This window comes from Oreochromis aureus, linkage group 2 (genome assembly GCF_013358895.1).
Source record: "Oreochromis aureus strain Israel breed Guangdong linkage group 2, ZZ_aureus, whole genome shotgun sequence".
In the NCBI taxonomy this organism is placed as follows: Eukaryota; Metazoa; Chordata; class Actinopteri; order Cichliformes; family Cichlidae; genus Oreochromis; species Oreochromis aureus.
Window position 1 is genome coordinate 310,667 of NC_052943.1, and position 72,089 is coordinate 382,755.

General features: G+C 41.8%; 2 protein-coding genes across 3 annotated transcripts; one reads left to right on the forward strand and one right to left on the reverse strand.

The window, feature by feature from the left end:
* The first annotated feature begins 2,551 nt into the window (after window positions 1-2,551).
* igfbp7 (insulin-like growth factor binding protein 7) lies at window positions 2,552-13,694 on the forward strand. Its single transcript, XM_031759222.2, has 5 exons — window positions 2,552-3,014; window positions 3,420-3,529; window positions 11,043-11,147; window positions 11,222-11,348; window positions 13,379-13,694. Exons 1-5 carry the CDS (start codon window positions 2,594-2,596, stop codon window positions 13,399-13,401), a joined length of 786 nt encoding a protein of 261 aa, XP_031615082.1. The 5' UTR covers window positions 2,552-2,593; the 3' UTR covers window positions 13,402-13,694.
* A 5,466-nt stretch (window positions 13,695-19,160) lies between these two features.
* polr2b (RNA polymerase II subunit B) lies at window positions 19,161-46,636 on the reverse strand. Of its 2 annotated transcripts, XM_031759223.2 has the most exons (26): window positions 46,514-46,636; window positions 44,585-44,657; window positions 41,223-41,300; window positions 39,524-39,674; window positions 39,034-39,146; window positions 38,731-38,950; window positions 37,312-37,470; window positions 36,968-37,132; window positions 36,692-36,888; window positions 36,485-36,604; window positions 36,143-36,329; window positions 35,899-36,042; window positions 35,674-35,813; window positions 35,482-35,593; window positions 34,108-34,262; window positions 33,813-34,011; window positions 33,552-33,720; window positions 33,380-33,476; window positions 33,213-33,307; window positions 31,127-31,377; window positions 30,964-31,053; window positions 30,674-30,781; window positions 28,287-28,400; window positions 28,048-28,208; window positions 27,747-27,942; window positions 19,161-19,379 (listed from the first exon to the last, which is right to left on the reverse strand). In XM_031759223.2, the coding sequence occupies exons 1-26, from the start codon at window positions 46,530-46,532 to the stop codon at window positions 19,290-19,292; spliced, it is 3,603 nt and encodes a 1,200-aa protein (XP_031615083.1). In that variant the 5' UTR covers window positions 46,533-46,636; the 3' UTR covers window positions 19,161-19,289. The 2 variants fall into 2 exon arrangements, with proteins under 2 accessions (XP_031615083.1, XP_031615084.1); XM_031759224.2 differs by lacking the exon at window positions 41,223-41,300.
* Window positions 46,637-72,089: the final 25,453 nt, after the last annotated feature.

Sequence of the window (72,089 nt, forward strand, 5' to 3'; positions counted from 1 at the left end):
CCCGCTCGCTCTTCTCACTACTGAGGTTAAAGAAACCCCAGCAGCTGTCTATAGTATTGAGTGTCCACTAGAATAGAAATAAAAGCGTTCTAACATCTCACCTGCTTGTTTTTATTAAGGTATGTACACGTATGTACATGTACACTATTTTTATTAATAGAGGTTTCACTACTGAGGTTAAAAATGATATATAAGTCACGTAGATCACTTCTAAATGTTAATGTTTGGTTTATTTCAGTGTGTTATTTGTTCCTGAGTAAACCGGTTTGGCTGTGATTAAAGGTAAGCTTCATAACATGTTACTTACAGTTACATTAGAGAGGGACGGCAGTAAAACTCCGGACCTGTGACATCATCACGCACGCTGGTGTTCCGACTGTACAAATCACGAGTCCGTGCTCGCGTGCATTGAGAATTGAGAAAGCGGCCAGCGAGTCCGTGCTCGCGTTCTCGGCGGGTACGTACTCCCGTGCGTTCTCGGCGGTACGTACTCACCGAGCACGCGAGTACGTACTCGCGTACTTGGGCATTGATAAACGGCCAAGTTCTTTGTTGGACGGTGGAGGCTAAGAGAGAGGGGGCCAGGTGGCTGTCATCTGGTAGTTAAATACTCGAGGTGATCAACCAATTATCCAATCCCAGGACAGGCAGAGACTCCACCCAACAACTCAGCAGACACGCCCAGGTGTCCACCGCCTAAGAAAGAAAAGGGGGAAAAAAAACCCACAGCCATCCTCTGGTGGGAGGAGTCACACATAAAACAAACACTGACAACATTGGATCATAACACAGTTAAAAGTTGAAATGTAAATATTTGTTTTTTTAATTATATAATAGATTTTTTTACATTTTATGTGAAGTGAATAAATAAAAGCATATTTATATATAAACATATATAAATAAAAACATGTTGTTTTTTTACATTAGTAATTCATTTTGTGCATAATTTTATATTATTGTTGATAATAAATTAATTAAAGCAGCAAAACAACCTGAAGAGCCGGTTCTCCAAAAAGAGCCGGAATTCCCATCACTAGAGAACAGCGAACTCCCGGCACACCGTTTTCAAACCCCCGCGGTCTTTGGCTACTCAGGTAAAACATGATATATCAGTCACTCAGATAACTTAAAAATTATATTGTTTGGCTTTTTTTTTAGTATTTTATTTGTTCCTGAGTAAATCGGTTTGGCTGAGATTAAAGTTCTAATTTTCACACAGCTGAATAAACGTCAAAAAACGTCAAAGTGTGAGATGGTCGAGAGTTTGCTCCAGTGTCCTGTTATATTTTAGATACCAAGGAGCAGACGGCTGAGTTTATTAAACTCCACCGAGACAGCGGTGACGCAAATCTCAAGGCTAATTTCACAGCCGCTCACTTCAGGCCTACCCGGTTTTCGGAGGACACGGCCCACATAGACCACGAAGGACGCGTCCTCCAAAGGATGCAGCCTAGGAATTGGGACACAGTTATAGTCAGTCTCTGCTTGATTCAGGTGAGGGAGGAGAGGTGAGCTGTGTTACCGATTCCATGTGCTTTTGAGTTGTGTTAAGTTTCACAAATAATGGAGGTCACTGTAAGTAAATTGCTCGTCTCTGGGAACCCAAAATGTCTGCTTACCCTACCCCCTTCCTTGATGCTCGAGTCAGACTGCTTCCCACAGTAATACTGTAACATAGAGTACAGCACAGTTGCAATAATCAGAATACTTTAATGATCCCTGAGGAAAGTATGTGGTCAATAAGAACAGTAACAGACCAAACTAAATAATAATACACTATAATGCAAAGTTTATAAAATAAGAACTAACTCTAATATATAAAAATGTCTCAATTATAAATATCTAGAATAATACAGACGTGATATATACGATCCACATTTTACTTTAAAATGTAAAACTTTGTTATTTACTGCAGAGCGTGTGCAAAGAGTATAAATACTGCACTGTGTGCTGATGGAGCTGTACAGAGATGGCCTCCATTCCCACATTACTGGCCTTGTGATCAGTTTATTTAGTCGCATCTGCGACCCTCAACCTGCTGTCCCAGCATGCAACAGCACAGAGGATAGCACTGACCACAGCAGGCTGACAGAAAATCCTGAACATTGTCTGACAGATGTTAAAGGACCTCAGAGACTCTGGCTGTTCCTGTAGAGTGCAGTGGCGTTTTTAACCCCGTCCAGCCTATTGTCAGTGTGTACTCTGAGGTGTTTATACTCCTCCACAATGTCCACATCGACCACCTGGATTGAAACGGGGGTCACGAGTTTCCTGGTCTTCCTGAAGTCCACAATCAGTTCTTTGGTCTTTGTCACGTTGAGCTGCAGATGATTCTGCTCGCATCACGTGACAAAGGAGTCATCAGAAATTTCCTGAAGGTGGCAGGTCTCTGTGCATGTAATACTGTATGGAAATAGTGTAAAGTACAGTAGTACACAGTACAGTAATGCAGTATTACTTTACAGGGTCATATTATCTTCCTGTGTTTCTAGGCTGAGGGTGGGATCAGCTGTGGGTGGAGGCGGAGTCCCACCCTTAAAGCAGCTGTGTTTCAGCCCCTCAGTTTCAGACTGACTCAGAGCTGCTCGCAAACATGAAGTCTTTCTGCCTCCTCTGTCTGATCCTCCCGGTCCTCTCAGTCCAGGACTCTGCCCCTTTGGGATGTGGATCTTGTGACCTGGCTCAGTGTGCTCCTCTTCCAGCGGAGGGCTGTGCTGCTGGCTCTCTGGTGGACTCCTGTGGCTGCTGCTCTGTCTGCGCTGCCGCAGAGGGTGAGCTGTGCGGAGGTCGCCAGTCGGCAGCTCGCCGCTGTGGCTCCGGTCTGGAGTGCGTGAGAAGCAGCGAGAACAAGAAGAACAAGATGGGAGTCTGTGTCTGTAAGCGCAAATACGAGGTCTGCGGGACAAACGGAGTGACCTACAGGAACTCCTGTGCACTGAAAACTGCAAGCCTGAGAGCCCAGAGTGAGGGAAAAGAACCTGTCAACATGCAGAACAAAGGTCGCTGTGGTTCAGGTGAGGTCGCAGGTCATGGTATAGATCAGTGAAGCATTTGTTCATCTATGTAGCCTACAGTTCACTTATTCTGATATGTGACTTGATACAGTTGGAGAAATAACCTGCAGCTGACGTACATATATATGTACGTATACATATATGTTGCTGTGATGTAAATGTAGAGCAGTTAAAAAAATCAAAACGTCTCTTTCCCCGTCTGTGGTCCAGCGGACTATGAGGCAGTCTGTCAGTTGCAGACTGATGTCGCCTCTGATAATCCTCCTCCATCCCAAACATCACATTCCTTTCTACATGAAAAGACCCACTGAGTGTGCTCAGAGCAAACTGAATTCCTGTGAGGTCACTGAGGACTTCCTGTCTGGGCCTGTTTCACCCACATTCATCTTTTCTCTCTGTCTGCAGCTCCACTCATTGTTACTCCTCCAGGTGAGGTGTACAACGTGAGTGGCTCTCAGGTGTACCTGAGCTGTGAGGTGGTGGGTGTGCCCACACCAGTGCTAACCTGGAAGAAGGTGAGTTTGTGTGCCATCACTCAGCAGCTTGTCACACATTTAAGATGTCTTTTGTTTTTCTCCATAAAAAGAAACACTCAAAGGCTCAGGCGTGACTCCACAGAAGTGTTTGCCTTCCTCTTTGCTGCTGACTTCCTGTTTCCTGCTGCTGCCAATAGAAACAATCAAAGTTCTCCACCTGGAAACATAAAACAGGAAATTATCCTGATTTAAACATTTCCCCCCAACAGCAGCTTACATCACTACTTAACAACAATAGTCACCTTGAGGTACTTTAAAATGTAAGGAACAGACCTATTAGAGGGACGCCAAGCAAAAATTTAATTATATCAACAGTCTTTGACTTGAAGAAATTGTTTAACACTTAAACCTATGTTCTGCATATTCCAACATCCATCCATCCATTCGCTTCCGCTTGTCCTTTTCAGGGTCGCGGGGGGCGCTGGAGCCTATCCCAGCTGTCATAGGGCGAGAGGCGGGGTACACATATTCCAGCATATAAAATAAAATCATATTTTGTGTTTACACTCACTCTTTGAAATAGATGCAAGTAAAGCGGCAGAAAATAAATAAAATCAAAGACTCAGCAGCTCTTAAATCTATTGTCACCAGTTTAGCAGGAGTGGGGCGGGTGGAGGTTTGCCCACAGCAGTCATGTCAGTGGGGGGATCCGGGGGTTTCTCTGTGAATGTCACATTCCCGTGGCAGCGTGCTCACTCAAAAGTTTAGGGATTTTTTCAACTGTAGAAAGAAGTTTTCTTCCCACGCAGAGTGAACAGTGGACGCTAATGTTTTTGTTATGCTTTAAACCCTGCATGGTCATACTCTCTCCCGCACTCCATATCTGCACACGTCTGTTACCACGCGCTTACGTCATTGTCATGAGACACTCACAAACAAAATCACAGGTTAGTACCACAGCAATGCAGCATGCTTATGGGAAAGTAACAGTAATCTAATTACTTTTTTGCAATAGTAATCCCTTGCTTTACTCATTACTTGGGAAAAGATTACAGTAATGCATTACTGCCAATTTCTGGTGAGGATGTAACAGTATTAAAAGACAACCAACCTCTGTGGTTGTCTTTGCTAAGTGAGTTTCTCGTAGCTTTGCCCTCCTATTTGCTATCTGGATCCTCTTGGTGGCGCTGTCACTTGGTGTTCGCTCGCTTTGTGGTAGAGTATCACTTCCTGTTCCTGCTCAAACACAGTGGTGTTTCTGAGTAGATTTTCTGCTTAGCAATTTAATTGAAATCTTTTGATACATCCCTTTTTCATAGTATAATCTTAACGTGCTTCATCTGAATCACCCTTTCTGTGTGCTCACTACCTAATTTATAGCCAAAGTATTCACTCACTGTCTGTACTGTTTCGCTAGCTTAGCTTAGCTCGTAGCCGACTCGCTAGCACCATGGCTACTTCACCTGTCCCTCCTGCACTTTCCTGCTCATTGTGTCAGATGTTTAGTTACTCCTCGGCCTCCTTTAGCAGTAATGATACCTGTAACAAATGTAGCATATTTGCAGCTCTGGAGGCCAGGATTACTGAATTGGAGACTCGGCCGCACCCTTCATTCACCCGTAGCTAGCCAGGCCCCTGTAGCTGGTGCAGCCGAAGATAGCGCAGGCCCCGCTAGCTGTTCCCGGCAGACCCCAAGCAGCTGGGGAAAGAGGCGGCTGGGTGACGGTGAGGAGGAAGCATAGTCTTAAACAGAAGCCCCAGGTACACCACCAACCTGTTCATGTGTTCAACCGTTTTTCCCCACTCGGCGACACACACCGCCGGGGTCAAACTCTGGTAATTGGTGATTCTGTTCTCAGACATGTGAAGCTAGAGACACCGGCAACCATAGTCAATTGTCTTCCAGGGGCCAGAGCAGGCGACATTGAAGGAAATTTAAAACTGCTGGCTAAGGGTAAGCGTAAATACAGTAAGATCATCATTCACGTCGGCAGTAATGACACCCGGTTACGCCAATCGGAGGTCACTAAAATCAATATTGAATCGGTGTGTAACTTTGCCAAAACAATGTCGGACTCTGTAGTTTTCTCTGGTCCCTCCCCAATCAGACCAGGAGTGACATGTTTAGCCGCATGTTCTCCTTAAATTGCTGGCTGTCTGAGTGGTGTCCCAGAAACGATGTGGGCTTCATAGATAATTGGCAAACCTTCTGGAGGAAACCTGGTCTTGTTAGGAGAGGCGGCATCCATCCCACTTTGGATGGAGCAGCTCTCATTTCTAGAAATATGGACCAATTTATTAAACCCCCAAAATATGACTATCCAGAGTTGGGACCAGGAAGCAGAGTTGCAGTCTTACACGCCTCTCTGCAGCTTCTCTCCTCCTGCTACCCCCAAAACCCATCTCCATAGAGACTGTGTCAGCTCCCAAACAGACAAAAACAAACTAAAACCAGCAATAAACAACTTAAACATAAAAATCACAAAGAAAGAACAATACAGTATCCACATCTGAACCAAAGAGTAAAACAGTGAAATGTGGATTATTAAATATTAGGTCTCTCTCCTCCAAGTCTCTGTTAGTACATGACTTAATAATTGATCAACAAATCGATTTACTCTGCCTTACAGAAACCTGGTTGCAGCCGGATGATTATGTTAGTTTAAATGAATCAACACCCCGAGTCATTCTAACTACCAGAAACCTTGAAGCACAGGCCGAGGGGGCGGTGTGGCAGCAATTTTCACACCAGCCTATTAATTAACGAAAGACCAAGACAGACTTTTAATTCATTTGAAAGCCTGATGCTTAGCCTTGTCCAACCCAGCTGTAAAACTCAGAAACCAGTCTTACTTGTTATCATCTATCGTCCACCTGGGCCTTACACAGAGTTTCTCTCTGATTTCTCAGACTTTTATCGATTTAGTGCTCAGCTCAGATAAAATAATTATTGTGGGTGATTTTAACATCCATGTAGATGCTAAAAATGACAGCCTCAACATCGCATTTAATCTGTTATTAGACTCAATTGGCTTCTCTCAAAATGTAAAAGAACCCACCCACCACTTTAATCACACTCTAGATCTTGTTCTAACATATGGCATAGAAACTGAACATTTAACAGTGTTTCCTGAAAACCCTCTGCTGTCTGATCATTTCCTGATAACATTTACATTTACAATAATTGATTACACAGCAGTGGAGAGTAGACTTTATCAAAGTAGATGTCTTTCTGAAAGTGCTGTAACTAAGTTTAAGAATATAATCCACCCACTGTTATCATCTTCAACGCCCTGTACCAACATAGAGCAGAGCAGCTATCTGAACGCTACTCCAACAGAGGTCGATTATCTTGTTAATAATTTTACCTCCTCACTACGTACGACTCTGGATACTGTAGCTCCTGTGAAAACTAAGGTCTCAAATCAGAAGTACCTGACTCCATGGTATAATTCTCAAACACGTAGCCTAAAGCAGATAACTCATAAGCTGGAGAGGAAATGGCGTGTCACAAATTTAGAGGATCATCATTTAGCCTGGAAAAATAGTTTGCTGCTTTATAAGAAAGCCCTCCGCAAAGCCAGAACATCTTACTATTCGTCACTGATTGAAGAAAATAAGAACAACCCCAGGTTTCTCTTCAGCACTGTAGCCAGGCTGACAAACAGTCACAGCTCTACTGAGCCAACAATCCCTTTAACATTAACTAGTAATGACTTCATGAATTTCTTCACAAATAAAATTTTTATCATTAGAGAAAAAATTACCAATAATCATCCCACAGATGTAATATTATCTACAGCTACTTTTAGTACCATTGATGTTAAGTTAGACTCTTTTTCTCCAATTGATCTTTCTGAGTTAACTTCAATAATTACTTCCTCCAAACCATCAACGTGTCTTTTAGACCCCATTCCTACAAAACTGCTCAAAGAAGTCCTGCCATTAATTAATTCTTCGATCTTAAATATGATCAACCTATCTCTAATAATCGGCTATGTACCACAGGCCTTCAAGCTGGCTGTAGTTAAACCTTTACTTAAAAAGCATCTCTAGACCCAGCTGTCTTAGCTAATTATAGGCCAATCTCCAACCTTCCTTTCATATCAAACATCCTTGAAAGAGTAGTTGTCAAACAGCTAACAGATCATCTGCAGAGGAATGGCTTATTTGAAGCGTTTCAGTCAGGTTTCAGAGCTCATCACAGCACAGAAACAGCTTTAGTGAAGGTTACAAATGATCTTCTTATGGCCTCTGACAGTGGACTCATCTCTGTGCTTGTCCTGCTAGACCTCAGTGCTGCGTTCGATACTGTTGACCATAATATCCTATTAGAGCGATTAGAACATGCTGTAGGTATTACAGGTACTGCACTGCAGTGGTTTGTATCATATCTATCTAATAGACTCCAATTTGTACATGTAAATGGAGAGTCCTCTTCACACACTAAGGTCAACTATGGAGTTCCACAGGGTTCAGTGCTAGGACCAATTCTATTTACATTATACATGCTTCCCCTAGGCAGCATCATTAGAAGACATAGCATAAGTTTTCACTGCTATGCAGATGACACGCAGCTCTATCTATCCATGAAGCCAGATAACACACACCAATTAGTTAAACTGCAGGAATGTCTTAAAGACATAAAGACCTGGATGGCCGCTAACTTTCTGCTTCTTAATTCAGATAAAACTGAGGTTATTGTACTCGGCCCTGAAAATCTTAGAAATATGGTATCTAAGCAGATTCTTACTCTGGATGGCATTACCTTGGCCTCCAGTAACACTGTGAGGAACCTTGAGTCATTTTGACCAGGACATGTCCTTCAATGCACATATTAAACAAATATGTAAGACTGCTTTCTTCCATTTGCGCAACATCTCTAAAATTAGAAATATCCTGTCTCAGAGTGATGCTGAAAAACTAGTTCATGCATTTATTACTTCCAGGCTGGACTACTGTAATTCTTTATTATCAGGATGTCCTAAAAACTCGCTGAAAAGCCTTCAGCTGATCCAAAATGCTGCAGCAAGAGTCCTGACAGGGACTAGAAAGAGAGAGCATATTTCTCCTGTTTTGGCTTCCCTTCTTTGGCTTCCTGTTAAATCCAGAATTGAATTCAAAATCCTGCTCCTCACATACAAGGTCTTAAATAATCAGGCCCCATCTTATCTTAATGACCTTGTAGTGCCATATCACCCTATTAGAGCACTTCGCTCTCACACTGCAGGCTTACTTGCTGTTCCTAGAGTATTTAAAAGTAGAATGGGAGGCAGAGCCTTCAGTTTTCAGGCCCCTCTTCTGTGGAACCAGCTTCCAGTTTGGATTCAGGAGACAGACACTATCTCTACTTTCAAGATTAGGCTTAAAACTTTCCTTTTTGCTAAAGCATATAGTTAGGGCTGGACCAGGTGACTCTGAATCCTCCCTTAGTTATGCTGCAATAGACGTAGGCTGCCGGGGATTCCCATGATGCATTGAGTTTTTCCTTTCCAGTCACCTTTCTCACTCACTATGTGTTAATAGACCTCTCTGCATCGAATCATATCTGTTACTAATCTCTGTCTCTCTTCCACAGCATGTCTTTCATCCTGTTTTCCTTCTTTCACCCCAACCAATCACAGCAGATGGCCCCGCCCCTCCCTGAGCCTGGTTCTGCCGGAGGTTTCTTCCTGTTAAAAGGGAGTTTTTCCTTATTACTGTCGCCAAAGTGCTTGCTCATAGGGGGTCATATGATTGTTGGGTTTTTCTCTGTATTTATTATTGTGCGATCTACTGTGCAATATAAAGCGCCTTGAGGCGACTTTTGTTGTGATTTGGCGCTATATAAATAAAATTGAATTGAATTGAATTGTGGGAGTGGATGATATTCTTCAATAACATGAGAGAATAACACGGATGAATTCTATCCTTAAACTGTTACTGCACCTTCAGAAGCTACTGTAATGCAATGTATTCCCCACTGCTGTGTAATCTGTTACTGTAAACTTAAATGTTATTAAAAATGATCACGAAAGACAGTTTTCAAGAAATATAGTTAAATGTTCAGTTTCTGTGGCATATGTCAGAACAAGGATGTGAACTCAATTGAGTCTAATAATAGATTAAATTCCATGTTGAGGCTGTTATTTTCAGTAAAAGAGAAATCGTAGAGAAAGTCTGAGTATGGGTCAGCTGCATGATAGATAACAACAATTCAGTTTTTTGGTTAGCGTGTTATGAGGCTCAGAGTCGGCCTTTCAAAACTTAAATCATTATAAACGGACCAAACTTCAGTCAGGAGAACAACTGAGATAATCCATCCACAATACGAGGTTAGTCATTAATATATTGCTGCATGGGCTGGGCTGTAGTTACAGCGTAAGGGTTTAAAAACTGAGCTGTAAAATGAACAGTGGTAATAAAAACCAGTTTTTAAACCCTTACGCTGTAACTACAGCCCAGCCCATGCAGCAATATATTAATGACTAACCTCGTATTGTGGATGGATTATCTCAGTTGTTCTCCTGACTGAAGTTTGGTCCGTTTACAGCATCCTGCCATGCGATTGCATTTGTCCCTAACCATCGGGAACCCTCACGCTAACTTTTATCGAGTGGAAAAAAGTTAGCGTTCATCCTCCAGCTTCACTGTGTTTATGTTATGCTAATGTAGCTGTGTCGCTAGGGTCACGTAGCTCATCATTATGTACCAGCTAGCCCAACTTCAGTAACCCTACAAGCGTCACTGCTGTTTAGTTTTCTGTCTTCATTTATGCTGGAAGTGATAGCAGAGCTGTACGTTTGAATTGTTTAGGTGGAAACTAGCGAGCTAACGTCCTGCTAACTTCTAACTCTGTTAAATATCATAAATCCTGTTTTCATGGATGCCTGGATGTTAAACTTCATAGTTACACCTGGTAAAGCAGCAATGCTGATCATTTTATTACACATGAAAGAATTTAGACAGTTTAAACTCTCAGTGATGCTGCAGTGTTTGTTTGACTTTGGGACCTGCAGCGGAGTTTGGGCCCAGACATGGCTAATAACGTCAGACTTAAAGACCGGATTGGCCATGTAAGGAGTTCAATTCAACTTTCTTTATATTGTGTCAAATCACAACAGCAGCTGCCTCAAGGCAGTAATATAATAAATAGGTTAATTTGCAGCATTCAGAGATAACAGCATGTTTCATGAACTTTCTTTATTTTTTCCTGACATCAGGGCTTAAAAAATGATTCTGACAAGCTGACAGCTTGTACACTAAGGGCTCAGGTATGTTCAGGTGTGTCTATCAGGGTGGCAAGTAACGGCCTGTTTGAAGAGAATATACAGACCTTAAGACCTAAGACCTGCTCAGAGCTGTGGTGAAGCAGGATGTCCAGTCATCAGTCTCAGCTTCAGGTGGGGATGTCAGGTGGTTCCTCCACCACAGTCAGAGTATGAGTGAGAAACCCGTTAGAAGACCACAGGGGTTAGACAACTCTGTGATGACGTCACAGAGTCAATAAGGTATTTGAAGTTGGATCTCTAAGATTAGAGTGATGATGATAATGATGGGTTTCTTCTTTCAGATCCTCAGTGGGAAGAAGATGGAGCTTCTTCCTGGAGACCGTGACAATCTGGCGATCCAGACTCGAGGAGGACCGGAGAAGCATGAAGTGACCGGCTGGGTGCTGGTCAGTACAAACACTACGTTATGTCACTGCTGCAGTGGGACCAATCAAAATAGACCATGGTGTTTGTGTTTCAGATCTCGCCTCTGACCAAAGAAGAAGAAGGATCGTACGAGTGTCACGCCACAAACGCCAAAGGAGAAGCTTCAGCTGTTGGAGCAATTCACGTGGTTGAGTCCATCAATGAGCTCACTGCCAGGAAAGGTAACATCTAAAATTACCTTATGAAACATCCTCCGTGGTCATCACTGACCTTGGTCTCTGGAGGATTTACCTCAGCCTTTGTCAGCCTTTCAAAAACACCATCAGACTCGGCTCAGTTTTCCAGGTGTAGATTCTTCCGCTTCTTCCATAACTATAAACTGTTAAATGAAGAAAAATGTTTCTAGTCCAAGAAGCAGACTTATCCATGTCAGTGAAACACATGTTTTAGGGCGGCAGTGGAATCAGAGCTCCTGTTACTGAAACTTTTAAAATGATAAATAAAACATCTGCAGAGACATTATCCAGCTTTTATTACCTGAGGCCTGTTCTCTTCTTATCCCATTACAAAGTAAGCAGAAAAATGATCCAGAGATGATTCCAAGCATGCCCAGATCATCCAGTTACGGACTGCTGGGCTCCTGCCAACTTATTCTGATGATCAGTCTTTTTTTCTTCACTAATGACAGATATATCATACAGGAATGTGGGCTCTAGATGGAGAGCACTGCAACCTTACTGACAAAATAAAGCATAGCCATCAGAATCCAGCGTTGCCAAAAGTCTCTAACATAAACGAATAATGAAGCAGCCCAGGCTTTTTTGTTTTGTAAGGCTAGTACTAACTTTAATGTGCCCACACAAAGCTGACGATCTCCTCCTCTTCCTCCATCTGTACTGCTCTTTCATAATGTGCTGTCCTGTGCTTTTTCTCAGGAAAAGCACATTTTTGGGATGTGTCTACTTAGAAAATGAACAACAGAAAATGAACAGTGCCTTTGGTTGTGAGGTTAGCTTGTCTCCTTCATGTAGTTGAATCTAGATAACCAAATTCCAACTTTTGAACTTGGATCTGATAACTGTTCTTAATACTAGCAAAATAAAAATGACCTGTGACACTTTTTAAATTCTTCATTCCAGATTTAGAAGTGACTGGTGATGGTTAAGTTACATATGAGCAACATATGTTGTACATGACACGTCAAACAAATGCAAACAGAGAACATAACATCACATTCACAAGGAGATGATGAAACGAACTGAATATACAGGAAAATCAAAAGATTGGGACCCTTTTAAAAAACATAGAAATGTTAATAATCGCTGTATGTGGGATGATGTGTATATGTCTGAATGTATTACATTTATACATAGATACATGTATATATGCCACCCAAGTGTTTGTGATAATTGCTAATAAGTCTTTTACACACTATGGAGGAATTTTGGTCCCCTCATCTTATGAGAATCGTTCTAATCAGCATCACCCGCATTTTTGAGGTCATGTCACAGCATCTCAATCAGATTCAGGTCAGGACTTTGACTAGGCCACTCCAAAGTCTTCATTTTGTCTTTCTTAAGCCATTTAAAGATGGACTTGCTGGTGTGCTTTGGATCATCATCCTGCTGCAGAACACAAGTGCACTTCAAGATGTTTTGGTAGAATTCATGGCTCCATTAACAACTGCAAGACACAGCTGCCAAAAAGTTTTGTCTTGCCAGAGCACAGAGTATGTTGGGGATCAAGATGTTTTCTTAGAAAACTGAGACGAGCCTTTCTGTTCCTTTTGTTAAGCAGTGGTTTTTGTCTTGGAACTCTGCCATGCAGGCCATTGTTGCCCAGTCTCTTTCTTATGGTGGAGTCATGAGCACTGACCTTAACTAAGGCAAGTGAGGCGTGCAGTGTTTTGGATCTTGCTCGGGGATCTTTTGTGCCGTTGCTCCACTCTTGGGGTAATTTATGTTATAAATTGGGGTGGGGCGATCACCTTTTTCACACGTGGGTTTGGATTTTTTTCCCAGAGATGAACAAAAACCTTTATTTAGAATATGCATGATGTTTTTACTTTTTTACTTGTGTTATCTTTCATGATCTGACATGAGCAGACCCACGAGCAAACATGTTTTCACACCACTGTATATAAACAATATATCAAAAGATTGGGACACCGCCTTTACATTATTGACATTTTAAAATGATAATTTGTTGAACAAGAAACATATCTGAAAGTAAATATGTCGTTTTCTTTCAGTGACAAAGGAAGCTGACCTGTGATCAGCTGATCGTCTCAGGAATCCCAGACTTTTAACTTTCAGTAAAACCTGAATTTGTTTCCTTTCAGTCGTTTTTAGTTTTAAATCAGACTTTTTCAAACTTCAGTCTTTTGTTCTACATGTTATATTTTTTGTTATATTTGTAACATTTAAAGTATTTTTCCTCCTCTGGGCACCAGCGGAAGTTTGAAATGGTGAAACAGGTGTATTTGTTTGTTGCAGTCTACACATTAAATATGAACCTTAAACTGCATGTTTTTTTCCCCCTCAATTTAATAAACCATAATAATGTTGGTGTGTTGTTTGAATCTAATCAATATTTCAACTCTTTCAGTTAAATAATCAATGTTTTTACTGTGAAGGTCCCAGAAAAACATATTTTCAAGAATAAAAAGAGAAAAATGGAACGATCAACTAATTCCTTGTGATCAATGTGAACTTTCATTAAATACAAACACGCATTCATCCATTTTCTTTTGCTTATCTGTGGCTGGGTCATGGTGGCCGCAGGCTAAGCAGAGAAGCCCAGACCTCCCTCTCCCCAGCTGATCCAGTGGAACATCAAGCTGTTCCTAGGTCAGCTGAGAGGAGGCCCTGGGGCAGATCCTTTCACCTAGTCAACGGCGTACAAAGATCCTGCGTGATGAACCGTAGATTTCAAACTTTGATTCCTCAGTCCGTAAAACCTTCCAGTCTTCAGTAGTGCAATGGTGGTGTTTCATGTCCCAGACAAGCCTGTTTGTCTTATTCTGACGTCTGGCTTTCTTGCTGCAGCTCGTCCTGTCAAACCTGCAGGTCAAAGTCTTCTCCTCACACCTGAAACTGAGACTTGCTTATTACGACCACTATTAAGCTGCTTGAAGCTGTTGTCCTGTGAGTCACCTATATCACAGCTGTTAACTCTTTGGATGCTGAAGGAAACTGGACTCACTGACACCTTGACTTTCTTTGCAGTCTCTCTGTTAGACAGACCGACATTTATAAGTGTTATGATGGTCTGTGTCTCTTCCACTGTTATTCTCGCCATGTTTGTATCAACACACTGCTTTCTGCAGTACAGTACTGTTCAGCTGATGCTGACGAGGGTACGGCACCACCGTGTGCTCAAACACTGCTTCATACAGACAGAGGGGGAAGTAATCCAGACAAGTTGGAACACCTGTAGGAATTAGTAGCACCAACTTTCAAGGCTGATCAACCTCCAGTACTGCAGAACAGCTTTAACCTCCTAGGACCTGGCGTCCACATATGTGGACATCACATTTTGGGTATTTAGACCACAACACTCAATTTTGCTCTACAAGGGCCTGATATCCACTTAGGACATTATACTGCTACTGTTCTATCGAAATTTTAAACGAATATCCTCATATGTGGATCTCATTTTTCTTGGAAACAAAAATCAGGTTAACCCTCTGGGTTTGTTCAAAATCACTACCCTTTCAGCTTGTTCGTGGCCAAAAGTGGCCACCTACAGATTAGGTCTGTAATTTTTATTATTTTTGGTTTTTTGCCATTTTCTTTTGCATAAAGCTTTTAAGTAACTTCAGTTCTTTCCATAAATATAAAATAATTATTACTTTTTTATTTTTTAACCCTTTAAACACCAGTTTGTTTGTCCACTGCACCAGCTGGACGACAACCTCAAATCTCGCAATTTTATATAATTGCATTGCTACTGAAATTTCTTGTATTATTAATAGTAGAGTCTGGGGCATATAATTGATTCACATCAACATTGATTATAATGCATTGTTATTTTAGTGCAGAGAGAGCAAAAACATAAAAACTCCCTTTCAGACTGTTCGTGGCCAAAAATGGCCACCCTTGTTTACATTTACAAAATGCTATAAAATTCATATATATTAAAAAAAATGTCCAGTTTTTTACATGATGATTTTTAGATTAGCATCAGGGCTGTTCATGAAAATCAAAATTTCATTAAAATTCTGAAATTTAACCCTTTAAATACCAGTTAGAGCACATAATCATAACAACTCATAAATATAGAAAATCATAAAATCCCAGTTTTTTTTCTAAATAATACATGCCATCTGATTTATTTGCTAACCATGATGAAGGTTAGATGCATAGCAATAATTAACAGCATCAATGACATTTATGCAACATTGTTTTTTTCTGCAGTGGCAGAAAAACATAAAAACTCCCTTTCAGACTGTTCGTGGCCAAAAATGGCCACCCCCTGTTTACATTTACAAAATGCTATAAAATTCATATATATTAAAAAAAATGTCCAGTTTTTTTTACATGATTTTTTAGATTAGCACCAGGGCTGTTCATGAAAATCAAAATTTCATTAAAATTCTGAAATTTAACCCTTTAAATACCAGTTAGAGCACATAATCATAACAACTCATAAATATAGAAAATCATAAAATCCCAGTTTTTTTTTCTAAATAATACATGCCATCTGATTTATTTGCTAACCATGATGAAGGTTAGATGCATAGCAATAATTAACAGCATCAATGACATTTATGCAACATTGTTTTTTTCTGCAGTGGCAGAAAAACAAAAAAACTCCCTCTCAGACTGTTTGTGGCCAAAAATGGCCACCCCCTGTTTACATTTACAAAATGCTATAAAATTCATATATATTAAGAAAAATCTCCACTTTTTTTGACTTGATTTTTTAGATTAGTATCAGTGCTGTTCATCAAGACCAAAATTTCAATAAAATTCATAATTTTAACCCTTTAAATACCAGTTAAATCACATAATTTTAATGATTTACATAGGAATAAAAGCATAAAATCCCCAATTTTTTTTCTAAATAATACATGCAAACTGATTTATTTTCTAACTATGATGGAGGTTTGATGCATAGCAATAATTAAAAGTATCAATGACATTTATGCATCTTTGTTTTTTTGTGCAGTGAGAGAAAAACCAAAAAAAAATCCCTCTCAGCTTGTTCGTGGCCAAAAATGGCCACCCCCTGTTTACATTTACAAAATGCTATAAAATTCATATATATTAAAACATTTTTCTACTTTCATTGACTTGATTTTTTAAATTAGCACCGCTTCTAGTCATAAAAACCAAAATATAATTCAAATTCTGATATTATACCCTTTGAATACCAGTCAGATTATGTATTATTATAGTAAAAATAGTAATAAAGTTCCCAACTTTTAGCATATAAATGGTGAAACCTAATATGTTTTTATCATCATTGCAGGTCAGTAACAGTAACTGTTACAATGATTTATTTTTACTTTATTTATTTATTTATTCTTTTTTTTTGGTGGGGGGATGAATGGCCAAAAGCAATGTCACACATGGTGTGTTAGTGGCCAGAAAGGCAATTTAATGACCAAATAATCCCTGCAATCACCAATAAAATGATCAAAATTTATATTCCAGTATCTGTGTGCTTCTGTGTGCATCCTCATTAGCAGCCACACTAGAGTGGTTTTTTGTAGGCACACTTTCTACACCTGGTTCAAGGGGCTGCTGTTCCGTTCCTTTCACGCATCCTTTATTCCCCATCACCGACTGCTGGTTCCTTGTGTGTTTGCTGTCAAAGAAGCATATTCCTCCGTTGCTTTGGCATGTGGGATATTGCTGTGGTAGTTTTGGTGAAGCCAAAGACAGACAACAAAATCTTCCTCTGTTGCAACTGGAGGAGCTGAGGAGGAAGCTCTGGGTTGTTTCCCCTGTGCGGTTTTCATCTGAGGAGTTCCTCTGCCAATGTGACTGAAGGAAAGGCGTTGTCCTTGGAGCTCCTCCGTCAGTTGGAGTCTGAACCCCATGCCTTTTTACTTCCTGAGAACTTCCAGTGTTTTCATCCAACATGCTATGTATTGCTTTATTCTGGTGTAGGTTTTATCTCCACTTCATCTATAATCTTCCAATCCTCACACCTTGGCCTCCCGTGCAGGTTTCTAAGGGTGCACAGCAGCTAAAAGATCTCTTTTGTTATAAAAAAGTCAAAAGTAGATCTCAGGCTGCTAATGCAGGACTAGGGTGACCCCTAGTGGGTACTGGATTGTGGTGCAGTCTCTCTTCAGTAGTGGGACCCACATGGTTTTCCTTTCATGGCGGATCCACTGAGTCGCCGCTCCTCGGTCTCAGAAAATGCTCCTATGTTCTTTTTTTTTTTTTTGGGGGGCTCCACCTCCATGCCCCCAACCCCAATCCTCCCCAAAGAAGAGGATTCGGGCACTGGCTAGAACTCAACATCAGTGGTGATGCAGTCAGCCTCTTTGAAGATTGTCCCCTCATCTTCTGGAGAGGAGGTTTCTTCATCTTGGGCAGATGTGTTTTCTTCAAGGGCAGAGGACTGCTTGCTGTCCTTGCTCTCTGACCAGATCATATAGGCAGTGCTTGAAGCAGTGATGATCTAATTGCCATATTGCCAGAATAAATGATCTGGAAGCTGTTAGGCTTACTTACAGCAGTAGCTCTGTCTGCACCTGCATAAACTCAGGACACGTTTACAAATAGTGTTTGTTGTTGTTTGCGCTCCAGCTGCAGCTGCAGGTTTGAACTCTGCAAAATGTCATGTGATTGGGGTTTTTTTTGTTTCTAGAGTTGATATTTTTGGTATGGTATCTTTTGATGAAAAATACAAGAGTAAAAGTGCTTTTAACATGTGCTTCAAAGCTAAGTTTGACTGGGAACCTCAAAGCTCAATATCCTGCATCCACAGAAATTCACTGCAGCCTATGTAATGTTTGAATTTATTCCAGTCTATCTTGCAAATACATGTTTGTACTGCAATGTCATGCACAAACACAAACTATTAGATCCTTAAGATCAAACCTATGTCAAAATTGTTTCATTATTTTGGTCTCTTGGAGTGTGGTAAGCCAGCAAAGGCTGCTACTAGAAACTCAGAATATTACATGAAATTGCTTGCTTGGCCAAAAATGGGTAAATGATCTAATTTGGTAAAAAACATTAAAAACTACAATTTTCATGTGTTGAGTTTAGAATGAAAGCAATTTTACCTAAATTGCATGATATAGTACTGTCAGTAACAAGGAATCAAAAAAGGTGGTTATAATGGGTTTCAATTGGCCACGATAGAACCAAGAGGAACTATTTAGTGTATAGTGAATATTATTGACATTATTAAGGAGCTGATGTTGAAAATTAAAAAATCTGAAAAAAATACACACCTTTGGGAAGTTTCATTCCATTTGCATTAACAGAACAAAAATGGTTGAAAAGTGAAAAGCAAAGTGGCCACAAATGGCCAGGTTAGGACTCAGAGGGTTAAAAAAGGTTTTTACATTCATCAGGTCCCAACATGCCCAAATATCAAAGAGAAATTAAAAATGCATGCCATGGAAGAGTTTGGGTCTTAGGAGGTTAAATTGTTACCTGAAAAAGGCCTTTTTGTATAATTCTGACATGTATGTGTTTTTCCAGTTTTGGGTAACCTTACCGTTTTTAACCTTTGGCAGTTCACCACTTACCTTGGTACCATTTCAAGCTGTTCACTGGACTTACACAATTTGAACTGCAATAAATAACTGGAAAAACTGGGTGTTCTAAAACTTAACTGGTAGTGTGTATATTAATATTCTTATATGCAGGTAACATGACCCTTCAAATGCCTGTAACATGAGCGTGCTCAGAGTGAGAGAGGATTCAGTTAACTTGGATCATCTGAGTTTTTAAATCAATCACCTGACTCAAGAACATCTCTGATCAATACTGGAGACTCACCAGTTGTACCTTAAAGTCATATAACCCGTCAGGATGGTCACATGAAGAACAAAACAGAGATCATCACATAATCAGGAACTGATTTATTGACTTTTACAAAAAGCAAGACAAAAAAAACTAAAAAACAACTAAACTTTGACTTTCACTTCCTTGTAACGTCACAATGTTCTCTGCATCCGGCTGATTACTTTATGATGTCATCATACGAGGAGCAATGCTCATTGACATCAACTCCTGGAACAGAAGCTTACAGGCGTACGGCATCCGCACCAGAGAGATCTGACAACAACAAACAAAGTGAGGTAAACAACACATAAGAACAAAGACAACCAAAGCATCACTTCAGCTGGTTTTCTGAAACATGGTTGGACCCTGAGATAAAACTCTGGCTTTGCTGTTCTTGAAAAACAGTAAGCCTAGGGACTTCCGCTTTAGCCAATGGAGTAACCGGTCATGTCGAGGAGTTGCTCTCCCACCTTACCTTTAGTTATTCCTTCTCATCTCGTTACCTTGGATTGTTTTCTACTCACTCAACATCGAAAGGGTTATAACCCCTAAAAGGCCTTAAGGGAGTGGGGAAATATGCCGAAACAACAAGATAGAAGCGCTTCGACCACTAAAGCTAACTCTCAGCCGGACCAAGCTAATGCTAGCAACAACGCAGCCGCTAGCAAAGACTCGGAGATACTCCAAGCTATAGTAAAACTAAAAGCGGAGATTCAAGAGGACAGCAGACAAAATATTGACAAACTGAGCCATGAAATTAATGGCAAGCTGGATAACATTGCCTGGGACATACAGTGCCTATCAGAGCGGGTGGATGAGGCGGAGTCCAGGATCACCCAGCTGGAGAGCTGGGCTGAAGAGGTGACCATGGCCATGTGCACGAGTCTGGAGGAATGGAAAAATCTTCAGCAAAAGATTACTGATCTGGAATCAAGGTCGCAGAGAAACAATATTCGTCTATTCAGTTTGTTGGAGGGGGGAGAAACGAACCCAGTTCCATAATCCATGGACCCACCTGCAAATACCGGAGGATTTTGACATGAAAATTTAATGCGCACATCGCTCGCTGGCAAGTAAACCCCTACCGGGGGCACCTCTGAGACCTGTCATCATCAACTTTCAGGAATATTCAGCAACATGGTCCTGAGAGCACGGAAAGCATGGAAAAAGAAAATCAAAGTAGGTGCCAGCTTCATCTATTTCGACCATGATTATCCATATGAAATTGTCAAAAAACGCAAAGAATACACAGCCATAAAGAAGCTGCTCAAAGAGAAAAACATTTGGTTTCAGAGGAGGAAGATCAGCCGAATGCAGTGTCGCGACTTCGAGAGCTTCTGGGCTGGCTATCAGGGAAAGGCAACCGTCTAGTCACGGCAATGAGAGCAAAGGATAAGCTACAGGGTTTCCAGAGAGATCCAGTGGTTTAGTTTTAATGCGGAAGCTCCTTTCCGCTCCCTTTTGGCTTCACTTCATTCACCAGTCAGGTGGGAGAGTCGGTTCTGCGTTTATGTTCTTATACGTTGGGACTTTTAGGATGGTGGTGTTTATGTCTATAGACACAGTTACTTTCCTTTCCAGGCCCTCTCACTTTGAGAGGCTTCCCCCCGACCCACCAACGGGGTCCTTGTTGGGGAGCAAGAGTCTCCTCTAGAAGTCAGTTCTTTATTGTTTCCCCTATATCTGTTTTGCTATGTTTTCGGGGGCCACTGTTCCAGTTTCGCTTGTTTTTGCTGCTTTGTTCAATGTTGGATAATTTTAAAATAGCCTCCCTGAATATTAATGGTTTGGGCAATCCACTTAAAAGAAAAAAGAGTTCTGGAGAAATTGAAAAAGGATGGCTCACACGTGGCCTTTCTACAAGAGACACATTTGCCAAAAAAGGAACAAGCTAAATTTAAATTTCCCAGATATTCCACTTTTTTTAATAGCACCTGTAGCAATAGCAGACAAAGAGGAGTAACACCTCTTATTTCTAATCTATTAAACTTTGATTTCCTTGATGAGGTTGGTGACAAGGAGGGCAGATATCTAATTGTCAAAGGGAGAGTTAATAATATTGTTATCACACTAGCTAATGTGTATATTCCTCCCGAATGTGATAGAAAATTTTTTAAGTCATTTTTTGATGCTTTAATTAGAGTGGGCGAAGGGATTTTATTCTGTGGTGGAGACTGGAATACAATTCTTAACTTCTCCCTGGATATGACAGGTTGTAAGAGACAAAAAACATATAGTTCAAAGGATATTAATATCTTGATGAAAGAAACTGGTCTGTTCGATGTTTGGAGAGCCCTCCATCCTAAAAACAGGGATTACACCCACTGCTCATTCTCGCACCAAGTTCATTCCAGACTTGATTTCTTCCTGATGAACGATGTTGACCGACATGATGAGTGGTCGATTGGTACTTCAGATTTATCAGATCATAATATGATTTATTTATCTGTTCAATTGTCAAGTTTTGCGAAATCTACAATATGGAGACTAAACTTAGGTATCCTCAATAAAGAGTCTACTATAAAGGAGTTAAAGGGGGAAATAACCAGTTGCACAGGAGATAATAACGATGGTCAGGTTAAGCCGATTGTGGTGTGGGACACGGTTAAGGCAGTGATGAGGGGTAGACTGATTTCAAGGGTGGCTCATCTAAAAAAAGCTAAAAGGGCAGCATATGATGATCTCGAAAAAGATCTGAGAAACTTAGAAATCAAACTACAACAAAACGGCAAAGATCAAAGCTTGGTCAACCAAATTAGAGTAACTAAAAACAAGATAAAAGTATTAGTGCAAGACGAATTGGAAAAGAGATTAACATTCTGCAAGCAATCCTTTTACGAATCATCCCCGAAAGCAACAAAAATTCTAGCTAGGCGGCTCCGGAAGCAGGAATTAAATCATGCTGTCCTTGGGATCAGGGACCTCTCTAACGGTAACTTGATTTATGATCCGGTAGAAATTCACACAATTTTTAATGACTACTACCAATCATTGTATTCGTGTCCAGCTCCAATAGCAGAAAATGTCATTATTCAAAATTTATCCTCTTTAGATCTTCCTTCTCTTGGATTATTACAGAATGAAGCCTTATGCACACATATAACTAGAGAACAATTAGATACTGCAATCAGTAACTTAAAAGCAAATAAGTGCCCTGGTAGTGATGGATTTCCAAATGAGTGGTACGAAATATTTAAAGAGGAACTTGCCCCTACTTAACTCGAATCCTTTAACTGGACTAGTGCTGGGCGATATGACGATATATATCGTGTGGACGATAGAAAAGTGTCTATCGTGCCATTTGTCTTCTATTGTTTCTAACCCTAATTTTATAAATTATTACATAAAATATATCATTAACCCTTTACAACCGGTCGGAGCAGGCACACTCCATTTTGCCTAACTAGTTTTAAATCCCTGTAGAACTGGAACCATGTAAGGTAGCGCAATATTTTATTTTATTTTTTGCATATGAAACGGTAGGAGTTGTACTTGCATCTTATTCCATTAGCTTGCCCGAGGTCATGGTTTCCTTCCACATATAGCTTTGCAAAAATTGCATAAAAAGCACTTCCAGCAACAAAAACATAATATTCCAGAAACACGCTTTGCCGATCCGATCAGCTGTTCATAACACTTCCTACGTTGGAATATAAGTCAGCGCGAACTATCGCATGTCCGCCATTACCTGTCCGAAACCGGAAGTGACGTCATTTTTGTAGGTTTTTTTTTTGTAGTTTTTTTTACCTTCAAAGCCTATGTTGGTGTTTTTAAAAGTCATGTTTGACTTTATGCTTTTCTGCATCGTTTCTGGGATGCTTAGAAGTCAAATTACACTGTTGGAAATAGTTTATTTTGATGCACATGCTGTTTTTTTGGCAAATTTGCATTATAATATTTATTTTCATTTTTCCTGTAGTATATAAAAATTAGTGTATCTCAAACATAAAACTATGAACACACTGAAATTAAATTTCTCGTGGTGGGAAACTATTTTGTGCAACTTTTTTGTATTTAGAGTTTTGAGGGATAAGCCTCTTAAATTTCTCTAACTAGAAATATATGTAAAAAAAAAAAAATTCAATTTTTTTGTAGTTTATTGCACTTTTTTGCAATTTATGTAGTTACTATGGACTTAATGCATACATATTATTAAAATTTGGGCTATAACGGTTGTATTGATGTATAGCAACTTGAAATGCTCCCACAAATGGCTCCACAGCATGTAAAATGTAAAGATAAGCTCTGGCGGACTTGGTTCTATGGTAGGTCTTAAAGGGTTAAATAGCCTGTGGCAAATATATTAGTGTTGTCTTCTCACTAGAAAATAAAGTATAAAAAAATGATACTTTTCGCAAAGAAACTCCGTCTTGTGGTTTTGCGACATGGTGCTGCTTTACGTGCACCCGGATTTGCGACATGCTTTACGGTAACTCAAAACAAAGACTGCACGCTCTCCACTCGCTGTTTACAGACTGCATACTTTCCAGATGACCACAGGTCAGGTGGTATATCGTGATATATATCGTTATCAAGATATAAAATAATTCATATCGTGATAAACATTTTTTCCATAATCGCCCAGCACTAAACTGGACCCTCGATAATGCTGAAATACCCCCATCCTGGCATGAGGCGGTAATATCTGTCCTACCCTAAAGAGGGTAAAAATAAAGAATACTGCGAATCTTACCGCCCCATTTCTATTTTGAATGTAGACTATAAATTATTTACCTCGATAATCTCTAAAAGACTAGAAGTCAATTTGCTGGACTTAATACATGAAGATCACACAGGCATCATAAAAGGCCGTCAAACACATGACAGTATCAGAAGAACGCTTCATATTATAGAAGAAGCAAAGAATCAGAAACTGAGTATGGCATTAGTAAGCCTAGACGCAGAAAAAGCTTTTGACCGGGTCAGCTGGCCCTTTCTTTATAAGGTACTAGAGTGTCTAGGATTCAACAACAAGTTCATTAAATGTATACAATCATTATACAGTAACCCAGTGGCCAGGTTAAAGATCAATGGACATCTATCCTCTAGTTTTCAATTGAATAGAGCCACCCGGCAAGGCTGCGGGCTCAGCCCCTCGCTCTTCACTTTGTTTATTGAGCCTTTAGCCCAGGCAATAAGACAGAACCCAGTTAAAAGGCATTACCATATCCAATACTGAACAGGTAATTGCTCTTTTTGCCAACGATATCATTACATACCTCCAGAATCCTGATATGTCACTCCCTGAGCTCATGTCAACTCTGAAAGCGTTTGGGGCCCTGTCGGGTTATAATTTAAATATTACTAAAACACAAGTCCTGAACTTTGATAATCTGCTGAACTCAATTCAGGAGGACACAACTCGCTGGTCTTCACTGATTCCGGACTTTAGTACAAGAATAGAGATTGTGAAGATGAATCTGTTGTCCAGATTCTTATATCTCTTTATGGCTCTTCCCATTAAAATCCCAGATGTTCAATTCAACACCTGGGACAAGTTAATATCACACTTTATATGGGCAGGAGCTGGACCATGGATAAAATTCAAAACCCTTCAAATTGATAGAGATCATGGCGGACTGGCCCTCCCTAACTTAAAGGGATATTCAGGGTTCGTACGCTTTTTTCAGGGTCAAATTCAAGCACATTTTAAGCACTTTCAAGGTCCCTTTTTAAGCTTTTCCAGCACACAGTTGCAGCAACTGTGACGTTCACTAGTAGAACTGACACACAAAACAAAACAAAACGACTACACTACACACTAACTACACAAGAAAACACACTAACTTGAGACTCCAAACATGATAAACATCACAAATCTCTCACGTATCAAAACTCTCTCTCTTTTTCGCTCACTCGCTCTCTCTCTCTTCCCAACAACCAAATACCACATGTTGCCGTATCATTTTTTGATTGGTCGACATGGTACATTTTTCCACCAATAGGGAAGGATAGGGCTGTGCGATATGACCAAAATCTCATATCCCGATATTAAGACATCTATCGTCCGATAATGATATAAATCACAAAAATGTAACATTTTCTGTAAATTCTGTGAATGTCAGGCAGCTCGACTTGCGTGAAGTGTTTCCAGCTGGGCGTCGCGTACCTGGAGTCGAGTGTTTTAACCGATGCATGAAACGATACATTTTTAGACATAGGTTGTAACGGCCGCCATTTTCTTTGTGAGTATTTATTACACAGCGTGCTGCGGGGAAAAGCCTGTTCTAACGTTTGAGTCTAAGGTTTATTTTTTAGCACCTGGCGGCTCTTTTTTGCTTCTCATCCATAAATACTCTGCATCTTTCACGTGATTCAGTTTATTTTGAAAAGCCTCAACAGGATCTTGAGCTTTATTGTGAAAGGTTTATGTGGAAAATAAACAAGCGGACACGAGGTGGTTTTACCGTCGTTGTTGCTAACGACAACGCATAAAAACAAGCGCTTTTCCGTCTGTAATGTGGTTATATTAAATATAAGAGAAAGAGAGAACTTTAGGAAATTAATATAGCCACTACAGTGACCATCAAAATAATGAAAAAATATTGCTGTAAATAGTTTATTTTGCGACACCACGAAACAAACGATAGCGTAAAATGAAACGATAGACGTTTTTATATTGTCATCCGATATATATCGTTATATCGAACAGCCCTAGGGAAGGAGTGTTTTTACTTTTTTCACTCACAAGCAAAGCGTGTTTGCTAGCGCTCTCCATAAAAAACACCGTTTTTACCGTTTCTTCCCGGAGTAAACGCCACTGTTTTATTCAGAACCCCCCCCCCAAAAAACATCGGTTTTACGTGACCTATCAACACAATTTAAAAACTGGTATATAGTTTGAAGTCCGCACGTTCGACCCAAGTTGAAATGGAGACTCTGGGTCCGTCAACCACAGAGGGTTAATCAGAAAGCCTTAAGTTAGCTAGTTATGTATCGGGCTAATGTTTAAAGCTTTCACTTGAGTAAATTAACTCATATTACTGCTAAGTAATGTTAGCTAAGTTCACAGCATATTCCGTAATAGCGCTGCCATACTGTATCACACTCAGTGCATTTCAATCATTTCTCCAGCGAGTTTGATAGCTAGCAAAATAATAATCATCATTTAAAAAAATAGCATGTGTAACGTACACGTACTGGAAAATTATTTACTATCACTCACCTATCATGCGACTAGAGAACGCAAACTCCGCCATTGTTGTTTTCCATCAAGCACTCATTAAAACAGCAACCTACAGGTACGGTATGTTAGCGCACTCATCCCCGACTGTCCGAGGGAGGCGGGTCTATATTGAAACAGGCGCAAGGCAGCCCAGGCGGGGAAATTTTGCTTTTGCGACTCATTTTATTTCTCTATCTGATAAGAAAACAATTCAATCAGATAGCTATTTACTGTGAATGAAATACAGTTACATTTTCAAGCACTTTTAAGCACCACATCTGAAATTCAAGCACTTTTCAAACCTTGCAAAGATGACATTAGAATTCAAGCATTTTCAAGGATTTCAAGCACCCGTACGAACCCTGTATTTAATAAATGCTGATAATTTATTTCGGAGTAATTTTTTCTTGTACATCTGCGCTGTATGTTAATAAAAGTGCCTGTGTGAAAGCTGAGACACAGCTTTGATTAAGAACTCTCTTTTTGTTCTCACTTTATGGCTTTAAAAAATATCGAGATATATATCGTATATCGCCATCCAGCTAAAGAATATCGAGATATGAATTTTGGGTCATATCGCCCAGTCCTATCCGACAGTCTCAGTCGTTGTGTCCTTGGGCAAGACACTTCACCCGTTGCCTACTGGTGGTGGTCAGAGGGCCCGGTGGCGCCAGTGTCCGGCAGCCTCGCCTCTGTCAGTGCGCCCCAGGGTGGCTGTGGTTACAATGTAGCTTGCCATCACCAGTGTGTGAATGTGTGTGTGAACGGGTGGATGACTGGATGTAGTGGGGTTCATAGGGACTAAGTAAAGCGCTATACAAATACAGGCCATTTACAGTAAAGCAAAGGTTAAAGGTCTGGCAACACTTTCAGTATGAACAACTTAATTAACTGAAGAACCTATTAAACTGTAAACTACTCAACTGAGACCCTGTAGCTGTGGTCTCATCAGGGTCATTGCAGATCTCTCTATAAAGCAGCCAATCAATAAATCCAACATATGTATCCACCAATGAGATACCGGCTGCGCATCTAGACACATGGTAAGAACCAATCGTTATGTCTAAATCAAGCACTTAAACAGCATTTCTATGGTACCATGGCTGCTTTCTGTTGTGTCACACAAAGCACAACGCAGGGCAAACACGCATGCTGATGACCTCTACCCGCAGCAAAGTGTCACATGAATTTACACGACTGGTAGAAATGCAGAAAGACAGTACACATGGAGACACAAGCAGCCATTTAAAAAAAAAAAGTATAGGCAGAGCGCCATGGACAGATCAACACAAGTCTGAGACAGGTTGCTCAACAAAGTGTTTGCCGCAGCATTCAGCGCATCTCGTGCTACTTCCTCTATAAAAGCTTATTAGTCTGTTCCTGTAGCTTCTTCAAACTTTACGTTCTCCAAAAACTTCAGATCCAGCTGAAGCTGTGCCAGAAACCTTGATGGACTTAATATTGATCATGCTTACCTGGGTTTTGTTGCGGCAACCACGACATTCGTACGTGTGTGTCCGCGTGTTGGCGATGGCCATCAGTCCGCACAGGTTACAAACGTGCACCTGGTAGGGATCAGACGCCTCGAACAGACGCTCCCTCAGGAACTGAGCTGCTCCGTGAGCAATCTGACAGTCACGCTCCATCTCGCCAAACCGCAAACCACCATCACTGAGGATGGATGGACGAGATCAGACATTAATCTTTATTTACTGAGCACAGGCAGGCTGATGCCGGGCGCAGACATGCGCAGCCACGGACAGGTGCGTTACTCACCGTGAGCGCCCCTCCATGGGTTGTCGGTTGAGGATCTGGACCGGGCCGCGGGCTCTCGAGTGGATCTTATCGTCCACCATGTGCTTCAGGCGCTGGTAATATGTCGGGCCGATAAAGATCTGAGATGTCAGCTTCCTCCCAGTGAAGCCGTTATACAGAACCTGATCACAAACCAGTACTCAATATAAATATTCAAAACCATCAGACTCCGCCAATAGGAAGTGTGACCTTGCGCTGACCTCATTTCCTCTGAGATGGTATCCATATTCAGACAGCAAGTTTGACACCTTCTGCACGTTGACGGCATCGTTAAATGGCGTGGCGTCACCGATCTCACCTTTGTTGGCAGACACCTGAAACAAGACCGAGTCACCTGTCAGCCTGCAAGTCAAAAGCTCGGGCACATGTTTATCTTTGTTTACACAACAAAAGCAACAACGATGAGGCTCCATCACACCTACAGTCGTGGCCAAATGTTTTGAGAATAACACAAATACTGGTTTTCACAAAGTTTGCTGCTTCAGTTTTTATGATAGCAATTTCCATGTACTCTAGAATGTTATGGAGAGTGATCAGATGAATTGCAAAATCCTTCTTTGCCATGAAAATGAACTTAATCTCAAAAATTTCCACTGCATTTCATCATTCAGCATTTCATGTCATAAAGGGACCTGCTGAGATCATTTCAATAATGTTCTCATCAACTCAGGTGAGAATGTTGACGAGCAGACTGGATGCATTAAAAGGAGGGTGATGCTTGAAATCGTTGTTCTTCCTATTAAACATGGTTACCTGCAAGGAAACACATCATTGTGTTGCATAAAAATGGCTTCACAGGCAAGGATGTTGCTGCTACTAAGACAGCACCTAAATCAACCATTTATCAGATCATCAAGAACTTCAAGGAAAGAGGTTCAATTATTGTGAAGACGGCTTCAGGGCGCTCAAGAAAGTCCAGCAAGCACCAGGACCGCCTCCTAAAGATGATTCAGCTGCGGTATCAGAGTGCCACCAGTGCAGAGCTTGCTCAGGAATGGTAGCAGGCTGGTGTGAGCGCATCTGTACGCACAGTGAGGCGAAGACTTTTGGCAGATGGCCTGTTGTCAAGAAGGGCAGCAAAGAAGCCACTTCTCTCCAAAAAAACCCATCAGGGACAAACTGATATTCTGCAAAGAGTACAGCGAGTGGACTGCTGAGGAGTGGGATAAAGTCATTTTCTCTGATGAAGCCCCTTTCCGATTGTTTGGGGCATCTGGAAAAAGGCTTGTCCGGAGAAGAAAAGGTGAGCGCTACCATCAGTCCTGTCTCATGCCAACAGTAAAGCATCCTGAGACCATTCATGTGTGGGGCTGCTTCTCATCCAAGGGAGTGGGCTCGCTCACAATTTTGCCAAAAACAGCCATGAATAAAGAATGGTGCCAAAACATCCTCTGAAAGCAACTTCTTCCAACCATCCAAGAACAGTCTGATGAGGAACAATGCATTTTCCAGCACGATGGATCACCATGCCATAAGGCCAAAGTGATACCTAAGTAGCTCGGGGAACAAATCATTTTGGGTCCATGGCCAGGGAACTCCCCAGACCTCAGTCCAATTGAGAACTTGTGGTCAATCCTCAAGAGGCAGGTGGACAAACAAAACCCACTAATTCTGACAAACTCCAAGCATTGATTATGACAGAATGGGTTGCCATCAGTTAGGATTTGGCCCAGAAGTTGATTGGCAACATGCAGAGGTCTTGAAAAAGAAGGGCCAACACTGCAAATATTGACTCTTTGCATAAACGTGATGTAATTCTCAATAAAAGCATTTGAAACTTAAGTGCTTGTAATTATACTTCAATACATCACAGAAACAACTGACACAAAGATCCAAAAACACTGAAGCAGCAAACTTTGTGAAAGCTAATATTCGTGTCATTCTCAAAACTTTTGGCCACGACTGTATGTGTGCACTTCACTTCATTTTCTGCCCAACATCAAGAGATTTTACTTAAACACAGAGCTGCTAACATCAGTAGCAAACACTTTATTCACGCTTTCATGGCGTCGTGTCGTTTCATACGTTCTTTTCAATCGTTCTTGCAGAGATTTCTAATTATGAGGCCCACGAGTGCACAGGTGTTTATTTTAACTGCACACCATCTTCAGTCCTCCACATCCAAATGAGCAGCGTTAGCTTCAAAACTCCACACCTGGTGCTCAGATGAGTCTTTACGGTGAAGCAAAAGTGTACTTGGGTACCTGAACCTCTGATAGTGCAGAAGGCTTCAGCAGCTAGCAGCTGATCCCCACAGTGTCGAAATGAAAGGTGTGAAATAACCCAAACTCTTCATTCACCTGTCGCCAGGTAAGAGAAGCAAGAGATCTGAAATTGGGCTTTAAAGCTAGCACAGGGTTGCAGAGTAGCTTGAGCTAACAGCTTTCAGGAATCTTTTCAGGAAGACACATGCTACCACAACTGTCAAAATAAAAGCCTTATTATGACAAAAACCTTGCACTTTGTCACAGAGTTAGACTTCTTTACCTTAAAGATCAGTTGTTATAAATTAATTAAAGATCTGCTACAATTTGACTGTCGTTGTGACTGACACTATATGGATAAACTGAGGTGTAATGATCGTTACCTTCCCCTGCAGACACTCAATCAAATGGCCGACTGTCATTCTGGACGGAATGGCGTGAGGGTTGATGATGATGTCAGGAGTGATCCCCTCACAGGTGAATGGCATGTCCTTCAAAATAAAACAAATCAATGAGATCCTTCAAAAATAAAATCTCAGTTTTGATTGTTTTTGTACTTTGAGCACTTTTGCTGTTTCCTTTCCTGTTTTGTTAAAAAATAGAACTTTAATGAATCCTTTGTGTGCATGGGGAGCGGTGCCCTGATGACAGGTACGTGACCTGCTGGGATTACCTCCTGTCTGTACTGGATCCCACAGGTTCCCTTCTGTCCGTGTCGGCTGGCGAATTTGTCGCCGATCTGAGGAATTCGGACAGAGCGTACCTGCCGGAAACACGAAGCTGTTAGAGTGTGGCCGTGTCATCTGACCTCTCAGGTGTCTCAGGTGTGCGCTCACCCTGATTTTGCAGAACTTGTAGCCCTCCTGATTCAGGGTCACCATAACCTGGTCCACGATGCCCGTCTCACTGGTCCTCAGAAACGTGCTGCAGTCTCTCTTCGTGTAGCGGCGGTTCGTGCTATCCAGCTCGTCGTCATTCTCTGGCAGTGTCACCGTCTTCCCAATGATCACGTCCTCGCCAGAAACACGGACGCCAGGTGCGATGAGTCCATCGTCATCCAGCTTGTCATAGATGGCATGTCGCATCCCTGGGAGTGATTACAATATGATTAGCCCCGCCTCCTAAAACCTGACCGGTTGTCAGACCCAAGGTGATTTTCTGTAAATGGCACACGGGGTGTGGCTCCCTCTGCAGTAGAGTATCGCTTCCTGTTCCAGTGCACAGCTTGTATCGGTTATCTATGTAACCAATTTAATTAAAGCTTATAGAGAACTTCTTATTTCATACTGCATCTTCACATGATTTATCCAAAGCGCACTCTGTTGATTACATTCACAATGATACTTGTAGTGTAGTGTTTGCAGCTCTGCAGACCAGGACCACTGGTAGCGTACCAAGGTAGGGAAGGCCCCGTTAGTTCTCCTCCAGCAGACAGTACCAAGCAGCTGGGAAAACATGATGGCTGGGTGACCATAGTGTTAAACAGAAGCCCCGGGTACACCACCAACCTGTTTATGTGTCTAAACGTTTTTCCCCACTGTGACACACCCACTGGGGAATAAACACTAGAGTAAGTGTTGATTTTGTTTTGAGACATGTCAAACACCTGCAATCATAATCGATTGTCTTCCAGGGCCCATCACAGTAGATGTTTTTCTGAAAGCGCTGTAAGTTTAAGAATATGATCCACCCACTGTTATCATCTTCAATGCCCTGTACCAACATAGAGCAGAGCAGCTATCTGAACGCTACTCCAACAGAGGTCGATCATCTTGTTAATAATTTCACCTCCTCACTACTAGGGCTGCCATAAACGATTATTGTGACAGTCGAATAGTCATGCATCCATTGGACGTAAAACGTACAGCTTATTGCACCAGCAGCATCTGCTCTTATGTAACTATCATTATCTTACAGCTTGAAGTGTTTAAGGTTTGCGCTAGCTAAAAATAAAGACAAGATGATAGTTTATTAAATTTTAATGAAATTTGCAGATTGTCTCGGTGGAGTTTAATAAACTCAGCCGTCTGCTCCTTGCTATCTAAAATATAACAGGACACTGGTGTAAACTCTCGATCATCTCGACCATCTTCTGTATGGACAGCAAAGGAAGAATTTCATTGCACAGAGAAAAGCTATTTCTTCTGCACACATGACAATAAACACTTTGAATCTCGAATCTCGCACTTTGCTTAATCAGTTTTCTGTTTGACGTTTATTCAGCTGTGTGAAAACTATAACTTTAATCTCAGCCAAACCGATTTACTCAGGAACAAATAAAACACTGAAAAAAGCCAAACAATAACAGTTTTAAGTTATCTGAGTGACTTATATATCATGTTTAACCTGAGTAGAGAAAGACAGCGGGGGTTTGAAAATGATGTGCCCGGAGTTCGCTGTTCTCGCCGGCTCTAGTGAGCCTTGAACCCCGGCTAGCTATCCCACAGATGTAATATTATCTACAGCTACTTTCAGTACCATTGATATTCATTTAGACTCTTTTTCTCCAATTGATCTTTCTGAGTTAGCTTCAATAATTACTTCCTCCAAACCATCAACGTGTCTTTTAGACCCCATTCCTACAAAACTGCTCAAAGAAGTCCTGCCATTAATTAATGCCCCTGACTATCTCTGATTGATTTAGACCACAATATGGGCATAATGTGTGCCTGTTGTTGACCACACGGACACTTTCAGAGTTGCAGAGACTTTTTTTTTTTTTTTAACTTTAACAGTTGGTCGCACTGGTGCGACCTAAGACCAAATTGGTCGCACTCTAGAGCCCTGTAGGGGGTCATATGATTGTTGTTTTTTTCTGTATGTATTATTGTAGGGTTTACCTTACAATATAAAGCACCTTGAGGCAACTGTTGTTGTGATTTGGTGATGTATAAATAAAACTGAATTGAACCAAGTTCTCACCTTGACAGGTTTCACGTGTCGGCTTCTCAAAGATCTCCTCCTGATCAAAGCCTTTCTTAGACTCCTGCTCTTTGTATGACCGATAGAACACAGACCTGCCAGGTGAAATCACACTTTTAATACCCCTGACACACATGTGGTCACAGGTGCATCAGCCAACAACTTACCTGAAGAATCCTCGATCCACAGCTGACCTGTTCATGATCACAGAGTCTTCCTGGTTGTAGCCGGTGTATGAGGCGATCGCCACAATCGAGTTGATACCTGAAAGGTGTGAGAACTTTTATATGTGAGCATCTCAGTGGGCAGGTGAGCATCTCAGTGGGCAGTTGAGCATACCTGCGGGGAGCTCCCTGAAGCGCAGGTACTCCATGGAGCGAGTGGTGACGAGTGGTTTCTGAGGGTAGTACAGTACGTGAGCGAGCGTGTCCATTCGAACATGGAAGTTGGTGATGTAAACACCCATGGCCTGCTTCCCCATGGCGGACTGATACGTGTTCCTGGGAGACTGAAAACACGCGTGTTCAGGCCCGAGCTTCCTGTTTGCTTGCTTATTTATTTATCTGTTTGCTTGTTTATTAGTTTGTTTTGTCTGAGTACCTGGTTGTGATCGGGGAACGGGATGATGGACGCGCACACTCCAAGGATCATAGATGGATGGATCTCACAGTGGGTGTAGGTGGAACAATAGGCCACGCCTTTCTCCTGGAGGTCATCTGGGGTCATAGCGAGCATGACGGTCTCCTCTTCTAGGGTGTCTATGTACTCCACCACACCGCTGGCCACTAAGTCCTGCCAGCTAAGTGCCAAAGAACATTTATGTCAACACCACCTGAAGCATCTGCAGCAATTGCCAACCTTCAGCACCATCTCAACTGTCTGTATTCTGCCTCACCTGTAGTTGTTGTACTCGCGCTCCTTCAGCTGGTCGATGTGGCGTCTCTTCAGCAGCAGTTTCTGTTTCTCGACGATCAGCAGCGGTCGGCAGATTCGTCCAGCGTCCGTGTAAATTCTGATCTCACGCTCTCTAATGTCTCTGATCATTGACACCTGAAACGATCAGGCGAGTGCTCAGTGATTGATCAACGGCCTGGTGGGCCTAACAAGGACTTCAATTAAATACCATCAAATATTTGATCAGGTAAACAGTTTGAATGACCGAGCGCTGCCCCGCCAATCAATAACTCAAATTCTGAAGGTTTGTGTTAACATCCTGTCTGCTAGAACTGCTGCAGACGATTATTTTGATAGTCGACTAATCAGATCATGCATCCATTGGATGTAAAACGTACAGCTTATTGCACCAGCATGCATCTGCTCTTATATAACTATCATTAGCTTACAGCTTGAAGTGTTTAAGGTATGTGCTAACTAAAAATAAAGACAAGAAGATAATATATTAAACTTTCAATGAAATTTGCAGATTGTCTCGGTGGAGTTTAATAAACTCGGCCGTCTGCTCCTTGCTATCTAAAATATAACAGGACACTGGAGTAAACTCTCGACCGTCTCACACTTCTGTTTAATCAGTTTTCTGTTTGACGTTTATTCAGCTGTGTGAAAACTATAACTTTAATCTCAGCCAAACCGATTTACTCAGGAACAAATAAAACACTGAAAAAAAACCAAACAATAACAGTTTTAAGTTATCTGAGTGACTTATATATCATGTTTAACCTGAGTAAATGCAGCCCCTTAAGGATGCAGCCCCTGGACACAGCTACGATACCGGACACAGCTGCTTCTTCTTCGGGGTTTAACGGCAGCTGGCATCCTTGTACATGCAGTGCTGCCATCTTCTGTTTCAGTCCGTTATTACACTCTTAAATCCTTCTACTTATTCCTGCGTCTTTTGGGATCTTACAAAGCTTCAAACGACGCATCGACTATTAAATTAGTCGTCGATGATTTTGATAGTTGACTAATCGTGGCAGCCCTACTGTCTACTTTTGATGTGTGACGGAAATCGGTGAAGTGTACTGTTCGGTATACACAACACACCGCCAAATCGATTGCATCCAGGCTGCATGAACAGGAAACAGTTATTGATTACTACAAGTCTCAGAGAGACTGACCAATGGAGAGCAGAGAGCAGGAGGAGACAACCAGCATACCTGTTCTATCAGGTAAAGCAGAGCGGCAGCCGTAATCAAACTGTTTGTGACGTCTCACGAGCAGAAAACAGATTTATGCTTTCTGTCACCATCCACCGTGTAAACATTCCAGTATTGATTACTGGTCACGTGTGGATGTGTGCAACGGTGGTTACCTCAGAGACGATGATGTCCATCTGTCTGCGGAGTTTCCTCAGTGTATTCATCAGCTGTTCTGGATCTTTGTGGATTCCCACCCAGCAGCCATTCACAAAGATTTTAGTGGCACTAAAATGTTAAAGCAGGACACACATTACACACCTGCAGGGTAATCAATAACCTCGTCTGACTATGAAATGGTCACTGACTCTGCAATGGCCGCAGGTGAGATCTCCTCCAGGTTCTCCATGCTCCACTCCTCCAGAAACTCCAGGATGGGCGATGGCTGCGAGCCCACAGAGATGTAGGCCATCAGGGCCAAGTTCTTCACCAGCCCCACAGCGTGACCCTGCAAACCATCAACTCCACAATCAATACGCCGGATCGCTGTGTTAAAGGTGAACCAATCTTACAACTTGCCAGGTAAGCGTTACCTCGGGCGTCTCGGCCGGACACACCATCCCCCACAGCGTGTTGTGCAACTGTCGAGGTTTCGCCAGTTTTCCATCTCGACCGATAGGAGAGTTGACCCGGCGCAGGTGAGACAGTGTGGATGCGAAGGTGAGACGGTTCAACACCTGTGAACACAAAAATGATGAGCATCAGTGGAGGCAGAGCGGCAGGTGTCAGGCTCTCATTTGTATTTCAGAGTGAGCACCAGTTTACAGGTAAGCTTACCTGTGACACGCCGGCTCGGGCCTGGTGAGCCTTCTTCACGTCGCCCCAGTTACCTGTGGCAAGAGAGTACTTGAGCCCGTCAGAGATGATACGCGTCTTAATGGCGAGCTCTAGGTTGAAATCCTTCCCGCGGTCGATGAACTTCTGAGCATAGATCCTGATTTCCTTCAGCAGGTTTTTAAACATGCTGATGAGGAGAAGAAGAAGAACGATGTCATTCCTTCATCCAATCAGATTGCGAGTTCCAACAATAACAGCGTCACACTGGAAAGCTTTCTTTGAGTAACAGAACCTGCGTGTACACAAAATCTGCATGGTCAGAGGTAACAACAGAGTCTTCACCCTCGGAACAGGAAGGCCAGTAATGGCCCGGCGAGGTCCAGCCTCTTGTTGCCATAGTGATCTCTGTCATCCAGTTCCCGCCTGCCGAGAGCGGCGAGCAGCAACCTGTGCACCATATACCTGAAAACACAAACACAGAAGGATTCCTGTCAAGTGTGTGACTCAGGTCAGCCTCAGGTGCGACAGTCAGCCTCAGGTGTGACTCACCCTAAGAAGTAGGCCTTCTTGGTCTCGCAGAAATCGCTTACGCCGACATGTGGCAGCATCTCCTTTTGCAGGACTTCCTTTGCGTATTTAATCCGCCGCTCCTTCGTCACACCGGGTTTTGCGCCTCGTGAGCCAATGAAGTTCAACGCCACGTTCTGCTCCTGGATCACAAAAGCTTCGTCCAGAGAGGGCTTCACCTGAAGTAGGCAGGGTTAACAGTTACTACCTGCAGACTGAGACAATCAAAAAAAAATCATCAATGCGTTGCAGACTGACCATCTCCATCATCTCAGGGTCATCAAAGTCATAAATGATATGTTCCAGGATGTCTCTGTCCGATACGAAGCCCAGTGCCCGGAACACGATGATGATGGGAACTTCCTGTCGGATGTAGGGAAGCGTGGAGACGATCCTCTGACCTATGGCACTCTTCTTCACTCCCTGAGAGATGATCAGCAATCAATAATCAGTGGTCTGGGTAAATTGGCAGACAACGTTCTGTTTGCAACAACAGAAATAAGATCATCGTTCATCTCTCCAACTCAATGTTATGAGCTCTTCTCAGTCAATTGCAGCCCGGTTTGGGTGCTCACTTCACTTCCTGCTTCCAGGTGACTCACCTGCCCTCCTCGAGCCATCATGCTGACCCAGATTGTGCTGGTTGGGCGGGATGAATTCTCCAGGCAGGATCGGCACTCTGCGGTGTACGCGTACTTCGAGTCCTTCTTGGCAAACACGTACACTGTGTTGGTGGCCATCTTTTCCTGAGCGATCAGCACCTGGAAACAGTGACACATCTGTTTACACGGCTGCCTGATGCCACTGGTGCCGCATCATGCAAAGACATGAATATAGCTGTGTCCCAAAACGTCGGCTGCATCCTCCGGAGGCCGCATTTGAAGGCCGATTACATCACAGCCAGGCGACGAAGGCTGTCCCAATTCATCGACTCCTTCAAATGCGGCCGACAAATGCGTCCTTCATTTCCCCGAATTTGAAGGATGGGTCGGGTGTGTCCTTCGTGGCCCACCATATCCCAGAATTCATAGCGCGGCCCAGCCAAATTTCAGCTGCCAACAATGGCGGTCGCTACTAAGTTTTAAAATTACTCTTATTAATCTTTCTGGGTCACAAAATAAACTTTTAACATGTTTTCAGGCGAGAAAGTAGCAGTGTAAACTTCAAATATCTGCTCGGTTTATCAAGACATCACATATTTGCAAAAGTGTGCCGACGTTTTCGGAGACGTCTGTTACCCACCAGCTCGATAGCAAGCCGGGGGGTTCAATGGTCACTCCAGCCGGCAAGAGCAGCGGACTCCCGGCTTCATTGTTTTCAGACCCCCGCTTTTTCGCTACTCAGGTTAAACATGATATATAAGTCACTCGGATAACTTAAAAATGTTATTGTTTGCCTTTTTTCTGTGTTTTATTTGTTCCGGAGTAAATCGGTTTGGCTGAGATCAAAGTTATTAGATTATTAGATGAAATAGTCTAAGGAGCTTGGAAAGAAAAGCCTCTGGACTTCTTTGAGTTGCTTGAAGACGTTTCACAAGGTGAAAGCTCCTTAGACTACGATGACCTGGATGACTGAGAACCTTCACAGACATTAGATTAAATACAACTTTATTAATCCATCGGGTGGGTTCCTCCGGGATTTTCACACAGCTGAATAAACGTCAAACAGAAAACTGATTAAACAGAAGTGTGAGACGGTCGAGAATTTACTCCAGTGTCCTGTTATATTTTAGATAGCAAGGAGCAGACGGCAGAGTTTATTAAACTCCACCGAGAGAGCGGTGACGCAAATCTGAAGGCTAGACCGTCCCATTTCACAGCCTCGCACTTCCGGCCTTCTCGGTCTTCGAAGCACCCGGCCCACGTAGACCGCGAAGGCCGGGTCCTCCGAAGGATGCAGACGACGTTTTGGGACACAGCTTGTGCGTCTGTTAGCTTGTAAGCAGGACACGGCGTGCGGGCGTAGCTGAATCATCGTTCTCTCGAGTAAGCAGCTCGCCACGCAATGATGTCAAAGCACACCTTTTCTGACCCATTGATGATGAAGTAACCTCCGGGGTCCAATGGGCACTCGTTGAGCTCGCACAGGTCTCGGTCAGTCAGGCCACTTAGCAGGCAGTACGTGGAGCGAAGCATGATGGGAATTTTCCCAATGAAGGTCTTCTGGTGCTGCGTCTGCAACTGATCCTCTCCCTCCTTGATGATTGTCTTTGTGATGTCCACATACAGTGGCGCAGAGTACCTGAGGGGCAGGTGAAATGGGACAGGATGTGAGAAGGGGTGAACAGGAAATGACAGCAAAGACAGGCGAGAGGTCAAACTCACGTCAGGTTCCTCAGCCGCGCCTCGTTGGGCATCATGGGAGATGGTGCTCCATCTCTCTCCCAGTGGGTGGGCTTAGACAGGTAGATCTGCTCAAACTTCAGGAGGTACCGAGGCTACACCAAAAACACAGTGATGTCGGTGATGTAAATGATAAATGGCCTGTATTTGTAAAGCGCTTTACTTAGTCCCTAAGGACCCCAAAGCGCTTTACACATCCAGTCATCCACCCATTCACACACACAGTCACTCACTGATGATGGCAAGCTACATTGTAGCCACAGACACCCTGGGGCGCACTGACAGAGGCGAGGCTGCCGGACCAGTAGGCAGTAGTGTCTTGCCCGAGGACACAACGACCGAGACTGTCCAAGCCGGGGCTCGAACCGGCAACCTTCCGATTACAAGACAAACTGCCAACTCTTGAGCCACGTCGCCCCATGTGACAGAGCTACCCCCCCCCCCATTCCCAGTCACACCTGGTGTTACTCACCGGCTCCTCCACCTCCCCTGAGGTGTGCTGAGCTTCAGCCTGCAGGTCGATGGGCGGAGCGTCTTCCACAATCCTCTGAACAGACATCTGAATGAACTCATCGAAGGAATCTAGCTGCTGCCGCACCAGCCCTTTCTCGTCAAAATAAGAGCTGAGAGAGAGAGGGGGGGAGGGACATCAAAATAAGAGCTGAGATACTGTGCTGGCCCTGTCAGAACCTCACAGGCTCATGCCAGATTCTGCACTCAGTAAAAAAAAAAAAAAACCCTGTCAGGCCATCACATGACCCAAGCTTAACATCACCTATCAGAATGAATTAAAGCTGCAGGTCTACCTGTCCAGTCTCTGATCGATACTTCAATGTTGATCAGCGGACCGATCACTAGACCAGCGCTGGTCTGGTGTTGGTACAACTTTGATTCCTTACCTGCAGCTGAGTTCAAAATGGCAGACACATGAACTGTTCTACAGAGCAGATGATCATTTACTTCAGTTTCAGATTTGTGGCAACAGATCTTCTTATAGCCTCTGACTTATCTCTGTGCTTGTCCTGCTAGACCTCAGTGCAGCGTTCGATACGCCTAACTCTATCTATCCATGAAGCCAAATAACACACGCTTATCCCTTTCAGGGTCCACGATGGCGGCGCCTATCCCAGCTGTCTTAGGGCAAGAGGCAGGGTACACCCTAGACAGGTCGCCAGTCTGTCGCAGGGCTGACACATAGACACAGACAACCATTCACACATACGGACAATTTAGAATTTCCAGTTAACCTGTCCCCACTAGCTGGAGTACCCAGAGAGAACCCACGCAAACACGGGGAGAACATGCAATCGTAGATATATAGGATCTAACCAGACTCTTACTCTGGATTAGGGCTGCAGCTATGGATTATTTTACTAATCCGGTATTCTGTTGGTTATTTCACCGATTAATCAAGTAATCAGATAAGAAAGAACTTTGTCTTATAAATGAGCAATAATAAATACTCAAAAGAGGGAAAAACAAGAATTTTCAATTTGAGCTGCTCATTGGTTTCCATTTCAGCAACTGCAGGGTTTTTAAATAGTTTACTGCATATAACAGCTGACAAAAAATTAACTCTTTGATTGTAATTGTGCAATATTAAAATTTAAAAAGGTCACACTCTAATAAAATAAGGTAAACATGCAAGCTCAACAAAGACATAAAATAAAATTGTCTATATTCTGTCTTCTTGGAAGGCTTTCTGACATTATTAAGGGAGTGGAAAAGGTTCTTACAGTATTTTATCTCCTGGATCAGGTATATTTGGTGTGACAAATAAGTGCTGCAGAGTTTAGATGAAGCACCAAAGCACAAAATTGTGGTGTAAATAATTAAGGTGCCAATATATCCCCCCTGCAGTGGTGGCTTCACTAACCCCTGTGTCAGATGCAACCTTTTCTACCTGCTGTTAAGGCGCAGGAAGGCGCTGCAGTATTCTCCAAAGCTATAGGTGTCGCCACTCAGACAATATTGCATCATACACCCTGATGAGGAGGAGAAGAAGTCAAAACTGGAAGCAGAGACTTTGTCAAATGTGTTTTTGCAAAATTCTTTCCACAAACTCAAATCTTCAAACAGTTGCAACATCTCCATGTGTGTGTGAGTCTGTCTCTGACCTTCTGTGCAGGATTATCATTAAAATAGCGGGGAAAAATGGCACGTTCGCATACTTGTGTCTACAAACCAGCTGGGACTGCTGCAGCGCAATCTGCCAGGTTAGCAAAAGACCGACACGCCACAAAGATCGTCTGTAACGACACAGGAAGTGATGTGAAAATCATCACATGACACCCATTGTTTGTTATTCACTCACCATGTGTTTATACACTTCTCTGCATTTAATCATTAGTGATTTTTAATGCGCATGCGCAGTGCCTTTGTTTTCATACGCAAATGGTGGAAAAAGCATGGCAGCGACGGAGAATGAGAAGGGCGAAAGTGGATCGTTAAATGAAACAGATGAACCAGAATTGGTTTGTAAAAATGCTGCAACTTCAGTGGTGCGTTACTGGTTTGGCTTTCGTTTGTCAGATACACAACAAAGCACAAATTTTTGATAGAACATCCAAGCAGGCCAAAAACCTGAGGCTGCATGGCGTTAAAACGGCTGCTTGCAAAAAACCCAAAAAAACCTAACAGAGCAGCCGCTAGCGCTGTAAAAAACGATAGACTGGTGAGCAATGTTCCCTCTAATTTTTCATGTGTCTGAGCAAACACACAAACTCCCTGAGGGATCCCTTGGACCACTGTGAGCGACATCAGACGTGTGCACTGTGGTCACGCCAGCATCTAATCCATCCAAGTTACATGGTTTATTAAAATAATCAAATTACAGCATTTACATTTATGTTAGACTACTTTTAATTAACTGCTTTAGCCCACTTACAATGAAATTTTAAAAAAAATCTTGTTCATGACCTGTGTAGTATGTTAACACTATTGGAAGTAAAACTAACTTGAACTCCAATTTTGAAAACAAAACTTTTCTTTTTTTATAAAGCTCTGACTTGTATTATGAGTCTGTGGTCTGGGAGAGAGTCCTGTAACTCTGTCTGCCAAATACAGGATATAATGACCAATGTTGGGCAATTAATTATATAGTTACTTCTTCAAAAAAGTTACTCAGTTTTGCAAACAACAAAGTTTTTTGCAGCTGTTTACCTAAAAATGCAGCCAAGGCGTTTTTTTTAAATAAACATTTCAAACTATTTACAGAACAATCAGCTGTTCTGCATCAAATCTGATGCCACACAAATTATTTGTGCCACTCCAAAAAATAATTTCTGTCCACTATGAGATAAAGGAGAACAACAGCCTGATACCTGCAGGCCTGACAACAGGAGATGTATCACTGCTGTAACACCTGTAACATTCAGCAGTCGCCTCATTGTTCTGACACACACAACAAAACTATTGACTACACTACACACTAACTACACACTAACTACACAAGATTTGCGCTAAACGTCTCAAATCTCTCACATCTCAGAACACCGCCGTCACTCCTAAAACTTCCCCCCGTTTCTTAACAACTAGATGCCACGTTGCCATATCATTTTTTGATTGGTCGACACGGTACTTTTTTCCACCAATAGGAAGGGGTGGGGGGTTTTTTGGTGTTGTTTTTGCTCACAGGCGGAGAGCGCTTTCGAGCGTTTTCCTTATAAAACGCCGTTTTTACCGTTTCTTCCCGCAGTAAATATAAACAACGATAGTATTCAGGAAGAAAACCAAACATTGCAGATATTTTTTATCATAACTCTGGTTTTACGTGGCCGATCAACACAATTTAAAAACTGGTATAAAGTCCACACTTTTTCCGTCAATTGTTCCGTCTGTCCTGCTCACATCTCCAATGGTTGTACACGTTGTCATTAATGTGGCGTCACTCCACATCAGCCACGCCGCTTTGCTCGCTAAAACTCCGGTGTCGGCACATAAGGACGCTGTCATAGCCTGTCAGCGACGTTGATTAGCTGCGTATAGAGCTGGGCGATATAAGATTTTTTTCATATCACGATATGTTTTTTTCATTTCAGGCGATAACGATATATATCACGATATAAGCCAAATAACTATATTTGTAAGATTTAAATGTGCCGTTGCTCACAAGTAAAATGTGAAATAATCAGCAGCTTGTTTTGATTTAAATATTTATTTCCCATAATAAGTTCAACAGGGTAGATGTACTTAAGGAACATTAGACTCAGTTTCAGATAAATAAAGGCAAATATTGCAAACTACACAAAAGGTAGCGTTTAAATTTCAAAATAAAACAAACAAAACAGACTAAATTGTCCATTCCACTTAGAAACAAAATTTTAATTCTAAAAATAAATCTTAGTTCGTTTTACAGAAGAACAGACAAAATTGACTAACTTTTGTCAATATCAAATAAACTGAGAACTAAAAGGAAATTCTCAATCTCTCCTTGTTGTATAGCTTAGCTTTTCAAACAGTTTTAACAGTGACTTTAGTCTGACAAAAGCCGAATGACGAATTAGCGCTTTCAGTCAGAGATTGAGCATGCACCGGTTTATTGTATTTCCAGACTTGCTTTCGGCACAATTTACAGTGCGCGCTACTCTGTTTTTTGTCAGACTTGAAATAGCCGAAATACCTTCACACTACGAAACTTCTATGGCCCTTCCGTTCGACAAGCTCTCCGGCATTGGAACCATCATCGGTTTTTTCTTCGGTAACCTTCGCTCACGCTCTCGGTTGATTTTTCTCTAGTCGGACACTCATTTCCTTCATTACCTGGGCAGCCCGGCTGGCTGCTTCCCAAACAAATACACGTGCGCCTTGGCACTTGTGCTGTACGTAACAAGTCACGTGACGTGACGCTGCGGCTGTGATTGGTTCGGCTCTGCGCTACTTAATTTTGATTGGCTGTTCTTTTTTTTTTTTTTTTTTTTAAGAGGACAAGAGAGATGAGGCCTATCGCAATAGTTTAATTTTTCTATCGAGAAAAAGTTATTTCGCAATACATATCGTTATCGTTTTATCGCCCAGCTCTAGCTGCGTATATACGAATGTGAATCGCATTATTGGCTGGACTGTGGGATAAGGTGGCATCGTTCTAATCCCATACGGGAGCAGCCAGTCACTGACTGACTAACACTGCAAAACAGAATTGTTAAAATTTTAATTTCAATTCAGGTTAGATTTTTTTCTGTGCGCAGAGACCGTGCCAGCAGTGCGCAATTGCGCACGCGCGCAGCTTAAAGGGAACATTGCTGGTGGGTGAATAATGCAAAAAACAAAGATCTGAGATGGAAAACTAGCCAAAGTCAGAGGGAATTAATGATGATGTTTATCAAACGAGAAACATAGTTTGATCTTATTTTGCTGCTCGTTCAGAGAGACAAAACCTGCAGCATCTGAGACCTTTGAGCTGTCAGCTTTGAACACCGATGGCGGGTCCGTGTACGTGCCGTCCGGTCCGCGCTTTGTGTGGACTCACCATAATATTTTTCCTGTAAGAACAGATGATCACTACATCTCCACAAGGACACACAGGTGAGTTTACCTGATGACGATCCAGCACGCTTCCTGCCACAGGTCAGGAGTGATCTCATCATCATCTTCATCATACTGATTATCTGACAGAGACAGCAGGGATCAATATACATGAGCAATACACATACTGAGACGTAGAAGCTTCACCGATCAATCAATGACAGATTGTCGGTTCAGGTTACTTCCTGTTCACAGATAACTGCACATAGAGTTTAATGATCAGTTTAAACAACTGGTGAATTGATCAGATACATCAATAAAAACAGATGACAATCTCACAGGAAAGTTATTGATCGTTCTGTTTTTAACTCACTGGTTCTGATCACGCAAACTGATCAATCAGAAGCAACACATCTGATCTGTTAAGTAAACTTCCTGTTTGTGTGAGTCGAGTATAATGACATCACTTCCTGTCTGAGTGCAGGCAAATGCAGCACACAGCCTGAAGCTGGTGATATCAGGAGAACTCTGTCGATATGGACTGTGTGAGGTCCTGAAGACTGAGCCGCAGGGTTCATCAGAGAGCTGATTCCAAACTGCTGACCGCACGATGGTGATGATTTACTGTCAGATCACGAGTCATGGAGGTGACACATGGCTAAATCCAACGTTCAGCGTTTTCCAGCCCACACAGAATCGAATTAACAGCTGCAGTCTGACAGACACTTCACTTTCATTTGTCACACTACAGATGACGCTCCCTGTGAGCTCAAACAACTGTTTCATAAAATCCAAGCTTGGCTTTTGAAACACTTAAGTGAGGAGTCTTGGACCTGCTCTCACAGCTTTGAGCTGATTACAAACTCTCTCATCCCCCTCATTCAAATGAATCATAAAGTAGCAAATCAGCTATTACACTCTGCTTAACAAACTGTTTACTCAGAGTTAGAGTTTGTGAAACAAATCCTGTTATTGTGGCTCATTTAAATATTCTGCTCTTGAAAGGAACCTCTTACAAATACTTGTGTTGTTAGTCTACTGCAAAAACACTTTGTCCCTGACTTTGAGTCCTAAACCTCTTCAGTTATTCCAGGATAAAGACAGCTGAGTGTTTTGAGCTGCTGCAGACATCCTGTCCTGTCTTTGAAGGGACATTTTCATTATCACAACCTGTAAAACACCCGTGATGAAGGAAGACATTTTGTAGTCCATCTTCTGCACTTTGTAGTTTTAACACGGCAGCCCTTCAGCCTCACGTAATTAAGGAGACTAGTGTGTCTCAGCACAGCACACGTCTATTTTTCTCATCATCTCTTTCATTTCATGACCTTTACAGGTTAAAAGGAGATAAGGAGGAGAAGACAGGAGGAACTGACCTGCTGCCTGTAGCTTTGCCTCCCTGAGAAACTGGGTAATGACCTCTCACCTTTAACTTAAAGATAGATCGGTCAAGTATCTTGTGGTCAATATTTACTTCCATCGCTGATCAATCTCTGATCACGGTAGAGCTTTCTTTATGCAGTGTTTATACAGTGTAAATATGGCGGATTGTACACTGTTTTTATACTGCAGTATTTACACATAATATAAGTGTTCGCTTTTATACTGTGGTACTGTTTATATATTGCAGTATTTGTGGGTGTAGAGTCACAGTAACACTGAGTGTAAACGTCTGCAGCGATAATCAAGTTAAATAAAGGGTCCTCGTGCGTTAGCAGCATTTAGCCTGTTAGCTCACACAAAGCCCCGCTGCTTTTAGCTGCTGTTAGCACACGATTCAGGTGAGGCTCGTGATCTGCGTGAGGCCGACGCGTACCTGTGTGACAGGTGTTTGTTTGGATGAGTGATACTAGCTTTTGTTCTCTCAGAAATTACTAAAATGGTTAGCTGTAGCACGGGTTAGCTCCTCTGTCACGTCCTGTTAATAAAATTACCAAATAAATGCAAATAAAATTATCCACCATGTGACGTAATAAAGTTTTACAGCTGTGTAGCTCACCTTCATCCTGGTCATACATGTTTATCTCCTGAAAACTTAAAACAACAACCACAAAACGATGCGATCACCGCGCGCCCCGGAAACGCAGATCACTTCCGCTTTGTTCTTCTTTGTTAGTAATAGGCAGAGGTGAAGCACTACTGCCCCTCACAGGCTGGATGCTACAACTGCACAAATCCTCAGGCTTGCTCTCAAGTCAATGTCGTGTGTGTTTTTATTTGTTTGGTTTTCCAAAAAACGTTCTTTATTTATCTTCAAATATTTTATTGTGAAGCACAAGTAACAAATTGCCCCATAGGCTAACGTCTGTGAAGGTTCTCAGTCATCCAGGTCATCGTAGTCAAAGGAGTTTGCAAAGAAAAGCGTCTGGACTTCTTTGAGTTGCTTGAAGACGTTTCACCTCTCATCCGAGAAGCTTCTTCAGTTCTAAGGTCAAATGGCCGAGAGTCCCAGATTTAACCCAGTGGGAGTATCCCCCCAAGGAGGGACAAAGGACCCCCTGGTGATCCTCAAATCACATGCGCCAAGGTGTGAAAGCGGGTGTGGGACCTAATCAGCCAGGGTTTCGGGTGAGCCCATTGTGAAACCTGGCCCCACCCTATCATGTGATTTCCTGAGGTCAGATGGCCCAGGATGTGAGTGGGCGTTAAGGCGTCTGGGGAGGGAACTCAAAACTGGATTATAGATGGCAGACAGTTGGTGTCGTAAACCACCGCCTCTGTTCAAAGATGGTCGCTCACAGTGGACATAGATGGCCTCTTTCACTCCTCTTTCAAACCATCTGTCCTCTCTGTCCAATATGTGAACATTGGCATCCTCGAAAGTGTGACCTTTATCCTTAAGATGCAGATGGACTGCTGAGTCTTGTCCCGTGGAGGTGGCTCTTCTATGTTGTGCCATGCGCTTGTGAAGTGGCTGTTTGGTCTCTCCAATGTAGAGGTCCGGGCATTCCTCACTGCACTGTACAGCATACACCACGTTGTTCAGTCTGTGTTTTGGAGTTTTGTCTTTCGGGTGAACCAGTTTGTGTCTGAGTGTGTTGCTGGGTCTGAAGTACACTGGGATGTCATGCTTGGAGAAAACTCTCCTGAGTTTCTCTGATACACCGGCTACATAGGGGATGACAACGTTGTTGCGTCTGTCTTTCTTATCCTCCCTCGCTGGTGTCTGATCTTCTTTTCTGTGCCTTTTGCTGACTTTATGAACGCCCAGTTAGGATAACCACATGTTTTCAGTGCTTCCTTTACATGTGTGTGTTCCTTCTTTTTCCCTTCAGGCTTAGAGGAACAAGTTCTGCCGGTGGTGTAGGGTCCTAATTACTCCAAGTTTGTGTTCCAGAGGGTGATGGGAGTCAAAGAGGAGATACTGGTCCGTGTGTGTGGGCTTCCGGTAAACTTCAATGTTGAGGTTGCCATTCTCTTCAATGTGCACAGCGCAGTCCAGGAAAGGCAAACAGTTGTCCTTAGTGTCTTCCCTGGTGAACTTGATGTTTTTATCCACGGCGTTAATGTGCGCAGTGAAGGATTCCACTTCTTGTGTCTTGATTTTGACCCAGGTGTCGTCCACATATCTGTACCAGTGGCTGGGTACTCTCCCTTTAAAAGAGCCAAGAGCCTTTCTTTCCACTTCCTCCATGTAAAGGTTGGCTACAATAGGTGACACAGGGGAGCCCATGGCACAGCCATGTTTTTGTCTGTAGAAGCCTTCGTTGTATTTGAAGTATGTTGTGGTAAGGCAGAGGTCTAACAAGACACAAGAAGTGGAATCCTTCACTGCGCACATTAACGCCGTGGATAAAAACATCAAGTTCACCAGGGAAGACACTAAGGACAACTGTTTGCCTTTCCTGGACTGCGCTGTGCACATTGAAGAGAATGGCAACCTCAACATTGAAGTTTACGGAAGAAGCACACACACGGACCAGTATCTCCTCTTTGACTCCCATCACCCTCTGGAACACAAACTTGGAGTAATTAGGACCCTACACCACCGGGCAGAACTTGTTCCCTCTAAGCCTGAAGGGAAAAAGAAGGAACACACACATGTAAAGGAAGCACTGAAAACATGTGGTTATCCTAACTGGGCGTTCATAAAGTCAGCAAAGAGGCACAGAAAAGAAGATCAGACACCAGCGAGGGAGGATAAGAAAGACAGACGCAACAACGTTGTCATCCCCTATGTAGCCGGTGTATCAGAGAAACTCAGGAGAGTTTTCTCCAAGCATGACATCCCAGTGTACTTCAGACCCAGCAACACACTCAGACACAAACTGGTTCACCCGAAAGACAAAACTCCAAAACACAGACTGAACAACGTGGTGTATGCTGTACAGTGCAGTGAGGAATGCCCGGACCTCTACATTGGAGAGACCAAACAGCCACTTCACAAGCGTATGGCACAACATAGAAGAGCCACCTCCACGGGACAAGACTCAGCAGTCCATCTGCATCTTAAGGATAAAGGTCACACTTTCGAGGATGCCAATGTTCACATATTGGACAGAGAGGACAGATGGTTTGAAAGAGGAGTGAAAGAGGCCATCTATGTCCACTGTGAGCGACCATCTTTGAACAGAGGCGGTGGTTTACGACACCAACTGTCTGCCATCTATAATCCAGTTTTGAGTTCCTCCCAGACGCCTTAACGCCCACTCACATCCTGGGCCATCTGACCTCAGGAAATCACATGATAGGGTGGGGCCAGGTTTCACAATGGGCTCACCCAAAACCCTGGCTGATTAGGTCCCACACCCGCTTTCACACCTTGGCGCATGTGATTAGAGGATCACCAGGGGGTCCTTTGTCCCTCTTTGGGGGGAAACTCCCACTGGGTTAAATCTGGGACTCTCGGCCATTTGACCTTAGAACTGAAGAAGCTTCTCGGATGAGAGGTGAAACGTCTTCAAGCAACTCAAAGAAGTCCAGACGCTTTTCTTTGCAAACTCCTTTGACCCATAGGCTGACATTGCTTCCGTTTTTATATTTTTATCATCAAGAAAGGGGGGGAACAAACAAACAAAAAACAAAACACACAACCAAGACAGTGGAAAGTAACAAAAAGGGTAGCCAAAAAACAAGGGGGAAAAAACACCCCTCCCTCCCCACACAATTACCTTATCCCAGAGTGCTATCAGCTTATTGTAACCTATGGTGAAGTCCACACAGTAGCTCTCACTTGTTCATAATTTCCAGATGCTCAATAAGTGGCCCCCAAATCTGATCCAAGTCCTCCAGTTTGTCCTTTATAACGAAGCGGTTCCTTTCTAGGAGTATCTGTCAGCACGGAAATCCAGGCTTTCAAGGAGGGCACTTCTTTTCCCTTTCATAGCTTAACCTACCCAATCATTCACTTCCGCTTATCCTTTTCAGGGTCGCTGGAGCCTATCCCAGCTGTCTTAGGGCGAAAAGGAGGGTACACCCAGGACAGGTCTCCAGTCGGTTGCAGGGCTGACACATAGACAGGAGACAACCAATCACACTCACATTCACTCCCGCATGTTGTGGGCCTGATCTCTGAGAACATCGAGAAGGCCTGCCTGGAGGAGATTAAGAACCTGGAGAACTGGTGCCAGGAGAACAACCTCCTCCTAAACGTCAGCAAGACTAAGGAGCTGATCATAGACTTCACTACAAAGCAGGCAAGGAATTATGAGCCCTTGATCATCAGAGGCACGCCAGTGGAGATAGTGGACAGTTTCCGGTACCTGGGTGTCTACATCACTCTGTCATGGTCCTGTCACATCAATAGGGATGGGTATCGTTTAGGTTTTATCCGATACCAGTACCAAACCGGTACTTTTGAAACGGTGCCGGTGCTTAAACGGTGCTTGAACCGGTGCTTAAAGAATGGAGAACACACACTTTGTCCAAAAACCTCTCATGTTCAGCTGTTTTTTTTTTTTTGTAAAAAGATAACAATGTTAGCCTTTTCTGCAGCTATAGGGGATTTATGGTCTCACTCTTGGCTGGAAGCAGTGCTTAAACAATGGAAAAAACACAAACTTTGTCCAAAAACCTCTCATGTTTAGCTGTTTTTTTGTAAAAAGATAACAATGTTAGCCTTTTCTGCAGCTACAGGGCATATATGGTATCACTCTTGGCTGGAAGCAGTGCTTAAACAATGGAAAAAACACGAACTTTGTCCAAAAACCTCTCATGTTTAACTGTTTTCCACTTTTTCTTTGGTCATTTTAGCCTTTTTGGCCAGGGTGAAGGGAGTATCTGCCATCAAACAAGAAGACGGCCGCATGTAACTACGACGGTGTTTGCTAGTTCACCTTACATGCATTAATTTAATAACGTGGTTAGCTTACACACGAACAACATGAAGCTACTCACGCAGAGAAGAACGGCTGCTGCTGCCATCATCATCCTCATCATTTCTGCTACACTGACAGGGCTAGGGGCCAGGACTCTACTCTTCGGGTTCTTGGGGGATGTTGCTAACTCCGCATCTGATAACAGGCACCACACCCGCAGTAGATGTGCTCGGTGTGAGGTCTCGCAGCAAGCTATCAAATACGGTGCATTTCTTGGCTTTTAACAAAATGCTATACGTCGCCAGGTGTTTCATCAGATTTGAGGTGTTACCTCCTTTGACAGTATCACAGTATCAGCTTAAAGCACTTGTTGCAGGCTGCTGAGTTTGCATCTTTTGCTGTGAAGTACAGCCAGACTTTTGACCGCTTTGCCTTGGGCATTTTTAATCTGTAGCTCTGCTCTAAAAGAACGTACGTACCTGGCCCCGCCTACTATCCTTGGAAAGGTAAAATGATTGGCTAGAATCCAAAGTGTATGACATCTCAGGGAAAAAAAGCACCGAAATAAAGAACCGAAATGTGCACTGCTTTTCAGTTTGGTTACTACCATTTATCCCTACACATCAACACCCTGGTTAAGAAAGCTCACCAACGTCTCTTCTTCCTCAGAAGACTCAGAGACTTCCATCTGCCACTGAAGGTGCTCAAGAACTTTTACTCCTGCACCATCGAGAGTGTCCTGATGGGAAACATCTGCACCTGGTTTGGGAACAGCACCAAGCAGGACAGACGAGATCTGCAAAGAGTGGTGCGCTCAGCCGAACGCATCATTCGATCAGAGCTTCCTGATCTGCTGTCCATCTACACCAAGCAGTGCAAGACCAAAGCCAGGAAGATAATGATGGACTCTTCTGACTGTTGAGGTCTGGGAAGTGCTTCCGCTTCCTTAAGACCAAAACAGAGAGAATGAGGAGGAGCTTCTTCCCTCAGGCTATTCGGGCCCTGAACCAGCTGTAGGACATGACTGGAGTCCCATACATCACTGCACCGGACACGCTCTGTTTATTTGCACACTTCTTATAATTTATAATTTCTTTTTATCCATAATTTCTTTCGTAAATTGTTATCTGCACATTAACTGAGAAATTTACTGTAAAACAAAATCTGTAAATTTTTTAGTAATCTGTAAATCTGTAAATCTTACTGTCAGTTCTTACTGTCATTTAATGGTTGGGCATTGCACAGCAATTCTCATGGTACTGGGTTGTGTGACCCAGTGTTTGAGTTTTTATGTATCTTTTGTATTCATTTGTGTTCTAGTTTAGCTCATCTAGTTAATTTCTAGATTGCAGTTTAGTCCTTTGTTTCTTAGTACTTTTTGTCATCTCCCCCTGTACTAAGTCTCCTTGGTCCAAGGAGACTTGACCTGTCATGTTTCATGTCTGTGTGGTCCTTGTTGTCAAGTTCGTGTCATGTCTATGTCTCCATGTTTCCTGTTGTATTTTGAAAGAATCTGGTGTTCTTTGTTCATTGTATGTAGTTTCACTTCACCTGTCCTGTCATTAGGTTCATGTGTGTCAGCTGTTCTCCCTCATGTCTTTCCACTTCCCCTGATCATCCCAGTGGGTATTTAGTCGCTATGGGTGTGTCCCAAGTCAGGGTCTGCATCCTTGGAGAACGGAGCCTTTGCTGCCTACGGCTTTGTCCCAAGCCAGCGGCCGCATGCTTCGTGATGCGCATTTGGAGACCGATTACATCACAGCACCTTGACAACGCCTGTCCCAGTTCGAAGTGTACTCCAAATGCCGTTGACAAACGTGCCGTCCATTTCCCCAAATTTGAAGTGTGGTCCGGTGTACACTTCGAGGTCCCATATATCCCACAATTCGTAGCGCGGCGGTGGGTGTGGATAATTTTGCCAAAAAATACGGCAGACAGCAGAAGCGGAGCGGCCAAAGAGTAAACTTTCAAAAGTAAGTACTGAATATGATGTCACTCACATATGTGCGAATGTTTAATAATGAAGAACATTAAAACATGACTGTTGGCCACATGTCGGCAAAGTTATGTGACATTAGTGATGTTTGTACTTTCAGCGTTAACTTGGTTTTAAAGCCTTTACTGTAAAATATATGCCGTTCAATAGTCGACCTTAATCTTACAGAGAATGTGATGATTTTATGCGTAATTAAAGTCAGTCATATATCCACAAACACAACAAGCTGAAAGTCAGTGATGCTGCTCGGTTTGCAGTCCTGAATATGACGGCACAAGCAGGATTCACTGCACTGTTAATGTTAGCTATGTTATATTGCTGCCTCTGTTCGGTGGTGTCGAGCCAAACGGACTTTAACGTGTGTTTGAACGAGCTGACGGTTCACTCGTTAAGCTGAAAGAAAGATGCTTTAATCACAGGAGTCACACATGTGTCCACTGCACCATCTGGGAACTCTTCTTGTTTAGCACTCGTAATAACACAAACACTAAATCCTCCTTCTCTTGTGCTGTTTTTTAGCAGTGTATACACCTGAGACTGTCACCTGTCTGTCTGTCCTGCACTCTCTCTCTGTTTCTTTCTCTCTGATTGTGGAATAAAAGTATGAACATGTATTTATAAGTTACACTTGTGTTTGAATCCTGCAGCTTATCACACATTTGATTTCCATGTGTGACGACTGCAAGTGTCCAGAGTGAGGACAGACTGAGGGACCCACTGCTGCACATCATCTGTGAGGCTTTGCACCCCTGATGATCCACCAGGACAAACTCAGCAGTGTGTGAGGAAGAGGAGGAGGAAGAGCCAGCAGCAGCTGACAGATGGAGAGAATAGACAGACTGTTCCCTGTTTGTGAAGGACTGCTAGGAAAGTTTAAAATAACTGTCTGTCCTGAATCAGTCTTATTAGGTAATGTTCAAATAATGTTATCATTCCAGTGTTTCCAGTGTGGGAGAAAGTACTCAGGGCCTTCAAGTTACACACTATGAAAGGCAGCAACAAGTTTAATATTCAGAAACCTAAAGTATGTATCAGCAGCAGAATGGAGCTAAAAATAAATGTTTGTTTCAGTTCTATGAAGCTTTGAGTATTTTGGATTAGTAGCACTGCTGTGTTTGTTGCATCATATTGCTGTAATTGTTTATATGCTTTAGATATTTTGAGGTAAGTTGATCTATAGTGTTACATCATATTCTATAAGGATGTTATGTGTTTGTGTACTTTCTGCCCAGTTTGACCCATTTAGCAGAAGTCAGCCTGTTTAAGGCTCTGATATCTATTCTGTATGACTTAAAGCAGTTATGACATGGTCTGATTTTATCACCCAATAAAGGAATATTTAATATATCAGTCTACTCTTCATTCTATCAGAAACAGTTATCACAGCTCGTACATTTTCTTTTTACACATATATGTAAGCATTGAGCCAAATTTAGTAATGCCAACATACGAAAAGAAAAATGTCATATATAATCTATTTAATTTTGGCCATATAATAAATACATTAGCAAAGTGAGATGACTTTAGTCTCATGAACAACATCAGCTAATTGTTATTTACTAGCTAATCTTAAATGAGTGTTCAGTACAGAAATGAAGCCCAACAATCATGTTTTTACTGTCCCGTGGTCTCAGCCTCAGATACTTCTCAATCACACAAAGCTCAAACGAATGATTTTCTCTTTCATTTCTGTTAAACAAAGCTGTATGCAACATTTCCAGCGGTTAGTATCATGGTTGCTAGGCAACCTTGGCAGCGTGACGGAGGCTAGACCGTCCCATTTCACAAGCCTCGCACTTCCGGCCTTAGCGGTCTTTGAGTACGCGGCCCTTGTGGACTGTTAGACTCAGGGCTGCTGATGGCTAAGAGAGTGATTGCAGTTGCTTGGAAAGAGGTGGATAGACCGAGGATAGATTAATGGATTTCAGAATTAACATAAACTCTACCCTTAGGAAAGATCAACTACGCAATCAGGGGTAAGCAACGATGCTTTGATAGTAGGCCGCTTCAAAAACCTTCTTGCTAATAAAGCTTTGCCCCATTTGGTGGAAACTTTTGGGGATGATTCATAAGTGGCCCTGTGCACTCCATTTGGGAATATGTTTATTGCTCGACACTGAATAATTACTTTGTCATTTACGTGTAACGTGTACCTGCGAGTGTGAGTAATGTATGGTGGGAGTTATTCTCCCGTTCCCTTTTTGTGTTTTGTGTGTGTGTGTGTGTTCTTGTTTGTTTGTTTTTCCTTTATGGTGTTACATGTACGACGTAGTATGTGTAGCTTGTAGCTTCTGTAAGTTTAGCTACTTGTTTTGCTTTGTGCATGTGTGCAGTGCTATGTTCAACATAAATAAAGACACTGCTGGAAAAAAACAAGTGATTTGATTTTTTTCATGGAGATTTCCTTCACTTCCGTTGCTGTTATGATGTCTGCATAATCTGCAATTACTTACACTGAGGAAGATGAAGTGAATGCTGTTTACCATCGTCGTTAAACACAAGTTGTAGCAATTCAACACACCTGTGTTGTATCATGTCAGTGTCATGGCAACTGTCAGTCCAAACACTTATGTCTCTCACTGCAAAGATGAGCAAGAAAACAAACAAACAAACAAAAAGATGTACATGTCATGGTCCTGGGTCATGTGACCCAGTATTCTGAGTTTCTTGATGTTTTTGTTTTTCTTTTTAGTTTATCTAGTTACATTCTGCCATGCCTAGGTTACAGTTTTAGTTCATGATTTATCAAGCTGCCCATTTGTCTCATCTGTGTGAAGTTTTCTGTGTCAGATTGTCATGTTAAGTCTTCATGTGTTTATCTGTCATGTTTCATGTCCAAGTTTTCTTTGTTTGTTAAGTTCGAGTCATGTCTGGGTCTTGTTGGGTCCAGAAATTGAAGGAGGAATCCAAAATAATGACCACTGATCCGGCCGGGTGCAGTTAGACGAAGATTTAATGAATACACGCAGCGTGGAGCCAATACTGTGCAGAATCAGTGTTGAACTCTCTTACAATAGTCAAAACCAAGGCTTTATAGGGTTGGGGTGATACTGCCCCCCTTGCATTAAGCAGACACAATACAGCATACGTCAATCCAAAACCACAAACGTTCAGTTAACTTTGACATAGTTTAAAAAGAACATTGTCTTCGGCTCGAAGCCAGGTGCTTCCCCCCAGCTTGCCTTCGGTGTCACCTGTCTCTGGGACATCTGGTGTACTTCCTGGAACAGACTAACACGTACGCACCCAAACTTTGCAGTTACAGCAAAATAAGTCTTAGCTCTTTACCTACTAAATGAGTCTACTACTGTGTGTGTATGTGCTGTGTACATGTCATGACCTCTCCTGCACCCTGGCTCACCTCGCACCTCTGCTTATCTTCAGACAAAAGGCCAATACGTACACAGCTGAAACTATATGTGTAATTTCTAGAATAAATGTCACACTTAAATGATACTACTTAAAACTTAACTCAAAAAAATGTAAGCAATAAAAGATCCCCAGATTGCCAATATGTTTGCTCATGTCAATTACCGGCTGAAAGCTGCAAATTGTGATTATCAGCATAATATTGGAAGTTGCAGACTATATAATAACAAAAACATTTTGTCTGACCCCACATTCCCCCTTTTGACCTCTGGCCCACCAGAGGTCACCATACATTGTGTCATTGCTCTGACCCTCTCTAGCCGTCCTCTGACTTAGCAAATCAGACAACCTCATGTCATCTAGGTGGTCCAGTAATACAACCCCAGCTCCAACTTGAGAACACTCATGCTTGAGTGGTTGGTCCTCCTCTTCTGGATCCCTCTCATGTGAATATCTACTCCTGTAAAGGATAGAAAACACTTTCTCCCTACTACGGCTTCCCTACCTTATGTCCATCAATTGTTCTCTTTATTCAAACCTGATTCAACCTAATATTACTCAAAACATGAACCTAATTACGTATTCGGTTTTTGACTTTTATTTCTATATATTATTCAACATTACTCATCATTTTAAAACTCTTAAAGCGCTGCTTCCACGTCTCTGCAGGTGCTTTCTGTCGCTCCCCTATTCTCCCTTATCTGATCATCAACATCCTGTACACAAAACTGTCGCTGCTGCAAGTGCCTCCACTCTGATCTAAGTCACCTATCACAAGAAAATTATCAAGAAAATCATTATAACTGCTTATTCTACTAAAAGATCAAAGAGATAACAACCACTTTAATCAATTAAGTTTAAACATATAAGCAATTAATCATGGATAAATTTTATCATAGGCAAAGCCAGAAACTCCTATTCAGTTCCTCTTTCCTGTCACTTGTTACAGGGCCAGCTCAAATTCAGTTAAAAGCTAAATGAATTTCAGGCCTTTTGCCTGGAATCAATACTGTCATGTGTGTTTATGGACTCTATATGTCTGTAAGCGTGTGCAATCCTTCCATGCTCTGTCATCTTATTTGACCTCTCTGACTATATGTGACTGTATGTGTGTGTATGTGTGTAATAATCTTGACTTATATGTAAAATACATAAAACAAATGTTTCAATCTAATACAACTACTTAAAACTTAATCAAAGCTCAATCAAAGATATAAATGCATAATAAAATACCCTGCTCAAAATAGCTTACACTTAGACTCTGCTTTCAGTTTCACTTTTGCAAAGTATGGCGTTTCCTGTCAGCCTGCAACTCAGTCTCTCACCCACTGAAGTCTGGACTCCAGTGTAAGAATATAAAAAACATTCAAAAGCCTTTAAAATTATAGATTCAACTCAACAGTTTAAAGTGGTTCTTACTGGACCTGTAATAAAAGCTTAATTGGGTGCCAATATGTTTAAACATCTAAATGCAATATCAATATTAATAATTAATGGAATGGTAATAATGATTATAAAAAATAGCAGCAAAATAGCAGCAAAATATCCCTATATTCTACATTTCCCTCTCATTTTTGACACATCTCATGTGGCAAAAAACTCAAAATGCTCCACCCAAGCTTAGGAAATTAAAGGAAAAAAGTTAGTCATATCATCTCTTAGAACAGCTCAGCAATCCTCCTCTCTGCTCCGAGCCCGAAACCTGTACTTAGGAATGAAATCAGTTTAATCATCATGTCAAATATTGTCAGACTCCTGGCTTTCCCCAGAGCCTGCATCCTTGGAACTTCCTAGAAACAAAACCTGTATATTAACCTGAACTTCACATTTCATACTCAGTTTACCCCCTTATGATCCAATCTGTGTTATAAGAAAGAAACCTTAAAACAAAACAGTTATCAATCATGTGTTTCTTCAGTTAATGATAACATGAGTTATATCAAAAAATGTTTCCCTTTTAGCATCAAGCATTCACCCAACAATATCATGTAATACTATAATCTAACCCCAGTGAATAAAACAGAACCTTTCTCAAAGGAAACATCAGCAACCCAAAAATCAGCATCCCCAGAATTAAGTCTCCCACACGTCCTATTTATGGCAAAAGCAAAACAAACCATCCCCTTCCTCCTTCTGGCATGACAAAACGTCTGTCCACATTCATTCACATATATTGTCCACATTGTCCACATTTATTCATCCCCTCTTTGGTCCAGTCACACACATTCACTCACTTTTCACACAATATGTTTTCTTATACTGGAGCCTCCTGCACAATTAAACAGACACTCCACATAAGCAAAATGAGTTCATTCATTTGTTGTATTTTGTTTTTGTTTTTTTTTTTAGAAAATAGTTCTTTGTGTTTTTGACTGGATTGAATCGCTACAATCCTTTTAGACAGAGACTCACAACCAATCAGGTCTCCACAGGTCGCCTTTCTCCTCAGCCAGTTGTAATCTGAAAAAGGTCACCTTATATTGGTTCTCGGAAATTTTGTCAGCGCTGTTAGTTCACTCTCTTCCAGGCCTGCTTAGAACAAAAATGAGAAAAAAGAGAGCTAATTATTAGCTCATCAAAGTACAAAACAAAATCACCTGACAGGTTTTCTTTAAGTGCCCTATTACAAAATAATGGGCCCCTCTCAGACATGTCCATGTCTAATCAAAATTCCTCTATTAAAATAAAACAACAGCCTCAAAAATCTGAAACAATCTTAAATTTCACCCGTTCAACACACTGAAAACCTCGTCACAGGCTGCACCGTTCTGCACACAACAACGTATCATCACTAAATTATAAATTTCCTGTTCAAATCTGCACCTCTTAACAGACCTGACCACCATAATCAATAATCCTGTTACTTTACCATTATATATTTCGCCAAATAATCCTCAACAGCCACCGCTCTGTTTCCTCAACTGAAAGCCTCCGACACACACGCACACAGGAAGCTGCATCGTCACCACTCACTCCAGCTAATTTACATACTGAGTCATATCTCAACAAGTTAACTTGACAAGAGAAATACATGTTTAAACCTTATCACATTATTGAATCATTTTCATTTTCTTTCTATACTAATCACTTGCTTTGACAAGAGCACTCCTAAGTCACTCTTATAAAAACTACTTTAATCACTTTTCTTTTGTTTTTTCCACAACTCACTCCCCTGTCATATAACTTCTTTGAGTTATTCCTCAACTTCAAGCTTTAAGTCTATTTTATTAAACATTCACACCATTCTATCACTCATACAATTAGCCAGCTGATCTTCATTGCGTATGTTTGTTTTCTTAGCCAGGTTTAATCAATGTCTATGCATTAATCTTCATGAGTTTGTCTTTGTAAGGTTAATGCATTCTCTGTTTGTGTGTGTTATTTTTGCATATGTTGCTTCGCAGTATTTCAGACTCCTTCACAATTTTCCAATTAAACAGTCAGTTTTCTCCTTCCCCGAATTACTAACCCAAACTTTTTGATTTCCCACCTTAAATAACAGCACTCCTGGTCTTCAGCCAGGAGTTAGGGCTTGCTTTTCAGGTTCATGGACACATCACGCTGTGAACAATTCAACCAGAAACTTGCCTTAACATATCCAGTGATGTTAACCTATAATTTCCTTCCGACCGCTGCATGTGGAATATTGATCCAGGTCTGCTTTGCCCCTGAAAATAACAAAACTAAGACATTTTCATTATTATCACGAGTGCTTAAACGACCCATTTCTCTCTCTTTCCTGTCAAAAATACCAATGATGTCATGTGTATGTCATGAATATGAATATAAGCGTTTTCTTCGTTGCATTTCATGTTAATTGAGTGTAAGCTGCTTTCTTCATTGCATGTCATGTGATCATGTTAATGAAGTGTAAGCTGCATCTTCATTGCATTCATTCATTATGTTCTTCACTGCATTTTTATGTATTCATGTTTACTTTATGCATCTTTTCACTGAGCTTTAGATTCAAACTATCTCACTTCTGATTCATTTCAAAAATAATTTCACAGGTAACAATTTGTGTATGTGTGTTTTCAATTTGTGTTTACCTCTTTTAAACGTGATATGGTGGACATCACTAAACAATCATGAGTTCCGGCTTCAATTTCAATCCAATTATACCCTGTATTCTTGCAGTCAAATTCGTGCGGCTTCATCTCTCACTGGTCCTTTTTCATTCACAGTGTCCTGTGTGGCCTTCAAATCTCCAGCAAACACAGGCTCAACTCAGCTGTTTTCTTCTTCTCTGTTTCTTTTCAGTCTTGTCTTTTAGGTTAAGTCCCAGCATGGCAAATATGACACTCAATGTCCAGTGCTTTTCCACAGTTCTTTATCCCACTGTTCAACTGCCCAGCCTGTAATTCACAGCACATATTGCATCACTTGCTTTTCTTACATGCTTCTGCTGGTCGTCAGTTGTCGTCAGTGTTAAATGATTCAGTGGCACTGTCTTTTGCCTGCTGTATTCACGTCCACGATGTTCTACCGGTCTTCATCAGGAGATTGACTGTCCTTTTAGGTTCTTCTCAGAATCGTGACAAAGTGCTAGGTCAAGCTATAAAATTTCAGCCAAAGACTGGCTTATTTTCCCAATGTTAATCTATCCTTTTTTTACCGGTTTACTCAAAGTTCCATGTTGAGAGAAGTCCACCTGTATTGACACACTAAAGCATACAATTAATATCCTTTTCATTCTTTTAAAACAACCTCCATTTGCTTCATATGCCTAGAGTTTAACTCGTCTCTCTCTCTGGGTGCACACTTGTCACAGTGAGTTCCCCTTTTATGGGCATGCAGTGCCTGTCACACACACCACTTCCTGTTACTCTTTCCTGTTTCTACAGTCTAATCAAACTCTTTGTCTTTCTTTGTATTTTGCATTTACAGGGAGTGCAGAATTATTAGGCAAATGAGTATTTTGTCCACATCATCCTCTTCATGCATCTTGTCTTACTCCAAGCTGTATAGGCTCGAAAGCCTACTACCAATTAAGCATATTAGGTGATGTGCATCTCTGTAATGAGAAGGGGTGTGGTCTAATGACATCAACACCCTATATCAGGTGTGCATAATTATTAGGCAACCTCCTTTCCTTTGGCAAAATGGGTCAAAAGAAGGACTTGACAGGCTCAGAAAAGTCAAAAATAGTGAGATATCTTGCAGAGGGATGCAGCAGTCTTAAAATTGCAAAGCTTCTGAAGCGTGATCATCGAACAATCAAGAGTTTCATTCAAAATAGTCAACAGGGTCGCAAGAAGCGTGTGGAAAAACCAAGGCGCAAAATAACTGCCCATGAACTGAGAAAAGTCAAGCGTGCAGCTGCCAAGATGCCACTTGCCACCAGTTTGGCCATATTTCAGAGCTGCAACATCACTGGAGTGCCCAAAAGCACAAGGTGTGCAATACTCAGAGACATGGCCAAGGTAAGAAAGGCTGAAGGACGACCACCACTGAACAAGACACACAAGCTGAAACGTCAAGACTGGGCCAAGAAATATCTCAAGACTGATTTTTCTAAGGTTTTATGGACTGATGAAATGAGAGTGAGTCTTGATGGGCCAGATGGATGGGCCCGTGGCTGGATTGGTAAGGGCAGAGAGCTCCAGTCCGACTCAGACGCCAGCAAGGTGGAGGTGGAGTACTGGTTTGGGCTGGTATCATCAAAGATGAGCTTGTGGGGCCTTTTCGGGTTGAGGATGGAGTCAAGCTCAACTCCCAGTCCTACTGCCAGTTTCTGGAAGACACCTTCTTCAAGCAGTGGTACAGGAAGAAGTCTGCATCCTTCAAGAAAAACATGATTTTCATGCAGGACAATGCTCCATCACGCGCGTCCAAGTACTCCACAGCGTGGCTGGCAAGAAAGGGTATAAAAGAAGAAAAACTAATGACATGGCCTCCTTGTTCACCTGATCTGAACCCCATTGAGAACCTGTGGTCCATCATCAAATGTGAGATTTACAAGGAGGGAAAACAGTACACCTCTCTGAACAGTGTCTGGGAGGCTGTGGTTGCTGCTGCACGCAATGTTGATGGTGAACAGATCAAAACACTGACAGAATCCATGGATGGCAGGCTTTTGAGTGTCCTTGCAAAGAAAGGTGGCTATATTGGTCGCTGATTTGTTTTTGTTTTGTTTTGAATGTCAGAAATGTATATTTGTGAATGTGGAGATGTTATATTGGTTTCACTGGTAAAATAAATAATTGAAATGGGTATATATTTGTTTTTTGTTACGTTGCCTAATAATTATGCACAGTAATAGTCACCTGCACACACAGATATCCCCCTAAAATAGCTAAAACTAAAAACAAACTGAAAACTACTTCCACAAACATTCAGCTTTGATATTAATGAGTTTTTTGGGTTCATTGAGAACATGGTTGTTGTTCAATAATAAAATTATTCCTCAAAAATACAACTTGCCTAATAATTCTGCACTCCCTGTATAGTCTACAAACCCTCTTTAATTCTACTAAATCTTGATCTAAAAACAATACACCTTTATTTCACACACACACTTTTTGAATAGAGCTCTTTCAGACATCAGGAATTATCACACACTGCCTTTTCTTCTCAAACTCCCTCTTTTTTTTTTTTTTTTTTTTTCCCACTCACTCTACTATCAACCTCCCTAGTATTATTATTTCTTATTTGGTACAAATCACACAGAGTCACTCAAATCAAATACTGACAGCATTCACACAGTTAAAATCACTCAAAATATGCTTTCATACAAGTATTTTGGACATGCTTTTCATAATCAGAAAGAGCAAGTCCAAAAAAACAACTGAAACCTCAAATCATTCTCACAGGACACACATAAAATGGAGAAATAAAACACACCAGCATTTATTGCTCAAGATCACACATTCACAACAATCACTTCAAACTCTATTTATCCTCTCGTAATGAGCAAAACCAGCATCTTAGTTACAGGCCCTTAGCAATATTTGCAGACAATAGTTATAAAGCTCAATACACTCGAAACCGAAAGCAACAATCTCTATGCGCGTCACCGCTCCTCATTTGCATTCACACACACACAGTCACACAGTCTAAAAATAGAAGTCAGCACTGCCTCAGACTCCTGTCACACAGAGATCTCTTATTTTATATTACAAAGACGTCTTATAATTACAACTGCACAGATTTTAGGCCTTTTAGCTCCTGCACAATTTCGATAAATTTACTATAACCGACTCTAACGGACAAACCCCAGGTTTTTTGCGATCAATTCACCAGTATCAGCCTCTAACTGTTTCTGTCCTAATTTCTAACATCCCTAACTTAATTTAACAGTAGCCAAAAAAGCGCAGATAGGAGACTCTAACTCCTAGCAATTTTGAAGGTTCCCCAGTGCTGTCGACCGTACTAACCCTATTCGCCGATAGGTCAAGGCTAGGCGTCCCTAGCCAGGAGGGAGCGTTAATTCCGAGAAAATGCGCTTCTTAACAGACGCCGCTGTCGTTCTAGAAAAATTTAAAATAATTTGAAACAACAATCTACATCCAAAACAAGTGTACGAATGAGGCAGATCTACCCTTGTGGACATAGGGGACTCCAACCCACAAAATGACCATCAAAAGATAAACCCAATGACCAACGGGACTCCAACCCACACAATGACCAAATTCCCTAACTCCTACGTGAGCCTCTAACTCACTTTAACTATTTTCCTTTTCTTTGGGACTCCAACCCAGTACTTTTACTTATAACTTATCATTACTTCAACCAGCATGCTCATGAGATTACAATCAAAATCAAAACAGACATTTACCAGTAATCTCAGTGAGTGGACTTTAATTTGTCATGTCCAATTTGGCACAGTTTGGAAATTCAACAGGTATGTGCCTTACCTTTGGATAAGCCGGCTTGTCACTCACTTTCGACCACTGACTCGTATCTGCCCGTCTAATCACCACGGACCCCGGATCTCTCCGTCTACACCTCCAAACTCATTCTCCCCCTCAACCACCGGACGAGCCCCCAAATGTTGGGTCCAGAAATTGAAGGAGGAATCCAAAATAATGACCACTGATCCGGCTGGGTGCAGTTAGACGAAGATTTAATGAATACACGCAGCGTGGAGCCAACACTGTGCAGAATCAGTGTTGAACTCTCTTACAATAGTCAAAACCAAGGCTTTATAGGGTTGGGGTGATACTGCCCCCCCCTCTCTTGCATTAAGCAGACACAATACAGCATACGTCAATCCAAAACCACAAACGTTCAGTTAACTTTGACATAGTTTAAAAAGAACATTGTCTTCGGCTCGAAGCCAGGTGCTTCCCCCCAGCTTGCCTTCGGTGTCACCTGTCTCTGGGACATCTGGTGTACTTCCTGGAACAGACTAACACGTACGCACCCAAACTTTGCAGTTACAGCAAAATAAGTCTTAGCTCTTTACCTACTAAATGAGTCTACTACTGTGTGTGTATGTGCTGTGTACATGTCATGACCTCTCCTGCACCCTGGTTCACCTCGCACCTCTGCTCATCTTCAGACAAAAGGCCAATACATACACAGCTGAAACTATATGTGTAATTTCTAGAATAAATGTCACACTTAAATGATACTACTTAAAACTTAACCCAAAAGAATGTAAGCAATAAAAGATCCCCAGATTGCCAATATGTTTGCTCATGTCAATTACCGGCTGAAAGCTGCAAATTGTGATTATCAGCATAATATTGGAAGTTGCAGACTATATAATAACAAAAACATTTTGTCTGACCCCACAGTCTCGTTATGTTTCCTGTTTTATTTTGAAAGAGCCTTGTGTTTTTTGTTTATTGTATTTAGTTTCACGTCCCCTGTCCTGTCATTATGTTAATTGTTGTCAGCTGTTTTCCCCATGTGATTCTGCTTCACTTGATCATTCCTTATGTCTACTTAATCTGTGTGTTTCCGCTCAGTCAGTGTCAGATCGTCTGTTATCCCCACCATTGTCATTGTTATAGTCTTAGTCATAGAGCTTCATAGTGTTTGTTTTTTAGTTTGCTTAGGGTTCCATGTTTAACTCCTGCCATCATCCAAATAAAGGGTCGCTTTTTGTTTAAACCTGCAACCTCGTCCACATCTGCTTTTGGGTCCTGTTTCAAAGACACACGGCGCACCCGCCGTGACAGTACAGTTGTCATGAGGGGGGGAAATTAAGGAGAAATGTGAGGCAAAGATACATTTTTGCACCTTTACACCTCTGTAGTGTGAAACATAACCTGGTTAAGTGAATCTGGTTTAGTGTGGTGTCCTTTGAGGCTGTGTTTTTGTGCAACTGCAACAGCAGCTTTTCAGAACGGCACATGGCTGTTTCTCTTTTTCTCTCAGCCAAACGAACGGTTCTGGGTAGGGTAAGACCGTCTCACTGGGAACCAAAAAATGTAGTTAAATGTACACTTTACAAACAGGGACGACAGAGAGACGTGATGCTTCTCCCATAATGACTTTGTTAAAGCTAGATTTTAATTTAAAATCTTTCTTCTCGATGCAAAGTCATGAATCTCTAATTTCTTAAAGACTTTACAGTGTCAGCTCATCACAGTGGAGCACTTACACATGTCAGACTGCAGCTTTACTTCCTGAAGTTTCCAAAACTAGAATGGGAGACAGAGCTTTCAGGGATCGGGCGCCTCTCCTGTGGAACCAGCTGCTTCTCTGCTTTTAACGCTTACAGTTAGGACCAGATCGGGTGACCCTGAACCATCCCTTACTTATCCTGCTGTAGGCTCACACTAACAGATGACGTCCCATGATAAAATGAGTATGCCCCCCACCCAACATCCCATTGCTTTACTCCTCATGTGCCTCTACTGTGTGCTGTGTGAAATATCCTGATATGAGACATTTCTCATCCCGATAACGACATATATCACAAAATAGTGTTTTTTCTGTAAACTCTGTGAATCTCTGCAACTCGACTTGCTCAAAGTGTTTCCAGCTGGACGTCCTGTAGCTGGAGTTGATTGTTTTGACCGATGAATGAAACTATATATTTTTAGATATAAGTTGTAACGGCCGCCATTTTCTTTGTGAGTATTTCTTACACGGCGTGCTGCGGGGAAAAGCCTGTTGTAACATTTGAGGTTTATTTGGAGCACCTGACGGCTCTTTTGTGCTGCTCAACCTTCTCTGGTAGTAGAGGTTTCCCATGTTTGAGTCTGAGGTGGGGACCGGTTTGCAGCATAATTTGCAGAGTACAGTTTTCTGATCCGTGTCAGACTTTTCCAAACCAAACCATGTCCCTGCTACAGAGGTAGCCCCTCACTTAGGAATAAGGTCCTCGATTTGTTTTGACTGGTCCTTCTGTTTGGAGCCGCCTGTCTCTGTCTCATCTGCACTGGCCATGCTGGGATTCTCTGTGCCTGCATCCTCGTGATGACCATCCCAACCATGAAAAAATATTGCTGTAAACAGCGTGTGAGACAAACGATAGCATATAATATGAAATGATGCATGTTTTAGGTTTGTCATCCGATATATGTCATCATACCACACAGCCCTTGGCATTTGTCTACTCCAGGGAGGTCAAACTCCTTCAACACTGACATACATACAACCCACTTTGATCTTAAGTGTGTCAGAAAATCCACTTTCTGTAAGTGTAAAGTCTTTAGTTTGTGTTCTTTGTTTGAGGAGTCTCTATGTTGTTCTTTTCTGTCTTCACTTTCTCCTCACCCTACAACCGGTCACAGTCGATGACTACCTTTCCATCTCTCCAAATACATAAAAACTTTTCCAAAATAAGTCTGTTTTCCCCTTTTTCTAAAATGTAGGATTCACCTATTGACTTCAGAGTTAGACTTAATTTAGCTTTGTTTAAACAACTAAGTCTGGCAAATTCTGCTGTGAATCAGTAGTAATCCATCAGCACCGTCATTTAAGTCCATGATATTTTGATAGTTTGACAGGGACAGGTGTACACGTCTTAACAAACTACATTTAAATTTAGCATTCTGACATATGTCCATGTGCAGATATGAACCTGCATTCTCAGTTCCTGTATGAAGAAAGAAAACAGCTAATGACATCACAGAAAGAAGTGTAGCTCACATCTGCACGCGCACAGTAAACGGTCTTCTGCAGACTCTTCTGCGCACTTTGATGTGGGATGTATTTATCAGAAGTAGCCCCTGCAGAAGTCACGTCCTGCAGAAGTCACGTCCTGCTGAAGTCACGTCCTGCTGAAGTCACGTCCTGCAGAAGTCACGTCTTGCAGAAGTCACACACTTCAGGGTGTAATAAAAGTGGAGACCAGTTTGGTCCAAAAGCTTTATTGCTTTCCTGCTGCTCACACCTGTGAGGTTGGAGAGCACACGGCACAGATACAGCTGCTCAGCTGCTCTGCCCCTGCCTGACCCCGTGAACTCTGCTTGATCTCTCTCTTACTGTGGCCAAATTCATTTTGGGAGAAACAGTGGAAGCTTTAAAAGCTTTGCTCTGTAATGTTTACCTTATAACTTTATAGCATCCATGGTTTGTTTGTCTTAATTGTGTTTTGAAGGAAAAAGTAAAACCAATTGAAGCACAAAGATGTTCGATTTTCAAAAGCAGCCTGCTTTTCCTTTGATAGCAGCTTTCCACAGTGTGCTCTGGTCTAGGTCCCTCAAAAAGTTACAGTAAAGCTCTGATTAATCATGTACAACTTTGTGAAGGTTTAGCAATGATGATCATTAGATTGTGACAGGTTGAAACAGAAGGTGATGTTTGTTATCTGCTTTGACTGGAGCTCTCAGGAAAATCCCAGAGAACCGAGTGTAAGTGGTCAGTGCAGGACTTCCAGGGAGAGACTTAAAATTAGAGGCTGTGTTGGAAGCTGTGCAGACATGGCCAAGAAGACAGTCCTGAAAGGGAAACCTCCAAATATAAATCATGATGTTGTTATTGGCCTATTCTTTTAGTTCTCACAGCTTTAATGTCATTTCAAATGTTGTTTATAGAAGCAATTTGCTAATTAATGTATTTAAATAACACAAAGGTTTTGATAAAGTATGACCAGAGAGCAAAGTTATACAATAAACTTATGTTTTCTTACTTGCAGTTTTCAGGTGAAAGGAATGGATTTTTCTTTCCCCTTTGACCTCTGCGTGCATCTTCAGTGATAACACTAACCCCGGCCTATCAGAACATGCTAGAATACTCAAGTCAACAATTGAACAATCATCCTAAAGCACAGTCATCACATTTGACAAGGAGAGATCTTCTGAAAGAACTGAACATGATTTGTTGATGAATGGAGTTTGAGTAATAAATGCTAAACTGAAAAGAGTCCAACAAGTGCAGGAAGTAGGACAGGATTGCCTCGAGTCAAGATGCTGTTGGTGACAGAGACGAAGCAGGCAGAGACCGAGATAACAATCTCTAACTAGCCAGGATGGAAATAGCGAGGACACAGGTCACATGAATCAGAGTCTGACAGGTTGACAAAAGAGCACTGAGATTTAAAGCACACAGAGCAAAGGAAGAAAGGATGGAAATAATAGACCTAAACACCTCTGCATGAGTATCATATCTATTTACAGTTTTACTTGGAGTGAAGCAAAGAGAGGGCTCAAAAGAGAGGTTTAGGTTTGGCTCGTCAGAGATGACTTCTCAGACGGTTAACGATGGTCTAGTGTCATTATTCAGATTTGTAACCAGGTTGGCAATGAGCAGGTGTTTTGTATCCATGTTTCTCAAATCCCCTCCCTTCCCACTCCCCGTCTTACTTTCTGTATCCTTCCACAATGAGCTGTGCATTAACGTTTGAATGATTCATCCCACACTTTAGGGGAATTACATTTTACAATGACATTTCATAACTAACCAGGTGTACTCTGAGAGGACTGTGCGTATACAGTGCTGACTGAAGTTTCTGTCAGTTTTCTTTGCCCTACATTAATAATTACTAATTAGACCAGCCTCCCCATATTCTCTCCTCTAAGGTTCAGTAAACATGCCAATACAATCAACCTCTCATTTCATTTTCTTACACTTGAGCAAGCAGAGCTTTTGTCGGGGACTTTGCATACTGTGTGCTCACTTCCCACACTTTGATTTAGAAAATGCTAAACTTAAGATATGATTTAACCCATTAACATGTTGACATGACACTGTCCTTTTCCCCAAAAACTGCTCTGATCGACTGAAACTAAATTGCTTTACATTTATCTTCAGGACCAGACCTTTCAGTCTGTTATATAGAGTGATCTATGCAGATGTACACTGACAAGGATGACACTTGAGTGCCCTGGAATTCAATGCAGTATCAAGTGTGTACTAGACCTACTGGTCCTTAGTGAAATGGACATGTATGCTTACGCTGCAATATCTTGTAGTGCCAGCAGAGGGCAATCATTTTTAATGCTAACATGAAAACAGTCATGGGCAGGTACTGCAACCAGAGCATGCATGTCCATTTCACACCTAGGAGAGAAGCAAAGCATGACATCCACATGATGGACAAGCGTGTCGTGCAGTTTCAACCCATGACTGTGCTGATATCATTTTGGTTGGCGGACCAACAGCTGATCAAATATTAGACATGTATGCACTAAAAAAATGACCTCTCCATTTAAAAAGCTTGACATGTGTCTGTTTTTTTTATCTATCAGGTGTTTGTAAAACAGCTGATAAGTGATGTGAATATTTATCCAGGACCTCAAAACAGTTCCCCTCCCTGTTTCCAGCTGTTACCAGGATGGAGCTGAAAGGAGCATTTTCAGAGTCCGTGGAGGAGTTATTAGTGTTGGTCTCTGGCAGCAAGGTTACATTATTTAATTTTAACAAATCTTTAAGCCTTTAAAGCAGCTATTCATTTATTTTTAACATTTATTTCAATAAAAGTGCAATGATTACAACAGTCTGTTTATGGCCTGTGTAACACATTTCATCGATCAGGTTTAGTCCCAATTCTAGTCTTAATCTTACAAGTTAGCTGTCTCTAAAACAGTACAGCAGTTCTTATAAGTTAAATGTTTATTTACATAGCTCTTAATCCCAGCTTCTTTCTGAAAAGAATTTAATAACACATTATTTACACAGATTATCCTGCAACGAATTAAGCAAAATAAATATATCACAGATCTTTATTCAAAGCTTAATTCTTTCCAAAACTTTATTTAGGAAGAGTATCCTAGTGTAATACAACACTTACTGCAGTAGAGTAAACAGATGAAGTATTTACATAATAAAATCTGAATCAAAACATTTAAGTTGACCGACACGAGGCTGTTTGCTGTCTGACCTCCCCAATTCTTTCTCCCCACTGTCATGTCCATTGTTTAATAAAGGAAATACATAAATGAGTTTATATAAGTCCAACTCTGAATAGGCCACTAGATCCCCGATCAATATTAAGAAGTTAAACTAAAACCAAGTCCATACTTTAAAAGCTAAAATTATATACATTGCAGTTTTTCTTAATCAATTTGGTTCAAATCTCACAGCAGCAAAGTCATTCTCACCACTTTTAACTCAGTTCTCAAAGGACTCGGAACAAAATAGAAAAACATACTTTCAGTGTTTCGTCACAGCCAAGTTTCCCTTTCAAGCTAAGGATGGTCTACTGGACTGAGACCTGCTGACTGTTCAGGCCACTGCAGTACAGTGTTTCTATTGTTCAGTCCTGGTGAGTCCATGCGAAATGACAGAATACATGTCCATTGGTGTAGTTTAGTTTGTGTAGGTGTGAACTCTGACCAAAACAACTGCACTGAGACCCTCTGAAGGAGGTGGTCTCGGTTCATTTATATTGTGAACGGGATCCAACCCCAAACCAAACCAACTACCAGGTGTACGTTACAGGTTTGAGCTAAAAACATCCCGTAGCCATGTATGCTCTGTATTGTCAAGACAGGGAGGTGCTATAGAAGTGCAAAGGCCTGTAGGGGTTAGCAACGAGCCATGAAACAAACAAATGATCAGTTTTCTCACACAGCACCTTCTTCCCGTATTTACTGTTGTTGCCCCACCCCAGCCACATCTGGCTAACGAGCAGTGACTAATTTAGGTTCTGTTGGAATCTCTCTGTGTAAAAAAACAACAACTAAACAATAAGTGTGAAAATGCACGTATGTGGTGGAAGGTTTTTATTCATTCATCACAGAGATGAAGTGATCGACTGATTATTTATGTTTAGACAAATGTGAAAAAGGTTTGGATTGTTTTAATGTCCTTTGGAGACTCTGTGTTATGAAAAAATGTCTTAACTGTTTTCTAAGAATCACTTTTCTGTTGTGAGATTTGCACCAAATCCATGAAGGAAAACTGTAAATATCTCTTTAACCACAGGAGCTAAATGGCACCAACATTTGTACCAAACCAACCATAATAACTTTATGGTAAATGAGCGAGTACAACTAGTACTAACCAGTGAAGTCAGTTCTAAGCCCCGCTGGTCACAACTGAAGGGTGTTGTTTCCTGAGTGTAACTCAATAATCTTAAACTGCAGTACAGTAGAACAATCTCAGTTACACCTGAACTGTGGACCACGTAAAAGATTGATGGAGTTATTATTAAGACTCAACTTTGCCATCTTGACCACACAGTCTTGTTTATTTTGTTCTTGTTTCTGAGGTTTTGATCACATGAGGACATGAGGACACTGCGGATAGCTGTAACTTGTCATCCATACATCCATCCATCCATCCCTCCCCCTGGCCTGTTCAGGTTGGAAAGGCTGGGGGATATCTCAGTTGTAATAAGGTGAAAGTTATTTTTGGGACAATTTCTTCTAAATGAATGGTAAAGAAGAATGTGAACAATTTATTGATACCAAAGACTCATACAAAAAGAAGTAAATGCCTATTGATGTGATAAATCAGTTCAGAGGTATGGTCATTTAGACTTCAGTACAGCCAGAGTTATTTTTGTAAGACTAACTCCCAGCTGGACGTGAAATAGTGCAGGTTTAAGTCACTTCTGGACAGGCTTACTTGTCACACCCATAGATCAGGGCTCTCATACTCCAGTCCTC

Bases quoted from the DNA above. Each gene is read 5' to 3' on its own strand.
- igfbp7 (XM_031759222.2), top strand. From the start codon at position 2,594: ATGAAGTCTTTCTGCCTCCTCTGTCTGATCCTCCCGGTCCTCTCAGTC. The intron at 3,530-11,042 runs GTGAGTTTGTGT...TTCTTCTTTCAG, and splicing joins CAGTGCTAACCTGGAAGAAG to ATCCTCAGTGGGAAGAAGAT. The intron at 11,148-11,221 runs GTCAGTACAAAC...TTTGTGTTTCAG, and splicing joins AAGTGACCGGCTGGGTGCTG to ATCTCGCCTCTGACCAAAGA.
- polr2b (XM_031759223.2), bottom strand. The intron at 35,814-35,898 runs GTAACGCTTACC...GATGGTTTGCAG, and splicing joins GTCCGGCCGAGACGCCCGAG to GGTCACGCTGTGGGGCTGGT. The intron at 27,943-28,047 runs GTGAGTAACGCA...ATCCATCCTCAG, and splicing joins CCCATGGAGGGGCGCTCACG to TGATGGTGGTTTGCGGTTTG.